Source organism: Raphanus sativus, chromosome 7 (genome assembly GCF_000801105.2).
Source record: "Raphanus sativus cultivar WK10039 chromosome 7, ASM80110v3, whole genome shotgun sequence".
Classification (NCBI taxonomy): Eukaryota; Viridiplantae; Streptophyta; class Magnoliopsida; order Brassicales; family Brassicaceae; genus Raphanus; species Raphanus sativus.
The window spans coordinates 9009060-9075798 of record NC_079517.1 but is presented as its reverse complement, the minus strand read 5'-3'; the positions used below and the strand labels follow the sequence as shown (position 1 = coordinate 9075798).

The window sequence follows — 66739 nt, the reverse complement described above, 5'->3', positions numbered from 1 at the left end:
AGTGTTCAGTATTAACAACTAATTAACCGCATTACTTATCCTATATACTACAATTAGACCTAGCTAAAGGAGTGTCAAGCGAAGCAACTAAAAGAAATGGGCAACCCTCTAGCAATAGTGTATGAGACGTGAATATAACTTTGTGACATACCTCCTTGCAGCTAGCAGAAGCTGTTCAGCATCAGCGTAGTTGTTGTTTTCAATCAAAGAGCAAGCAGTGTTAAACGCCAGCTCAAAGCTACTAGTAGGTTTGATCCTCCAAGACTCCAATGCTCCTTTCACCTGAGACGCTTTACCAGCCGAAACCAAACTCGCTACAAAATTGACCTCTGCCGTCTCAATCTGTGAGTTCTGCAGCTTCCGATACACATCAACGCAAGCATCTGTTTTCCCCAGACGGTAGAGAATCTGAGCCTCCAAAAGCAAAGTCTCTGAGTCTCTCTCTCGACCTCTCAAACACTCGAAAGCCTCGTCTAGCTTGTTTTGACGGTATAAACAATATGCCTATTCAAAGCAATAGAGAAACCATTAGAGCTTTCTAATATTCATTCTGATGCTTTTTATAAACAGTAACTTTATAGATCTCAACTAAACAGTCACATTCCAGTAAAATAAAATGTAGCTGGATAAGTGTACGAGAGAAGTGACCTTTTGAAACCCTAGATCGATGGGAAGCTTATGGAAGGAGTGAATGAGGGAGAGAGCATCATCGATCTTATCGTCTTTGACAAGAGCCACGACTTTGCATCGGATCGCGTCCTCATCGGCAGGTGCGATCGACAGAACTGAAAAAAAAACAGTCGGAATCTCAATTTCCACCATTATAAAATTTTAAGATTCATAGGGAGGTTTGAGGATCTGGATACCTTGATCAGCGACCTTGACGGCTTGTTCGTATTCAGATCGCTGGATGTGCCTATCGAGAGTGGTGAAGAGATCTTCGATCGCGGGAGGAGGCTGGGAGGATGTTGGGGTTTTCGGTTTCTCTTTCGATTTAGGAGCCATCGTGGATTTCTTTTTTCTATCGGAGAAGACAGTGATTGAGGCTAGAGAAGGGTTTTCTGCATTTTCTTTCGGCTTGAATGTGTATGGATGACTGCTTAAGATTTGTCGAAGAGGATACCCATGGGCTTTTTAATTGGGCCTATGGTATTATCCAGATTCAGTGAGTCTTTGTAGTGGTTCTTGTAGGTGTAGAACATATTATACGAAATTACGAATGTGATTATTTAAGTTTTTCTCGATTATATACAGGGAAATTGCTACTAATACCACTTTCAAAGTACCACTTTTCAAAAATACACTAACCAACTTTACACTTAAAATATCAATAGGTAAAAGACTAATATACCCTAGCTTAATCAAAGGAGATGGAGAAGTCGTCGTTGTCTCCACCTGGTGAACGCCTCCGTCGCCGCCGAATCATTATAACCACCTCCATAGCTTTTTGGCTTCGTTTCTGCATCTCTTTTGCAATCTGTTTCATCTTCGTGGAAGGCTTGGTTGGTTCAGCAAACGTGTTCGTCTGAGAAGCCAACTCTGATGATCCGAGGGGATCAATCAGAACTGATTGGATTGCAGGGGAATATGAAAAAGATCGGGATTGATAGGGGCTGGGAGATATTACGATCTACAATCTACACAGATACATGTGATCTTGGGTCTTCAAGTGATGATGGCTTGGATAATAAAGGTATGATTTTTCTTCTATTCAGTGGGAGATCTGTTTGGATTTACTTGGTGTATCGACAGAGGAGTCAACGATTTGTTAGAAGTGGTGCCTGGAAAGTTTGGATTGGGTTATTAATGTGGCTCAGGATTATAGTGATACTTGAAGATAACCAGATTGGAGAGAGAGAGAGGAGAAGGTCGAGTTACGATGGATGTGGAGAAGAAACATGGGACAGGAAGGTTATGTTTAAGAACCAGTTTGTGAGCGACAATGCTTACAGAGCCAGTTTGTGAGCGACAATGCTTTGGGTGAAACGAGGTCGTTACCTTTACTCACACTGTACTAATGCGCTTCAACGTCAACATGTACAAGCCGAGTGGCAAGGAGATCGTCGCACCACGCAAACATCCTACAACGACTCCTTTCAGTAAGCATTTTGTTTTCAATGAAACAGAGTAGATTGTGAGGAAGAATGTTTTTTTGCTAATTTGATGATGATGTAAACAGGTGGCATAAAGAAAGAAGAAGGTGAGAGTAGCTACAAGGACGTGAAGAAGGAAGATGAAGCATGTAAGTCTGTGGACGGAGTTGAGATTGAAACCACAAAGAAGAAAGCTGAGGCTTCTAAAACATCCTCCAAGAAGAAGAAGAGCAAGAAAGTGGTGAAGGAAGTAGATGAATCATCGAGAGGCAGAAAGAAGAAAGCTGAGAAACTCAAAACATTCAAGAAAAAAGAAGAAGATCAAGAAAAATGGTGTTCCAGAGTTCGAAATCACCATAAGGAAATCATACCTCAAGTTCTTGGTAATATTTAAAGAAATTCAACAAGTATTCTATACAGTTTCTGACATGTGAATATCTGCTTCTTCTTTGTCTTGGTATCAGTTGTCTGAGGGTGTTTGAAAAGGATCATATCCCGAGTGAGTCTATGGAGTACACGATCAATCACTCAAAAAGGAAGTCTTCATGGAACGTGCTTTGCTTGGTGAGGGAGAATCGAACAGTCTTCTCAAGTGGATGGAGTAGATTGGCAAGAGAGTTCCCTTTGAAGGTTGGTGACAGGTGTACCTTCAGGCTCATCAAACCCACTGAGTTTATCCTCATCACCAAGAAGGCCAGAAAAGAGAGTACTGTGGTTGACTGATGGAAGGAATGATGTTTAGCGTCTTGCTTTCGCTTATATCTGTGGAGACAATATGATATCACTTTAACTAATATGTAGTGTTTCTCTGCGTTCGCTGTTGTTTATGATATTGGTCATGAGACTTAATTTTGTTTATATGCAAATCAATGGTTAGTTATTTAACATCTTACTTATCGTGGCCTTTAGCATAGAGATTTTAGATCATTTATAAATTCTTACAAAAATTCTAAGATGGCGAGAAAAGAATTGAGAATTTATAAATGATCTATAAAGTCTTCTAACTTATTTATAAATTGATTTATAAACTCTTATAAATTGTGTTATGAAGATTATTAAATTCTTACAATCTTTGGAATAAACCCTTATAAATAGATTTATAAACTTTTATAAATAGATATATAACCTTGTAAATTAATTTATAAACACTTTAAAATAAATGTATAAACTCTTATAAATATCTTATAAGTTCTTGTAAATAGTTTTATAAACCTTTTTAAATATTTTATAAACCTTTATAAAATGTTTATAAATTTGTTATAATGGTTTATAAAATGTTTATATATTAGTTATAATGGTTTATAAATTATTTGTAATTGTAAGGAATTATATATGTATAATTTCTAAAGGTTTATAATAATACCTCTTATAAATTATTTATAAACCTATACAATTCTAATAATACCTCTTATAAATTGAATATAAGCTTTCATAACATTTTTATAAACTCTTATTAATAGTATACATACCTCTTATAAATTATTTATAAGCTTTCATAATTTTCTTGTAAATAGTTTTACAAACCCTTTTAAATAGGTTGATACAAGGTTTTATAATCTCTTATAAACTTTACAAATGGTTCATAAATGGTTTTATAAGCCTTTGTAAATAGTTATATAAATATTTATATTATTTTAGAAACCTTTATAATTTTATATAAACCATATATAAACTCTTTCAAAACCCATTAAAACTGTTTAAGTGGTTTTCTAAACCCTTTATAAATTTTTATAAACCATTATAAATATTTTGGGATGACTTTAAGCAAAACTTACGGGAGCTACAAAGCAGTTTCAAGATGTTCTTTCTGCGAGATCAGAGGTTAGATTTGTAGTTTTTGACTTTCTGACATTAAAGAGTATCTAACTGAGATATGCTTTGTCTTCCTGCAGAACATGAAGCCTCATGAATTTCACCGGAGCTTCTGTCTCAGGAGAGTCTTGGTTTGAAGCTTAAGCCAATAAAGACTCGGGTTCCCACGACCAAATGTTAAATGAACATTTCTGGGATATCCTAATAATGGCGAGAAGGCAAGCAGAATCAACACGGCGTGTAGGAGATGGTTTTATAAATTGATTTATAAGAGTTTATAAACTGATTTATTATTTTATAAACTGATTTAGGGTTTATAAGGTAATTTTCGGGGTTTTATGTTGAATTATTATTATTTATAAACTGATTTTAGTTTCAAAAAGGCTATGAACTGATTTATAAACTATTTATAAACCCTTATAAATTATTTATAAATGGTGTATAAATTTTATAAACCTTATAAACCGACGGAACGATGATGGACGCACACGGATCAAAATTCAGAACCCCCAAATATCTCTCAATGCTAAATCATCTCAATACTGAATTATACTTTTTATAAGGCCTTATTTTTATAAATCGCTTATAAGTTCTGGTAAATTGTTTATAAACCCTTCTAAATAGTTTTACAAACCGTTAAATAGTTATATAAATATTTATATGTGTTTTTTAAACTTTATAGATGGTTGATACAAAGTTTTATAAGCTCTTATAAAATTAATAAATGGTTTTATAAACTCATATAAATGATTTATATACAAAAATAATTCATATATCCATATGATTGGTTTTATAAACCTTTATTTATAATCCTTATAAAAGCCTTGTAGAATAATAACTTCAAGTTTGTTATACATATCCTTATAGACTGTTTTAATAAACTCTTATAAATTTTTTTATAAACAACAGCCAACAACCAACTTTAAATATATTTTATAAAGTTTGTCAATATTTTATAATTCTTTATAAAGTTTTTAAGAGTTTCTTAAGGTTTATAAATGATTTCTAAATCTTTAAAAATGATTTATATACATTTATAAAGTATTTATAATCCTTATAAAGCCTTGGTGATGGGGAAGTTGTTAGAATACGAAGTTTCCAGCTGCATACTTGGAATGTTCTAAGAATCCCTATGAAAATAATTGCTTGTTAAAATTTATAATCCCAAATTAAAGTACACAAACAGCACACCATAAGTCAAGCAGGATCCATAATTTGTCAATATAAACCTGCAACTCGTAGTTGAGGCTTCCTTAATAAAAACAAATAACTAGAGATATGCTTTATAAGGGGGTGGGAGTAGTTCACATACGCTTACTCTCAGTACTCCTCTTCTTGTTGGTATTCTCCTTCTTCCTCATCCTCGTACTCACCTTCTTCATCTGCAGTTGTTTCTTGGTACTGTTGGTACTCTGAGACAAGATCATTCATGTTGCTCTCTGCCTCTGTTAACTCCATCTCGTCCATTCCTTCCCCTGTGTACCAATGCTTCTGTTGAATGATCTCCCAAACCCATTTGATCATACCGAGGAGATGACACCCTTTCGCAAGGATATTGTACGTCACATTATCAGGCTCCACTCCATGCTTGATATTCATATCACCAGCTAACTCCAAAGCTTCTCCGATGGAGCCAGCTAGACAGAACCTGTTGATGAGTATGTTGTGGCTATACACAGTAAGGACCAATCCGCATTTCAAAACTGTACAGAGGAAAGACTTGGCTGTATCTACAAAACCTGATTGAGCTGACATTATACTGCCGCCAGCCTATATTGTAACTGCATTTTACAGTCTTGAATCAAAGTATAAAGCATCTGCATTTCTCACCCACTCGCATCCTCCTCTCTCGCAGAGTGTGAGAGAGTGAACAAGTGTTGTACTCGTGCCTGACCATAGTATCGCCATCAAGGTACCAAGCAACTTCATCTCCTCTTTGATACTCTCTATCGCTGCAATCAGAATCAATTTCAGAAATCCCAATAAATTGAACTTCCAATAGATCTGGTATTACGAAGATCAGATCTATTTATATACCTCAATGGTCGAAAACGAATGGTGACGGAGATACTATCCCGCTCAGAGCTGATATTCTCCCCCACAGGCTCGCTGAGAAGCTCCTCTGACGAGTACGGGACAGAGGATCCCGTTCCGAAGCTCTCGGACCCGATCGGCCCATAGTCAGAGAAGGTGCGACTAGTAGTCATAGATCGGGAGCCGATTCCGCCGCCGGTGGAGGTGACGGTTGCTGAGATGAGAAGAGGAAGTGGAAGAAGAAGAGGGTGAAGGGAGAGCTGCTCCTTGTTCGAGAAAATGATGAATTGAAAATAAGGTAAGGGCAGTCTAGTAATTCACATATTAATGAATGTGGTATTTTTGAAAATGTGTTTTGATTAGTGGTATAGTTGATTAGTGGTATCAATAAAAGTGTATTTATAAAATTTCCCCTTATATATATATATATATATATGGATAAATAAATAAAAGCTATGATTTTTATAGAGAAATATTGTAAATTTGGGATTTTGATTTATGTATTAAGATAAAATAATTTTTTAAGAATTTTTAATTAATAAGCTGTATTAAAAAAAACCTTTTAAAATACTATTTTTGGAAAGTTATCATTTTTATAAAACCATTGTAGATTTTTATTGTGTTTTATAAATTAAGATAATGGAATGTATTCAATATGATATTTTAAGTGATTTGATATTTAAAGAGTTTTTATATGATTTTAGGTGAATCTGAAAATTGTGGATGATTTTTATTAAACAACTTTAAAATCTAATCTAACTTAATGAGAATATTGTGCTTGAACCGTAAAGAAGTGGTGAATATCCTTACGGTTCATCACTTGAGGGAAATACATGATCAATATTTTAAAATATAAAGAAAAATAGATAAAATCTAAAATAACAAAGTTATAAAATCCAGCCAAAGTGAAAAAAAAAACAAAATTTTAAATTAAATTGGAAAACACAAAATCACAATGAAAAAAAGATCTGTACGTTGAAAAAATAAAATAAAATAACAAGTGACAAGAAGAGAAAGACTTTTTTTTTACAACAATAAACTATTCTAGTGACGTCTTATCGGTCCAGTGAACCAGACCGGAAGTACTGAATCGACATATAACATAGTTGAAGGAAAATTCTTTGCACCACATGCAAGTTTATCCGCCATATAATTTTGTACCACGTGCAAGCTTGTCGGAGATTCATTACTCCCATCATGATATCTTCTGAATCCGTTCGTCTGCAATACCATTCTTGACCAGTGAAAACATCTTGTTCCTTCCAAACTCCATCTACATAACGAACTCTGGTCGATTCCAAAAATTACAAATTAGGGACCGCTTGAGGTAACCCAGAAGGTTTTTCTATTAATAATTGTGTCTCCTTCCAAAGCTTTTCCTCAATCTCAGTTTTACGGAAGATTTCCTAGGGGTTCCTATCTTTATTATTGTAAACTTTACCGTTTCTATTATACCACATAATCCAAGGAAAATAATCTGCCTCGACATCTTTTGGTAGACTGTATTTCGGTATTTTGTAATTATGCCGATGACATTTTCTTAAGATAGATGGACAAGGCTTTTTGTAAAATATTGTTTAAAATAACTTATAAATATGATTGTAATTTTCTCAAAATTGCCAAATCCATCCAAAACCATTAATATGTTTTCATACACATTGTGAACTCATGCCTGCTGTACTAAAATTAAAATGTATCAATTTTTCCCCAAAACAAACTATAATTGTGATTATTTTAGATATTTTGCTTGCACTTGCGGGGTTAACAGCTTTGCAAAAATTCCAAGTAGATATATTATCAATTCAAAAACCAATAAATTATTTTCTTGATTTTGAAATACTTAATATTTTATTAAATATTAAATTTTACATACGATAAAGTTTCTTTTTAAATAAAATATCTTTTATTGCATAAAATAAACTTGAAAACATTCATTGATACATAAAACTATATACATAGATTTATATTTATTTTAAATATATTATGATCTATATTATTATTTTTAGATAGTGATGAATCATATGAACAAATCTAATTTAATTATTTATTAAGGATAATAAAGACTTTTAAACACACCAATTTTTAATTTGAGAGCAAAAAATTAATTTTGCAAATAATATTATAAATATTTTTAAATTATTTGCCAAATTGTTTAAAAAAATAATCACAATAAGTGATTTTAATTTTCTTAAGAAATTTATCTTAAGATATGTATTAAAATAGAGTCGGTCTAATATTACTAAACCAAATATAATATATACACAAATATATATATATATATATATAGTGTGTGTGTGTGTTTATATGATATTATAATTAATTTAAAAAAAAATATTTTCAAGATGCTGATAAGTTATCAGCTAAATTACTAATATAAATTTAACTATGATGCGATGGTTAGAATTTTTTATTCTGAAGATGATGATAAATTATCAACTAAATTAATAAATTTATTTATTAAAATTAATAATTTAGTATAAAGTATAATTAAATCTAAAATTACGAAAAAATAACAAACAACAAATTTGCTTCCCAAATAGTAATATAGATATATATATTGGAATTAATTACAAAATTGAACGAAAACTATCAAAATTATTTAACGCGTCCACAGAGAAGATTGTCTGTCCCGTCCGTCTCACGTTCAGCCTTGGACGGACCATCAGCGAGAGAGAGGGTCACTAACACACTAAAAGCATAATAGCATAGCAGAGAGGAAAATGACAGAAGACGATGAAAACTACAAGAAAATGCAACCATCTAATAATCCCAAGAAGCTCAAACTTGTAAAATTCACCGGAGCAGCCGGCCTAATCGGACTCGCCGTCAGTTTCGCCATCTTCGCTTTCAACTCTCACAAGCAAAAATCCAAGAAGAAATGTACTCTCTCTCTCTCTCTCGCTCCCACTTATTCGAGTTCGTATCTCACAATGCTGACTAGAGATTCTCGATTTAGGTCTTCCTGGATGTGACACTGTTCGTGTTAACCTATCAGCCAAGGAGATTCTCGATTTAGCTGAGGGGATCATCTCCGATTCCACGAGAGTTCATGATGCTGTTGCCTTGGTTCCTCTAAATAAGGTTATTCGAAATTTACCATTTTTTAGAAAACGAGATGCGTATTGAGACGTCTCTGACTTGAACTTGATTGATTGTTGGATTCGTGTAGCTCTCTTATGAGAATGTTGTGTTGCCACTGGCGGAACTCGAAGCGAGACAGCTTCCTCTTGTACAGTGCTGTGTGATTCCTAAGATGTTATCTCCTCATGATAATGTTCGTAGAGCTAGTGCTGAAGCTGAGGTGAAGATAGACGCTCATCTTCTCTCCTCCAGGTGTTTTGTGGATTGAATTTCTGATCCAGTTTCTTGATTTTTCGTATGTAACTGATGATCATATCTTTTTGTGCAAGCTTATCAGAAAACGTGAAGATGTTTACCGTGTTATCAGAATTTATGCTGCAAAGGGAGAATCAATTGCTCCCGAAGCTAAATGCTACTTACAGTGTCTGGTAAAGGAAACCTGAATCATATTCTTTTCAATGTCTCTGACATTACTATATCACATTATCATGTATAAACTGATTTTAAATTACAAAGGTTGTGTAAATATGTCCTCCTTAGCGTAATTATTACCAGTTCTAGTCTCTCCTTCGCAGCTGTAGAGTCTATTGTCCTTGACTCTGTACTATTGATGTTTCGTTAATAAACTAGCCTTGAATTGTGTACAACATGTCGACTTGTGGATAAGAACCAATAATTGTTTTTTTTTTTCCACCTATGTAACAAAGTCTTTTTGAGATTTTTCTTATCCTCATGGACTAGCAAATAGCACTCTTTTAGGGTGTGACGAGAGGTTTGAGTCATGATCTTTCCTTCTGTTGTTCTAGAAGGAAGTGGTTGCAGTAATGAGATTTAATTCGTAGCACATTTTCAAGAGTTGGTTGCAGGCTTCTTTTGTTCTTTACTAAGATGTGTGAGTTAAACAAATGTATTGATTTCTGTTTTATCAGTGACAGGTTAGAGACTTTGAGAACAATGGTCTGAACCTTACTGCAACAAAAAGAGTGGAAGTGGATAGATTGAGAAATGAAATTGATGAGCTAAGCTTGCGTTACGTTCAGAACTTAAATGAAGATAGTTCTTGTCTCTTTTTTACTGAAGCTGAGCTTGCTGGTCTGCCTCTGGAGTTCCTTCAGGTGTTTACCCGAAATGTTTTTTAGCTTACTATGTCACATGCAAATTTGTGAGCTCGACCTTTCCATAACTAAATTCCATTTCTACACTTCCTCCTTCAGAGTTTGGATAAAACTCAAAATAAAGAATTCAAGCTCACCTTGGAAAGTAATCACGTGGCAGCTATTCTAGAGTTGTGCAAGGTAACAATTCCCATGTAGCTTTTTAAATTGCCATGCCACATAGAACATTCAAGTTACAATAACTTACCTGTTCTTGATAACTGGGTACACTTTCATTATCTCTCTTTGTGTTCATGCCAATACATTTGAATTTGTCTTTGAACATATTTTGGCTGTTGTTTTGAACTTTGCAGATAGCCAAGACAAGGAAGACAGTGGCTATGGCATATGGAAAGAGATGTGGAGATGCCAATATTCCGGTGTTACAAAAATTGGTACTTGCATGTCTATTGTAGAAAATCAACAGAAGCCTTCAGCAGACTTCAATCAGCTGACATCTTACTATACTCGTCTCTGTAGGTTCAGTCGCGCCATAGATTAGCTCGCTTACTTGGTTATGCACACTTTGCAGATTATGCTCTTGATCATAGGATGTCAAAGACATCAACAAGGGTTTGTGAAAGATCCTTCAAGTTATTAGTTTATCATTTATTCATCATGTCGTTTAAACTGACGCTCTTCTTGTGTCCAGGTGATCAGATTCCTGGAGGACATCTCTTCCACTTTAACTGATTTGGCTAGTAGAGAGTTGTCCTTTTTGAAAGACTTGAAGGTAAAATATAATGCTGTCTATTTCATATAATAGTGATGCCTTTCACAACACTCAACTTGCTGGGTTCTAATATCAGAGGAAAGAAGAAGGGGGGCTTCCGTTTGGCGTAGAAGATCTTTTATATTATATAAAGAGGGTAGAGGAGTTGCAGTTTGATCTTGACTTTGGAGATATCCGACAATATTTTCCTGTCAGTTTGGTCCTTCCCGGGATCTTTAAAATATGTCAGGACCTTTTTGGTGAGTTTAGAGTCTGTACTCTTAATCTTTTGGCTCTTAATAAATTTTTATTTTGCTTATGTGGCCTTGGTTCGAAAAAGCGTGTGGCGAGACGAAGCGAAGAGGTGGGAGATTAGCGCTTACCGCCATGGCGCCTCAAAGCGAACGCTTTGTGTATCCTGCAACAAAAAGGTAATTTCTAGACCATATATATGTATAACATAAACAAACATACAATGAGAAACAAGATATAAACTTACATTAAAGAAACTGACTTAAGTAGAAAAAGTTATGATATAAACAAGACATGATCACTTATAAACAAGCTACTGACATGATTCATATATTAAAGAAAACGTTACTGACTTAGCAAGAAAAAACTATAATATAAACAAGAGTCGTAAAGAAGTTACTGATCAGCCAAAAACCTTGCAAAGAATATGCTACTGCCGTAAGTTCAAGAGAAGAGAAGCTATTGATTTTAACTTAAGAGTTTGTAGAGTTATTTGTATAAGAGAAGAAATAGGGTTAGTTGGATTGTATCCTAGGTTAGTGGGATTGTGGAAGCCTCCTCTACACGCCTAATACGTGATCAGAGCATATACTTTTGATACACTAAATATTCTTCAACCGTTTTGTTAAGTTTACAATTTTGAATCAAATTTTTTTTTTTGTATAGGTACAACAAAGCGGCGTTTTTAAAGCTTTCGCAAAATAGCAAAAACGAGGAAAAGCGAGAGAAAGCGAGTGCTTCACGTACCTCGCCTGGCAATGGGGTCCCTATGCGAGGAGGTGCTCGCTTTAAGGCGCTTAGCGCCATGGCGACAGAATCGCTCGCTTTTTCGAACCAAGTATGTGGCTTGAGGATATGTATATTTATTTATTCCATCCTCGTCATAGCTTGCTGACCCCAATTTCTCTATGCAGGAATAAAGATTGAAGAGGTGACAGAAATTGATGTCTGGTATTATGATGTTCGGGCATTTGCCGTCTTTGACTCCGGATCTGGAAAGCTTTTGGGATATTTCTATCTTGACATGTTTTCAAGGTCCATAGGCAACCTTAGCTTAATCCCCTTTTCACTTTTGTATCCTCCACTTTATTTTAAGTTGTGAGCATTATATTGTTTAACAGGGAAGGGAAATTTAGTCAGAGCTGCGTGGTGGCTCTTCAGAACAATGCACTGTTCTCCAATGGTGCATGTCAGGTAACAAATCCTTCATCCATGTCAAACCTTTGTGCGAAAATGTTATGCAGTTCGAAGATAAATATGATTCTTGTCCCAATGTAATTGAACGTGTTGGTATTCTTATTCTGGCATTTATTTTGTTCTGTTTCTGTCTCTAGATTCCTGTGGCATTGCTTATTGCACAATTTGCAAAGGATGGTGGTGAAGCTGTGCCTTTGGGGTTCTCTGAGGTGGTTAATCTTTTTCATGAGTTTGGCCATGTGGTACGTGAATAAGATTGGTTACTTAGAATAAGTGAATTGATGATGCTGTACATTGTCTTTTGTATATATATCAAAGGATGTTATGAACTAATGTTACTTGTTAACTACTGGAATATAGGTCCAACATATCTGCAATCGTGCTTCATTTGCTAGATTCTCGGGCCTACGTGTTGACCCTGACTTTCGAGAGATCCCTTCTCAGTTACTGGAAAACTGGCAAGTTAACTGTAATTTGTTTTAGTTTTTTATCAACGCAAATCCTTACAATATTATTCTTGTATTTCTAGGTGTTACGAGAGTTTCACTTTGAAACTAATATCAGGTTATCGTCAGGTGAGTACTTTGCATGACAGACTGGTTGATAATTCTTCTTTGGTCGACTACTTATGATAATTTGGCTCAACTTGGGATTTATTCCTGATGCCCTTTTAGACTGTGTGCTTTATTTAATTCCTTTGACTTGCAGGATATCACCAAGCCACTTGTGGATGAAGTCTGCAAAACACTCAAACGTTGGAGATATTCTTTCTCTGCACTCAAGTCGCTTCAGGAGATACTATACTGTGAGCATCTCTTTCGGTGATTTTATTATCTTAATAAAGTTACTTTTAATAGGCTACTGCCAAAACTTGTCTTGACGATTATGTACCTCTTGAGTTTGTTTTATCTTAAGAGTATCCACATAATTTTAATTTTTACACCACTGTTATGACTAATGGAATGGTTTGTTAGTAAGATCAGTAGATTCTGGTTATTATTATAAGTTCAGTAAGAAGCATTTTAGCGGTCTAAGAAGCCCATGATAAGTTAAATTTGGGATTCACTAATGATGCTTGAAACATTGATCTCAGGTCTATTCGATCAGAAAATATATGCGGATGATGATGTGGACTTTCACCAACTAATCAAGAGTCTTCATCCAAAGGTAAAAAGCAGAAACTCTCAAAGCAGTATGTTTTATTTACGGCGCGTAAGTTGTCTTAACACGTAGCAGCGTGTCTGTCTATAGGTAATGGTAGGGCTACCAGTGGTGGAAGGAACAAACCCTGCTTCATGTTTCCCACGTGCTGTAATCGGCTCTGAAGCAACATGTTATAGCCGTTTATGGAGTGAGGTAATGATTGATTTGCACCGCGGTCGCTGATTGCTCTTTGCCATGTTTTGTTTTAATAATGAGAATCCGGTTCACAGGTGTATGCTGCTGATATATTTGCTTCGCAATTTGGGGATGGGCATCCGAATTTGTATAGTGGCTTGCAGTTCAGAGACAAAGTAAAAACGATAACGAGAAGCGTATTTGTTTATTCTTTACTTTTTCTTTTTGCAGTCTGTGAAAGTGAGTGTGTAACACAACTACTTTCTTCTTATAGGTGTTGGCCCCGGGAGGAGGCAAAGAAGCCATGGAACTCCTGACCAGTTTTCTTGGAAGGGAACCATCAACCCAAGCTTACATAGAGAGCCGATCAAAGTATAGTTTGTGATATCTGCGCAAATCCCTTAGTCATTAGCGAAGCTCAACATTTTGTTAATGCTGTCGGAGACATCGTATATTGATGTTTGGTAATGAGCTGAGAGGACTTGAATGTTGATGATTATGCTAATATAATTTGCAATTTATTTTTTTCTGCAACTAATGAATCCAAAATTGATTTTGAGAGGATTGGGTTTAGTTGAGTGGCCAACGCTGACATCAGGTGGTTCAAGCTGGTACATAGAATAAATAGCTGATCGAGTGGCTAAAACACAAATCCGGTTTACAATCCCGGTTCGGTTCAACCGAATAATAAACGTGGCACGTTCCAGTGGATAAGGTACGATCCACGACATCGTCATCATCATCCCCAAAAAAAACTCCAGTTGGTGAATCTACGTGCTCAAATGGAGGCAAGTATGTCCCTCAACGCGTTAACTCGGCTTCCACTGAAGAACACGGGAAGACTAGAAGAGTTCGGTTTAGCGAGACACTCTCTGTTCACCTCCTCGAGAACGCCATGCCAAGAGAAGGCGCAGCAGCGGAGGAGGGTTTTAGTGGTGGAGGCGAAGGGGAAGAAAGGTATGGCGGCGCGTCAGTATCAACGTACGCCTCCCCCTATGCCTAAGATTGAAGACGACGGAAACCCTAGATTCGTTATCTTCATTCGTATGGCCAACGTTCGTCTCTTCCTCTCTATCATCATCATCTCTTTGGTTACTTGCTTGAAGTCAAAACTGAAGTCTTGTTGTGTAATAAGTGTTTCTTGTAACGTGAACAGGTGTATCTTTGGTACCCTCTCAGTATAATAGCCGGAGGTACAACTGCTAAGATCATGGTTGCTGCTAAAGACAACCTCTTGGGGAAGTATATATACAAAGACACCATTGCTAGAAATATTGCTGCTGTTATTTACAGAGTAAGTAAGACAAGCTTTTTCTTATTATTTAGCTGTTTGGTCCTGGTTCTGCTTTCTAATGCGTCTCTCTTTTAGATTTGATTTCTGATTGTTTTTGCATCTTCAACAGGATGAGAAGGAGATACAAAAGACAGCAATTAAGCAGCATCGTGTCTTGCGGACTGCCACTGAGTTTCGATATGGCTACAAACTTGTTGTAATGCTCTGCAAACTTTTGCCTTAGCTTTTTTTTGTTTATAAACTTCGAATCCTTTAGAGGTCAGATTCTGTGAGAACATCGAAAAAGTTACTTGTCTTTTTTTTCTTTCCACTTATTATGTCTGCGTTATACATTCAGGAAAATGGAAATATGAGAGCTGCACTGAGTACTTCAGATGTCATCGAGGTGAGCTATACAACCACTTAAAACTCCATATAATGTGTGACAAAAAGGGTTACTGTCATATATGTTTTCTCTGAAACATTTGAACTTTATGTGAACACAGCTCCCAACCCAGGACCAGCTTAAAACAGTATTGGACAAAGTGAAAGACTTTTTTGGGGATGCAAAAGAGTCCTTCGGAAAGATATCATCACTGAATCCTGGGACAGATGAAGAAACCGAAGGAAGCACTGATGAGAAAGCCAAGTAAGTATACAGTGTAAACAGGTATCAGATGTTTCTTTTCTCCATTTTCAGTAGGATTTTACTGTCTTTTTCTCCAAAGTGATGTATGCTATTATTTCCCAGGGCCCAAGGCTGAACGATTGACACATGATGGGCTGATTCCTAATGTCTCAACCGACTTGATATGGAATGCAGAAGTTCACTGGATAGGACGAGATTGTCCACTACTTTGTGCACATTTTTCTTTATACACCTCTGAGAGAAACAGTTTCTCCAAAATCTCTTGTAACATATAACTTATGTGTGTGTAGATTTGTTGAAAGAAAGAGCTGTTTGGTTACAACTTTTCTGAGTTCAATCGTTTCTTAGTCATTGTCAAATAATAGTACATGAAAACTTGAAATCTTTTCTCACCGTTCCCAAGAAATCTTACATATCAACTGTGGAATAGAGATCTTCAAAAACTTTGTGTAGGCAGCAGAGAGGGAGAACAGAGACCATTTGCAGTGAAAAAGTAGGACCTCCCTGATCGCTCCACTTGGTAAAAACTCTAAGCTCTATGCACACTACTGTACGACATTTGACTTTCTGAACATTGTAATATGTTTTAGCTGCATATCTGACTAGAGCTCAGTCAGATAATCAACCAATTGCATGCATGAATGGGATTCACTTTGTGGGAGACGTTAGTTAGTTCATAACTCTGTTTAGTTTCCCATTTTGTTGGATTTGGTGGCATCTGATAGGTCTAGTATTTTCCTACCAACAGCAGAAACACGTGAAAGGGAAAGCAATTTGACACTTTGAAGATCTTAAGCGACAGTATGAAACATGTGGTCTTTATCATTGTGGTGTAATTAGACTATGACACTCATGGATTATTGTACATGCATTCGATCATGGAAAGTTCTTGGTAAAGCAAGATTATTTTCAGGTATACCCACAAAATCTTTATGCAAAACACCGACCAATATAGGGAAAGAAGTTAATGGAGCAAGTTCAAGATATGAATAAACCATGGTCTACCATGAGGGTATACTCGTCAGGGTCATTTCCAAACCAAAGGTGAGGTGGGAGCTCGGATGGGAGAGATGGGCTACAACTGTAATCTTGAAACTGGAAGTTTTGGAAGTTCCCGGAGGTGTTTGCAAGAAAATGCTCGTTGTGAAGCCAACTGAAGTCTAAGTCAGTGTCTATAAAACCAGAATGATTTGATTCTGGAAGTTCCCAGTTCAAGCTTCTCAGAATCGACTCTGTATCGTTGGTTACATTTGAGCTTGACTCCTGCAGCTTCATGGCAGAGGGAGGAGCACACAAGTGTAGATCTTGAAGGATCACAGTAGAGTTCTCATCTTGTGGCATGAGAAACTCATCCGCATTCACACAAGTCTCATAAGAAGGCTTCATTTCCTTTTCCATGACAAAGGGAGTTTGACTTGGTAACAATGGTTGTTGCTGGAGAAAGCTGCTCTGATACAGAATCTGGTGCTTTGATTCAAGTGGGTCTGGAACATCTTCCCAGGGAAGGAGAGAGTCAAACGCACAACTTGAAGAAATGGGAGGATCAAATTCTATACGCGTCTTTTTCGCTTTTGGAGGAGGCGTATGAACATCACTGCTGGGGTCAGACACTGAAGATGCAGCAAGTTGCTTTGGATCACTCTCTGCTTTATAACTGCCTCCAGAGAATGCATAGCTGTTGTTCTTGCCAGGGCTTTGGTGGCGTGAAGTAAATTCGGAATCTTTTGGAGGTGAATCCATATTCTTTACTCCACCAGAATAACACTTTAGCTCCTTTCCTTTCTCCAATCTGCTCAGGTAAAGCCTGTACTTCTACAAAACAGAAAAATACAAAGTGACAAAAAGCTTAATCTACACTTGGATTAACGAGAAGGTAAAGTTTTTACCTGGAGGTGGCTAGCAACGTTTTCCCTAGTGAGCCATGGAACATTCATGAGGTCCAATATCTTCTTTGGACCAGCTTCTGCCATACACAAGAAGAGAAAGTCTCTATGAAGAAGACGGGATAAAGGGAGGGATATTGAAAGAAACTGAAAGTATCCCCAACGTACTTACTGTGATCGCAACCGATCTGGTTAACAGCGTTGACAAACTTCTGATGAAGCTCAAAAGACCAAACAACTCTGGCTTTCTTGGAGGAAGATGATGATGATGATGGGTCACTCTCATCCTGAAGAAGAAGCTTCTTCTCAAAGTCAAACTCTTTCCTCTTTTTCCCAAAAGAAACATCTTCACCTCCTCCAAGATAATGCGTCTCATCGTTTCCGGTGAACCAATTAGCTCCTCCATCATAGCAGCCTTCGATGTCTTTCACTTCTTGAAGCTTCTTTCTCAGAACATGCTGCCATATGATCTTCAGCTCCTTCATCCTTATCGGCTTCAACAGGTAATCACACGCTCCGTGCTGCACACCTTTCATCACTCTTTTCGTCTCACCGTCCACTGACATCACTGTTTAACAAAAAACAACGAAGTTAGAAGCAAACGTTTTTGTTCATTTATTAGACATCTGCTTGTAGAGAAGTCTCACTTATGACAGGGAGGTCCAACTCAAGGCCAACGTGCTCAAGGAGCTTGAAGCCGTCCATGTCAGGCATGTTGACGTCGCTGATCACGATATCATATCCGTCCTTACGCTCCCGCAGCAGCCTCAGAGCTTCTCTAGCTAACCCACATGTAGTGACTGTAACAGAGTTAATTCAAAAAGCAGAGGGAAGTTAAGGAGACATCTCAGGTGGATTCTGAATAAGTCTAAAAACATTAGATAGAGACCTTCGTAAGAGCACTTCTTTAGCATTTTCTCAAGAATCTTGAGCCATGTTGGGTCGTCATCAACCACAAGAACTCTTAGACCGACGGGAGAGAAGCCTTTATCCATGTTCGCCGGCAAAATAAAGAGAGAGAGATAAAGAGAAAGTGGTGTGTGTGTCTGTGTGTTCTTTTTTGGAAAGAAGGAAGTGGGAGTGGGTTTTTGTTTACGTTTTATTGTGAAAGGACAAGACAACACTCAGAATATTTGGCGCCGTTTAGATAAACAGGCACTGGTGGCGCACGTTAGCATTTTTACCTCTCCTATTTTCTCTATGTTTAAAATATTCTTATGTTTTTAATTACAGAAATACCTTATTATAGCTCTAAATTTTTTATTACAAATATACTATATTTCATTAAAAATATATATATATATATATATATATTTATATTTATATAGTTATGTTTTTGGAGTTATAACCATATAACTAATATCGACTTTAATATCGATTTTGGACTGTAAAGTTAAGGGAAGAAGTTTTGGAATTTAGATTTAAAATTTTATAAAATAAAAAAATATTATTTAAATTTTGAAATCAAAATTTTTAAAATATTTTAAAAAAAAATTTCAAGTTCAAAAAAAAAACCAAAAATTATTTCAAAAATAAAATTAAAATAAAAACACTTAATAAAAAATCGAATTTGAAAATATGTAATTTGAAACTATAAAATATATTATTTTTTTATTTTCATTGTATTTATTTATTTATATTTATATATTTAGGATATAAATATTTTTTCCTTTTTAAATAAAATATTTTAATTATTTTTTCAAGAATTTTTTGCGACAAAAACTTGGAAAAGGTTTATTTCGAAGAATTGTCACTTTCATTATAGTTCTAATTTTTTGTAAGAAGGAATATTGTTCGGTCTAAGTTCACTGGAGAACAAAAAGTTTGTTAGAATTCATATTTTGTTCTCTTTCTTTAGTTTTTTTGAGTTGATGTCTTTCACTGCTCAATATTCCTCAAATTGTTATTAAATTATTAATTCTTATATTTTAATATTTTTAGTTATCCTTATTCCTTTCTCTGGTATTATAAACACAAATGTGGAATTTTCTCTTTATAATTGTACTTTTTATATTCTAATTAGATAAATGTTAATGAATTATAGCCGTATTTGGAGCGCATAATCATGTAATAGCAATTTACAACGGACGGATCTGATTATTTCAAACTGTAAAACCAATTACTATAATACTTTTTTTGCAACAGGTGTATTCATCCTTTTTTTGCAACTAGCAAAATAAATATAAGAAAAATACACATCGGTAGATATCCAAAATAAATTAAAACACATCTATTTTACGTATTAGATGATTAAAGATTTTTTATATAAAATTCCATATTTACTTTTAGAATAGTTTAACTTCAGTGGAGATAATCTCTAAAAATACCATGTTTCAATTCAATTGAGAACGATTGTCACTCTTTTCGATATTAAAGTATAAATCTCTAAAACAAGATAATTTTTATATCGTTCTATTGATAATAACATAATTTAAAAATTACTGTTTTATAGAATTTTATATTCCTTTCAAAGTTCAAAGTAACTATAGTTTATAGCTAGAACGCATCACCATCAGATAAGCCCAAAAACTATTAACAATTTAAGCTGGTAAATAAATCTATCAATTATTCTTTTCTAAACAGTTCAACTGAATCAAAGTTTTTGTTTTTCAAAAACTATTAGAAATATACAAAAAATAATCAAAAGTTTTACAAGATTTAAAATAAATTGGCAGTCAAACAGAGTGACTGAAACTAAAGTAAATCGAATAAAAAAGCAAAATAAATAAAAAATTGGCAGACAACAAGAGTATTCATCTATAGTTATATTTTTTTTCTTAAATGAGCATATATTATCTGGTCACTGAATTTTTGGAACCAAGCTAGGTATCAATTAGGTAATGTCTAGGGCTGAGAATTTTACTAATTAAATATGATTTGATTTGATTTGATTCGATCTATTATTCATTTTAATTCAATCCAAAAAGATAAATATTCATAAAATTATGGTGAAAAGCAAATACTAAAAATAAAAAAATTAAACAAATCACAAACACTAAAACTTAGAAAAACATATATCAGCTCCGCTCCGACAAAGGCATAAATGTATGTATATCTAGATTTTATGGAGAATTTCAAATGTATAATCTATATAATTACTATTCCAACATATGATTTAATAAATTATATTCACATGATTACTTATACATGTTTTAAATCATAAAACAAAATCTTGTAACATTTATAATTTTTTGAAGTTTGTATTTTTATTTTAACTAATTTTAAATTTATGAAACATATAATTAACTACTTTTTATTTTGTATATTATGCAAAAATATTTTTAAACAAATTTGTATCAATTTCTAGATTATTTTTAGAGTTTCTTGTTTTTATTAAACAAAACGAACAAGATATTTGTAAGTATTCGTAAATATCTGCAAATATCTGCATATTTTTAAGATATCTAATTTTCGGTAATCTATATTTTCTAGAATAAAATATATAAAAAAAATTAGATATCCATAAGATAAAAATAAATTATAAATACTGGAATTTTTTTATAGTATTTGCCCTGTGCTTAGCCATAGTACCAGCGTCAAGGTTAAGTTGAGAAGACTCTAGATTGTTCATAAATTAACCACCGTAGATTGAGCATTTGAACCGGAGTTCGGGTGGTCAAAGCTAGCAGTTTTGTTCCTAAATAACTAGACCATGCCAGTTAACCTTCAAGACTTCATAATTCATATGTTTTGATATTTGACTCTTTTAAGACTTCAAAGGTTTGACCTTTATATTTTGTTGGAGAAAATTAGTAGAAGGACAAAAGAATTAAAAAAAAAAGGAAAATGGTACACAGCTCGTCATGCACAAAGATTTTTATTTTATGGATAAGGACGTGGCCTGTGAAGACCTGAACTTCATTATTCATTATTTTTCAATTTTTTATAATTATAATTAACAAGACAGCTAACTAATTGCTTAAGATTTCTGCCAATGAGAAAAGAAAACGCATTATAATCAGTATTGTACAGTATCCATGTCATGTGACCCGCATTTGGAAGAGAACAACATCGCGTCTAAAACATGGTTTAGGCGGCTACCTAACGGTACGCGGACCGACCTAGGCAATGAGAGGATGGGACAAGCCACACTTGCTCATGACCAAGTATATTATTACTTAAAAGTCACTAGACCTATTAAATTTAGCTCTCTCTTCTTATAAAATGCTTACATGTTTATACATCCTTATAACATCAATTTTCAAATAACTGTATGTTTTTCCATACAACATAGAATAGAGAGCATAGATCTTCATGGATCATGGGTCAGAACATTGTAAATGTAATTCCTCTTCCCAGGCGACATTACACCCAAAGACACATGATTTCTCTCCTGAGGAAAGACTCTGTTGTCGCCACTAGACCCAATTAACATTGTTTAGTGGGTGTATACAGTTTTTGCCCAAAAAGAAAAGTGGGTGTATACAGTTTTGACATAATATTATTAATTTTTTAATTATTTGTACACTAAATTTCCTGATTCTCTCTAATCCCAGGGAAAACAGTTACGGCGATGATGCAGTGGGCCTATAACGATTAACGAACTATATTGATTTCATAAAACGTAGAAGACGTACGTTTTTGGTACGTATTATTGTTGGCGCATCAACTTAAGATAGCATAAGTATAACATGAGTTTGTGTTTGTGCATATATTCGTCGTAATTAATTACCTGATTATAAACATATATGATAGATATAAAGATTATACTAATGCACCACAAAAGATGCACTAAGGTTGGATTAGACTCTCATACCTCCAAAAGAAATGGCTGGTAGTGTCATTTCTCCAATCACCTGCCGACATTTCACACTTTGGGTCAAATTGTAAACTCTTAATTTTCCGAATGTCACCATCATGCTGACTCGTGTCATCTACGCGCTGCATGTAAATCAAATGCTTAATGCTTTAGCTCTCTAATTATTGGGTGGTATAAGTATCAGACCACTACCAATGAACGTTAATCGTTCCTTTAATCGAAGTCTTTCAGTACTTTATTCACCATTATAAATGGTTTGATAATGGTAGTTAATTTAAGAGCCTTTAATTATCTAATTATGGAGAGTATAATAACTAGAAACCAATGAGTGTGTTATCGCATCCTAATAGACTGGGACATCCACCATTAAATACACAATAGAAGTTTACCTATCGTCTTCCAAAATTTGGGGTTATTGTATGTATTATGATCTCTCCCAAATGCAACTTCATGCGATTTCTAAACTTTATTTCCATATTCTTTAGTAATAACTGGAAACAAAATGAGGGTGTTAGGGGAATCCTATTGAACAGGACATTCACTTTTACGCACACTAAAAATCGTGAGCTATCATTCAATCATTACCGTTTATATATTTCATCTTTGATATTTTTAGCAGAGTTAAAGGCATATGATTACACATTAGTAATTAACAACTCATTTTAAGTATATGGATATTAATATATTTCCATATTAAAATATATGATAGTTTATCTAAACACATACAAAATTAAGAAAAATGTTTAAAATGTATAATTAACAGCGAACAATCAGTTATGCAAGGGTAAAAAACAACTGCTCAGATTACCAAAAAAAAAAAAAACTGGTCACACAAATCTAAATAAATAAAACTTTATTCAAAACGTGAAAGCATTATACTTTTTAGAAAAATTATGAATACTTCCGAAAAAATTATAAAATAATTGGCTTTTCCGATAAAATTTCACCACTCATAACTTTACATTTTGATTTATGTTTTAGATTTAAAAAACATTAATTATACTCTAAAACATCAATCTTTTGTATACAAAGAAATAACTAAAACATCAATTATTGTATACTGAGGGAGTATATATTTTGAAATAGAAAAACCTCTAAAATATTTATAAACTGAAACAAAAATATATTGCATAATTATCAATATATTATATTTTCTCAATTATTATATCAGTAAATAAAACGGTTATATGCAAATATATCATATTATCAGGAAAATAAATAGAAAATGAATTAAAGAGATACTGTTCACTTGAATTTTGTTGATAAAATTTGATAAACACAAATGAATTATTCTCTATTTTCTCGAAAAGAAAAGTAAGAAGTAGTAAATATTCGAATAATACAATTCTCAGAAAGAAAAAAACGTTTCGAGTGATTAGCAAGTGTCTAAGCGAGATAAATTACTTTTCAATCTACAAAGAACAATTAGAATATTGTCCAAACAAAATGGATGGACATGGAACTTATTGATTTTACTGCTGATTGCTTCAAATATCAGATGATGAAGATAATCGATTCCAAGAGTTTTTAAGTCGATTCAAAAAATCAAAGATAAAAAAACTCATTTCTCATTTCATAATGTATTAATTAATTATTTATGAGAAAATATATTAATAATGATGGTTAGATAATGTCTATTTTGTTTTATTATTTTTAATGTTTTGTAATAAAATGTTTAAATTAAATAATATTGCATTTTATGAAAAATTTCAAAAGATATATAGAATTGGTTAATTTCAAAATTTATAAGTTAGAAGGTGTTAATTGTAAAACCAAAAAAAAATCTTTTAATAATATTCGTTTTTAGAGGAGAAAATAGAAGAATACATTGGATATAATCTCACATTTATTATAGAATTCCTCTATTATAGAAGAAAAAATAGAGGAATAGATTGGAGACGGTCTTAATCTCGAACCAATCTCAAACTTGATGTGTAGCCACTGCATCCGGCTATGCAGGTTTTTTTTTTTGACATCATCCGGCTATGAAGGTTAAAACCTATATATCTTCATTCCTCACGTTATTTACGTCATTATTCCAAATCCAAATACTTGCTAGAACTAATTTATTAGACCAAACTAAACAAATAACACCAAAAATTGTGTTCACTCTAATTACACATAACACTAAAAAGTTTATCTAAACTAAAAAGGAAGAAGATATTTATGCTTGATATCTAATATTTTTGAAATATGTAAACTCAAACTTTGCCGAATTTTCAAAAAGAATTTCAATTCAATTTTTAAAGCTAATAAATCAAACTTTGCCGAACTTTCAAAAAGAATTTCAAAAAGAATTTCAATTTAATTTTATATGCCTAATAAATCCAAATTTAGTACTAAAATATCGCACCTTAAGAAAATTAAATGAAACATTATTTAATACCAAGAAAAAAACAGAAAAATATTGTTACTAGCTAGAAACAGAGAAAATATAAAAATTTGAACAAAATAAAAAGAACATACAAGATTTTCTTAGTTACAAAATCAACAAATTAGTGCCGAGAAGGCATCTAAATTGATTATTAGTTTGTTACAAATGACTACTAGATCAGTATAATGTAAGAACCGATTAAAGACAATTAGAATCTAAGCTATACGTTTTGAATTACACAACAAAAGTTGGCAAGAGTTTTCTTTAACAACCACTAACTTTTTTTACTTCAATAGTTAAACATTCCTATGCTTCACTGAACTATTAGCGCTATTGATATATTCAAAGATATCTTTTAGCATTTAACCTCATGTACCTTATATGTATTTTGGAAGCTATATATATTAGTGGAAAATCTACAAATGATTCCTTTTATTAGTTATTTTTTCACTTAATTATGTATCTAGTCGTAGATTGCAAATGTCTAGTTTAACATCTAGTCATTTTGCAATTAACATCTAGTCATTATGTATCTAGATAATTGGCAATAAAGTTTAACTCAAAGTTCTGATTAAAATTGGATTTTAAAACTTAAGCCATTATAATAAAATTGCAAAATACCTTTTCTATTTTGAGACATTTTTCAATATAAATTTTGTATTTTATATCTAGATAATTGGCAATAAAGTTTAACTCAAAGTTTTGATTCGAATTAGATTTAAAACTTAGGATGTTATAATAAAATTTCAAGTACGAGTCATTTAAAATAACAATTCACCATAATTATTGAAACTTAAAACATATATATCCAATATTTGCGATCAACTCATATGTTTTGTTGCTCATTACCGGTTTTGAGTTCTCTATAAAAATATAATTAAGAAGATCATAGAAATTTTGAAGTCAATTTCAGCTTAAAAAATAGAGTGACAAAAAGGTGAAACTTTTGAGAGGCTGGGGAGAGAATGATCATGATACATTCAAACAAAATATAATATTAAAAATGATTCTAAATTTACATTATTATTATAAGTATTCTAAAAAGTAACTAAATGGAAAATGCCCACTAACAAAGTAAGTTATTGCACAGAAGAAAATGATAAATATTTCCAAAAAGAAAAAGGTGTATGTGTATAATTGGCGGCCAACAAATTGGAAGAATTAAGATGATCTTTTCCCTTCTTATCTTTATGGCGGACTCTTTCTCCTCCCTCTTCTTATATTTATTTTAATGCGAATTATTTTTGGGTCCATCTCATCTTAAAATTCATCAACCAATAAAATTTAATTATTTTAGATTTAAAATCTTTAAAGAAATATAATTAAAATATTTCAAGCTACATTATAACTTTAAAATAAATAAAAAATAATAGTAATTACAATTTTTTAATATTGTTAACACCGTTAACAAAATACTAAACCATAAATTCTAAATCTTTGGGTAAATACTAAACTCTTTTATAAACCTTAAAAATTTGGATAAATCCTAAATTCTAAATCATAAATATAAAATCTTAAAAACATTAAACCGTAAATCCTTAATCATAAGCCATAAACCCTAAATTTTAAACATTAAACTCTAAACTCTAAACATTTAGATACCTAAAAATTTAGGGTTTAGAGTTTAATATTTTGCTGACGGTGTTAACAATATTAAAAAATTACTTTTGGAAAATATTATTTTTTATTTATTTAAAAATATAATATAACTTGATAAATACTTTTACTATTTTGTTTCTTTTTAAAAAAAATTTAAATCTGAAATCACTAAATTATATTGGTTAGTGAACCTACATATTCACCATAAAAAGTGAACCTAAGAAAAACTTTTCTAATGCTATTATTTTACTTAAAATATTTGGTTTCTACAAACATTTTAAACAAGAAACAATATAATAAATGTGTGTATAAAATATTCCCTCCCTACGATACTTGAGGTTATTTGATTTTCACTAATTTATTATTTCTTCAGCTTTTCTCATTTATAATAGATTGGTACAGATACCTGATTATGATGTATAACTCACTTTATTATATAATAGTAGAAAAAAACATCTAAAAAGCTCTGAGTAAAATTTACTAAAAGGTTTTATTTTCGTTAAAGAAAAAACTATTTAAGACCATAAGCCAAAGTGGATAGGAAAATTACATTGGTATTTTTGTTTTGAGAAAGGGGCTGCATTGGTGTTTTTATGTCCACACTTTCGATAATGAGAAAAATGTTAAACAAATCTTCAACTTTGCGATTTGAATCATTATAATCCTCACTTTTAAAATAACCACAAAAATCATACATTTATTATCAACAATCTAAAAAACCTCTAACTTTTCGTTGAATGGATCACTTTAAACCCGACGTTAATTACACTGACAGAATATTTAAACTCAGTTAATTTTCTTCGTAAAACAAAACAACGCCGTGTTTTGTCAATTAAAAAATATATTTTCTTCTTCTTCGCCGTCGAGAGCATCTGTTTTGCTCTTTTTCTTTTTATCTAAATCGTCGACTCCATTTTTGGCCCCAACGGCTTTGGATGATTCTCCGAGAAACTCGCCACGAGATTGTCCTGACGCCGCTGACATAGACGCTACAGAGCTGGCACCACCAAATTTCTCTTGTCAAGACTTCTTGTTCTTTTGATTACCCATCTTTTCTCTCTACGATCTGGTTCGTCGAAGATTTTTGATGGTGGTTCGTGATTTAGGATTCGTAATTTAGAGAAAACTTTCAAATCAATTTGAGAAATAATGAGAGGAGATGTGTTTTTTTAATCGACAAAACACGGTGTCTTTTTGGTTAACGATGAGAATTAACTGAGTTTAAATATTCTGTTAGTGTAATTAACGTCAGGTTTAAATTGATCCATTCAACGAAAAGTTAGAGATTTTTTAAATAGTTGATAATAAATGTGTGATTTTTGTGGTTATTTTGAAAGCTGGAGATTATAATGGTTCAAATCGCAAAGTTGAGGATTTGTTTAACATTTTTCCCTTTCGATAATCCAACTACTTTCTTTTGTTGAGTTACAAACGCAAACATAAAAGTACATAATCGAAATTTATGGAAACAAAAATAATATATCTTATGATATTATATTATTCTACAATAATTGAATATTTTAGAACATTTTTCTTATTTTCCAAATCTCAAAATAAAAATGTTTGATAAATTGTTTTAGTACTTTACTAAAAAGATTGAACTGCACTTTACGAAGTTTTACTCAAAGTTTGCTAGTTTTTTTTCATTTAAAATCGTGGTTTATCTTATTTTGTGATATTTTAGATATACATTTGTCAACATCTTAATAATATTTAGAATACGAGTTGTGCGCATAATATAGTGTCAGACTAATATATATTTTAATTCACACATAAACTTCATTCGATCTTTACCTTTTTCTGCAGCTTTTCATTTAACAACGATATTCGTATTTTGAATAAAATTTTCACATTACGTTCTTTATTTTTAATACACATTACGCTTTTTGTTAACTACTTAACTTAAAGGAAGATGCTGACTTTTGCAACTGTGCAGTTTTTTTAATAGTTAATGGAGGGAGTACTATATGCTGTTTTTAGGTCAAATCAAAATTATTTTACAACTTATGAAATGTAGAATTTCTAAACTTTTCCCACATGCTCATTCCGTTTTCTTTTATAAGTCGTTTTAAAATCTTGCACATAGATTAAGAAAAAAATAAATTTCTTATATTTTCTAGACAAAAACATCATTAATTATTTACACAACCACAAATCAACCAATGAAAAAATAGAAGATATATTATCATTAGTCATACAACATTAACTGTTAATAAATTTTACATAAAAAGCCGAAAACGTCATATAATTTGAAACAAAAATATTCCTCTAAAACGACTAATAAAAGAAAACGGAGGGAGTACCAAAAATGATTAATGCATAGCAATAAATATCATGATTTATGTATAAAAATAAATTTTATACCCTTTATCTTAAACCTATAGTTTTAGTCAAAACTTTTTGAATTTAACACTTTATCCTTGTTAACTTATTAAATATGTATAGAAAACCTTTAAAAAAATCTGTCTCGTGAAACAATTTTTTTTATCAAACAATCATCTTTGTTGGACAGAAATAGTAATAATTATAATTATTTTTACATCTATTTTTTTGGAATTTGAAGTTTTAGGAAATAATAAAAAATCTATATTTTCGGATTTTCTGTGTAAATCTTGTTAATACATGATTTTTTTAAAAAAAAAATAATCATTTAGTGACTTGATGTCATTTTTGACTTGAGGGAGGGGAAACATACTTTTCCTCTGAATAGATTTTCCTTCCGTATTGAAAAGATTAATGTTTTAGTTTTAGTTTTGTTGTGGCTGACTAAATTTTATCATGTCGGTAGAGACTTTTCAATTTTTTTATTTTATTTTTAAAAACTATATTATCTTCATATATAACCAAAAAACTAAAACAAATGATACTAATTAACTTTATAATTTATTTTACAATATTTATTTTATTATGTATAGTTTATTTATATTGAAAATTAATTATATTTATCATTATATATAAATAGTTTTTGTTTATTTATTAGATACTCTGATTTTATTTAAATTATTTACTTAAATTTATTTTGTTTTATTATAGTTGTGCAAATTGTTTTATTTTTTTCTTATTTTAAATAAATCATGTTATCACAATAAATGATTAGGATTTTCAAAGTAATAGGTAAAGACCAAATATCCTGAAGACGTATTCAAATGAACAACAAGAAGTAATAAAGAAGTTTGTAAATGGTAATGTGTGGTTGTTATTGATCATGCATTGGACTGGGACAATCTTTTGGAGAAGTATAAGAAGTAGGAAATGAAAATGGAAAAACAATAGTGTTTAAAATAGATAAAGATGAGCGGCGGCCAGAATATCACAAAAAAAAATATGTTTTGGGTTGGATGAGGTAACCATGGTCGTTGCTTGACAAGGTGAGACATGCCATTTATAAAGCCCATTCTTAGTTTTATTTTGGAGTAAAGGAATTTCTATACTGATGTCTTTCACCTGAAAAGATGCATGGAAAAATTCAACCAAAACTCTATTACTATTCCATAGTCGATATACTAAGATATTCTTATCAATATTGCTACACATAATTATGTTATATAGTGATAGGTTACGAGTTAGGATTGAGAGAGTGGATAAACCGAATGTGTGATTTGTAAACTCAAACTGTTAGCTATAAGAGTGTTATCTCTGTATTTCTGTTGTTCTTGTCTTTCTTTATCTTTCATGCTCTCTCTTCCTCTGTTTCCCCCTGTAATAAGTTGTTCAACAACAACATTGTAATTCTCTTTCAGAAAATGGTAAGATTAACATGTTACCAAAAAAAAAAAAAGATGTCACTACTTCCATAATATGGATGTTTTAAGGACAAATTGTTGTTTAAAGATGATATATTTCGTTGCTCCGAAGTCCAATAGCCAATTTGCAGCCGTGTAAGGAAATTCATAACAACATTTGTGTGAGGTTTCCATGGATAAAAAGGACTTACATGGCATGGCTCATCGGTTTTTATTAGAGACTTTAAAATTTAGAGATCGCTTAGCATTGTGAAACATGACAGAATTGAAAATTTCCTAAAGAAAGTTTAAAAAGACGTGGGTTTGAAGCATGTCTAAACTGATAGATGCCTTAATTATCGTAAGAAATGTCGGTACACCTCTTGTTGTTGTTGTTGTTTCTGTGGGGAACATTGTAGTTGTTTGGTGCGAGAGACCATATGTTGAATCGAGATTGATATATCACCAAGAAGACCATTGTAGATCAACTTGTCTTATCTTGTCTAGCAAACATACTTTGGATTTTTAGTGATAGCATCACCAGTGGTAGTGTTGTCGGTAGAATCTTTGGGGCGGCATCAAGATGGTTTGCAAAACCAAAGCCATCTAACCAAACATTGACTTGCAATCTCCACATTAGGTAATTTGTGTTTATTGAAGAGTTCATGGCGACTATTTGTGTTGACGTCGAAAATTTTAGGTTTAAGAGCTAAACCTCTGATACCATATAAAATTATGTAAATGTAGTTTTTATTTTAACCTTTGAACATAAATACATATATAGAAAAGAAGGAGATTATATATGTTAAAGTATTTACAAAGTAGTCCATATATATGGTTATACTAACATATATCTTCTATATAAAGATGAACCAGAACTGTCGCTAATTATCAAAAATGTACTCTTAAAATGTTCTTTGAGCAGCCAGATTATAATCTTTCAAGAGATCAATTTTAACATTAGATGAAAAATGAAAAGAAACATATTTTCACACAAAAAAAATGTATTTAGATTTTTTTAAAAAAAAATTTGATGGATATTTTTAGCAATTTTCATATTTTATAAGCTGGCAAAGCAAATATCGTTTTAAAAATGAAAATCATTTAAAGGAGCTTTAAACGAGGGTGATTGACTGTTTTCTTGTCTGGCAGGAAAAACGTGGGATAATCATCTAAACAAAATAATTTTGTGCCTTCAAAAACAAATTAAAACCTAAAGCACGTGAAAATAGGAAATTAATCTGTTCAGTTAGACGAAAAAGACGAAACGACCCTTTTATTGTTTGAAACCAACGATCCTCTGCAAGACATCGACAATTCTGGAAGTTGCAGAGAAGCCACGGAAAATAGATGTCAAAACTAAACCGGCGAGAAAAAAGAACAAAACAAAACTTATATCGCAAGGAACCTTTAATGGTCTGAGGAACGAGTTTTTCAACGAGTCGGACTCGCCTCGGGTCATGGGATGCTGCCAATCCTCTTTCCTCAAACCGTCGTCATTGCGTGTCAAAAAAGCTTCCGGCGATGTTTCCGCCCGTCGCTGCGGCAAACGCAGTAATAGGAACAACCGTCACCGTGTCAATAACGAAGGCGTAGGTAACGGCAGGGGATGGCATTTCTCCACCGTTCCAGACTTGGCCGAGTTCTCCGCAGCGGCTCTTCGTGAAGCCACTAACAATTTCAGCGTAAACGCTGTCGTATCCGTTTGTTCCGACCAAACACCCAATGTCGTTTACCGAGGCTGTCTTAAAGGCGACATGCGTCAAATCGCTGTCAAAAAATTCTCCAAATCAACGTGGCCTGACCCCAAACAATTCGCTGTATGTGTTTTGAAATCTTTTATTATTTGTCCGTGAACTAACAACTGTGCTCTAGTGGTTTGTTAGTGTGGAAATTTAGGGTTCATAAACATTTTTAAGTTTATTTAAACATATCTGTTTTTTTATAATTTAGAGATTATAATTATTTAAAATTTGGAGGACATATATATATATATCCAGATGAATTAAATTTCTTAGATGTGGATGATATCAAATGAAAGAAATATCATGAATAAACAATATTGGAGCTATAAATCCATTTATGGTCAAGAATTTAATAAGCCATGAGAGAGAATTATTAGACTTGTGGATCAGTGTCACGGAACGAGCTCTTTAGGTTGCATTTCGGCTCAAGACTAAAATGTTTTATAACGTTATATACGTGTACCAATTGTGCTTTTATGCAGGCAGAAGCTAGGGATATTGGGAAAATGAGGCATGTGAGACTGGTGAATTTGATAGGTTATTGTTGTGACGGAGATGAAAGGTTGCTTGTTTCAGAGTACATGCCTAATGATACCCTCACCAAACATCTATTTCATTGTATTATATCCAATAAAACTTGTCTTCTTCATTCACAGTAAATGTATCTTTTCTTGGTTGACAAGTATTTCTTTGTGTTTCTTGTGAGTTACAGGGGAGAAACAAACCATGGAGTGGGCTATGCGGTTGAGAGTTGCACTTTGTGTAGCTGAAGCTTTGGAATACTGTAGGCAGAGTGGACGCACATTGTACCATGATCTCAATGCTTACCGGGTTCTCTTCGATGAGGTAATGGATACCTTTTGCACATACTTTAACGGGTTTGATTAGAAAAGCTGCTAAGAGGTTTCTGTCAGTCAGAATGGGAATCCTCGGCTTTCATGTTTTGGATGGATGAAGAATAGCAAAGATGGCAAAAACTTCAGCACAAATCTTGCTTATACACCGCCGGAATATCTTAGAGATGGTAACGTTTTATGTCTTACACTTGAGAATTTTATTCTTAAAAACATTATTAGTATTGTATACCTTCTTTGTGGCAAATGATGTATATGTAATACACGTTAGGTACGTTAATTCCAGAGAGTGTTATCTTCAGCTTTGGGACGTTTCTTTTGGATATTGTTAGTGGCAAACATGTCCCTCCAAGTCATGTGAGTGACCTACTTCTCTAGCAAATTTGGTTTGGTTGGCATATATATTTTTGTAAGACTAATGATTCTATTTTTCATTTCAGGCGGTTGACACAATTCAAAAGCAAAACTTACCTCTTTTCATAGATTCACACCTTGAAGGAAACTATCCAGACGAAGAAGCAGCCACCGTGTTTGAACTAGCTTCCAAATGCCTAGAGAATAACCCAAAGGACAGGCCGGAGATTAAAGATATCATCTCGGTTCTTGCTACACTTCAACACAAAATAAATGTTCCCTCCTACGAAATGCTCGGAATTTCGAAGCTCGAAAACCAAGAAAGAGAACCAGAGAGTTCTCTACTTTACGATGCATGTCACCTTATGGACCTCACAGCTCTTCATCAGATTCTTGAAGCAGCAGATTACGACGACGACGTTACTTGTGAGCTCTCTTTTCAGCAATGGTCTCAACAGATTAAAGATGTGTGGAACACTAGACAGCAAGGCGATTCAGCTTTTCGGAATAAAGATTTTCAATCTTCTATTGAAAAATATACTCAGGCATGGCAAAAACCAAAAAAAGAAACAAAACATAAAACACACAACATAAGCACTCCACCTGAATTCTAATTAAGGTTCTGAATTTTTTGCAGTTCATAGAAACAGGGATCTTGATCTCTCCAACGGTTTATGCAAGAAGAAGTATCTGTCATCTCTTCTGTGACCAGTCGGATGCAGCACTCAGAGATGCGATGCAAGCACAGTGCGTCTATCCCAACTGGCCCACCGCGCTCTATCTTCAGGCAGTGGCTCTTGCAAAGCTGAATATGCTCGAAGACTCAGCTACCATGTTAAAAGAAGCCAAGATCTTGGAAGACAAGAGGCTCATAAACTGAAAACATTTTTCATTAAACTTCAAAAGTATTTGTGTTGTTGTGTATACCCAAGAGTAGCTAACACAACTCATTTGTATAACAGTTTGTAAGTTGTTAAGATACTGCTTTTCTCTACCATTTTGTGTGTTTTTAAATCGTAAGGGGCTCTATGGAGAGGTAAACATAATAGTTTCTAAGCTTACTAAGTATGATGGTTCATAAGGATTCAGTCCAAGTAGAAACAGAGTATTTTACAAAAGAAAATATATACGCAAATGGGTAATGGGTCTAGTATTACATTAACAGCTAATGGTATTTAAAAGCAAATGTCAACTTTGGAATATTTTGATAAAATCTAAGAAACATACAACTCAGCTTGGCCGTCAATAAAGAGACTCATGAACTCTTCTCCATCAACAGTTTCTTTCTCGATCAAGAGCTGCGCAAGCTTGTGCAAGATATCAATGTGAGTTGTTATGATGTCTGTGGCTCTCTTGTACGCCTTCTCCACCAGCTCTCTCACCTCAGCATCTACTATATCAGCAGTTGCCATTGAGTAATCTTTCTGTGAAGACATCTGCAAACAAAAAGACATGGAGGTAAGTAACAAACGGTAATGATGAAAACAGAGAAACCAAGTTCGTTTAGCAAATGTATACTTGTTGACCCATGAAGGGATTTCCACCAGGGCCACCAACGGCTACTTGTCCAATCTTTTTGCTGAACCCGAACCTCTCGATCATTTGACGTGCCACACGAGACACCTGCATGAAATCATTTGATGCTCCAGTCGTCACGTTGTCATCCCCGAAGATCACCTCCTCTGCAACCCTGAGGGACAAGAGATAGAGAGATGGGTTTTTAACACAATCAAACAACCCTTTGCAAGTTCGAGACCATTACTAACTAACTAACCTTCCACCAAGTGCAACAGCCATCTGATTCTCGAGGTAGCTTCTACTGTACAATCCAGACTCGAGTCTTTCTTCACTGGGAGCGAAAAAGGTAAGCCCACCAGCTTGGCCACGAGGAATGATGGAAATCTTGGCAACAGGATCATACTCTGGCATAAGAGCACCCACTAGAGCATGACCAGCCTCTGCAAATTTCAAAAAAAAAAAAAACTCACTCAGAACTCAATCTATTCTCAAAACAACATATTCAGAAAAAACAATAAAACAATGCTAACCATGGTATGCAACAAGTCTCTTCTTCTCATCAGAGACAACAGCATTCTTCTTCTCAGGTCCAGCAATGATCCTCTCAAGCGCATCAGAGATCTCATCCTTGCTTATCTCCTTAAGCTCACGCCTCGCCGCAAGAATCGCCGCTTCATTCATCAGGTTCTGCAAGTCAGCGCCGGTGAAACCCGGAGTCCTCCTCGCAACCTTATCAAAGTCCACATCTTTACCAATCGCCTTCCCTCTAGAATGAACCTACAACAAAACCCCATAGATAGATATCAGAATCATTCACAGAGACAACAACCAACAACAACAACCATAAACAACCAATCCAAACCTGAAGAATCTTGACTCTGCCAGCAACATCAGGCCTATCAACCGTCACCTGCCTATCAAACCTCCCAGGCCTCAACAACGCAGAGTCCAACACATCAGGTCTATTCGTAGCAGCCAACACAATCACACCAGAGTTACCAGAGAACCCATCCATCTCAGTCAAGAGCTGATTAATCGTCTGCTCCCTCTCATCATTCCCTCCTCCCATCCCAGCTCCTCTCTGCCTCCCCACAGCATCAATCTCATCGATAAAAACAATGCAAGGCGCCTTGGCCTTAGCCTTCTCGAACAAATCCCTAACCCTAGACGCACCCACACCGACGAAAAGCTCAACAAACTCAGAAGCCGCGCAGGAGAAGAACGGCACACCGGCTTCTCCAGCAACAGCTCTAGCTAACAGAGTCTTACCAGTCCCGGGGGGACCCACGAGGAGACACCCTTTGGGAATCTTGGCGCCCAAGGCAGTGTACTTGTCCGGATTCTTCAAAAAGTCGACAACTTCCTGCAACTCGAGCTTAGCCTGGTCGGCTCCCGCCACGTCAGCGAAGGAGACGCCGGTCTCGGGAACTTCCTGAAACTTCGACTTTGACCTCCCGAAATCCATCGGCCCACCCAACCCTCCAGGCCCACCAGGCCCACCGCCGGCTCTCCTGAAGAGGAGGAAAAGCCCGCCGAAGGCGAGGATGGGGAAAATCAAGTTCCCGATGATGGTGAAGAGGTCGTTGCCGGACTCGCCCTCGGAGACGGAGATGTCGACGCCGTTCATGGCGAGGATATCGATGAGATCGGGGTCGTTGGGGACCACGACGGAGGCGCGGCGGTTATCGACGGCGGTGAGCTGGAGAACGGAGCCGTCTTTGCTGAACCTGACTCTCTCGACTTTGCCCTTCTTCACCGCGTTGAGGAACTCGCTGTACCGCCACTGAGACCCGTCGGGGAGATCCGAGGATTGTGTCGATTTCGGGTTGGGGGCGGTTATGACCTGGTTCTGGCTGAAGGGGGAGGAGGGGTTTGGTGATTGAGCTTCGATGACGATGGGTTGGGTGGGGGGAAGGGGTTGGTCTAAAGCTAGGGCTTTTGGGGAAGGGGAGAGAGATGATGAGAAGAGGATTGCTGCTAAGGCGGCTCGTGAAGGGAGTGACTTTAAGGGTTTGTTGTTGTTGTTGTCATCGATCTGGAGGGAGGATCGAGTGATTCTGAAGGAGAAGGGGAAGGAGGGTTTGGTGGTTTTGGGAGTGGGGGATGAGATTATGATGTTGGATCCGAAGAAGAGTGAGGAGGAGCGTAAGGAGGTTGAAGCCATTGTGTAACTCTCTCTCTATCTGGTTCTTCTTGGAGAGAGAGAGAGAGAGGGAGTATAAATGAGAAACGAGGAGGAAGAAGAAAGGATGTTTACTTTGTGAAAATTCTGGAGGAAGAGAATGAAACAGCAACCATTATCCTCAAGTGTTTCTGCTTCGTCTACGTTTGCGATTCATATCCACATGTTTCAGTGGATTACAAGATGCCAAAAAAGATTGTCTGGACATTTGTTGGTTCAAGCCCAAACTCTAACCAAACCCAACCTAAACCGAAATCTTTCTAAAAATTTAGAAAAAAAATCATAATTTAAATATCTAGATTAGAATTTAAAAGAATTGTGCACAATTGGAATGAAAATATAGTATCCAAAATCTAATAAGTAACTTATATACACAAATTTTAACGTTAACTTGATAGGATATATAAAATTATATAAATTCTAAGTGTTATTAACCAAACCAAAAATAAAACATGAATGAAAATTGTAATTAACAAAATTGTAAGATATATAATAGAAGGCTTATCAAAATTTTCAGAGTATTACATGCAAAGTCATTCGTTGTAAATGTGCACTGAGATAAATAATATTTAACTTTACCACATTATATGATATTTAACAAGTGTTAGAAAGTACTATTATTAACCAAATCCCACTCGATCATAATATAAAATCCGAGTGGTGTTGTATAAAAGGGTGAATCGAAAACCCAAAAGTCCGACCGAACGTTCATCCCTAAAAGACTACCGAGTTAGTGCAAGAAAGTGTGTGTCGATACATTAAACATACACACTACATTACATACACACACACATTCATATATATATATGAAGATAGTTACTCCCACAAGAGTGAAGTATACAAAAGATGAGAGTTTAAGCAAGCCTTCAAGAGGAGGGACACTCATATCACCTAGCAGCTGGAGCTAAGCTGTTTCTTGAGATGTCAGGACTCTCTATCTCGAGGAAGCTGGTGAGCAACGTCTTACGAGATGATTGCGCCTTTGAGCTGCTCGAACTCGATGACTTGCCCCCGTTCTCGTTTCCTCTCTCGATTCTTACCGCTTCTTGTATGGCCACTATCACTTCCTGCATCCTTGGCCTGTTATGCCCACGCTGCTCAACGCACTGGTTCGCCACCTCTGCTACCCTCCAGATTGACTCTATCTTCACGTTGCCTACTATACATGGATCTATGATCCCGTACACGTCTCCTTTACGGATCAGTGATCTCGCCTGTATTGGTGAACAAGAAAAGGTTTGTAGTTTGTGAATCTTACACGTTGCTGAACTGTGAAAGGTCAAAGAGGTTCTTACCCAGTGAACTATGTTAAGCTCAGGACCGAAGTCTTCAGCTGAGACTGGTTTCTTTCCAGAGAGTAACTCAAAGAGAACAACTCCGAAACTGTAGACATCGCTCTTCTCAGTGAGCTGCTGACTAGCATAGTACCTGTCACAAGAATGCAGTATCAGTCAAAGTTCAGAAAGATAAAAAGACTATTTTAGGTTGTGTCGGTGGCTTTACTCTGGATCAAGGTAACCAACGGTTCCTTTTGCGACACTGGACACGTGAGTCACGTCTTCCTCTGTCTGCCTGGAGAGTCCAAAGTCTGACACTTTGGCTCTCATGTTAATGTCCAGAAGTATATTGCTTGATTTAACATCCCTGTGAATGATACTAGGATTGCAGCCAGTATGCAAGTATTCAAGACCTGTAATAATCTGAAGTTTCATATTATAGGCCACACAGAAATATATATTATCTTGAAATTTCGCTTCGAACCTTTGGCAGCATCTTGTGCAATTTGTAGCCGAGTTGGCCAGTCCAATGGGTTGTAGCCGCTTGTACCTGTCAGGGATTTGATTTCATGAGTCATTAACATAAATGAAAACCCAAACTTAGTAGGAAGAAAACTATTGACCGTGTAAGTGATCTCCCAAGGTTCCATTGTGCATATATTCGTAAACCAATAGACGCCGGTCTGCTTCTTCACAATACCCAATCAAAGGCACCAAGTTCCTGTGGTGAATTCTTGATAATAGAGCAACCTGCACAGTTTGTCCCAGTTAAATTGTCTACTAAAGAATCTTGAATTCAAAATAAGCCGATACCTCAGTCACAAATTGTCTGTTCAAGTGGCTAGAAGGATCTGCAGTTATCTTGACTGCAACTTCTTTCCCGTCTTTCATCCTACCATAGTATACAGACCCAAAACTTCCTTTTCCAACTCTCTTGGAGAAATTATCAGTGGCCTCTTCAAGGATAGGAAGCGATATGAAATATGCTACACCTTCATCTAACAAGTGTCCGCCCCTCACAGCTGAATAAGCTACCAAACCTTTTTGCTTAGTCCCAGTGGAAGGACCTGAAAGAAAACATGAGTAAGACAACCCTCCACTTCGAGGACACCTGATAACTATCAAGACCTATATTTATATATATACCTTTATCAGCATTTTTCTTCTTACGGAGGGTACAGAGTAAAAGAAGACCTCCTCCAGCTATCAGCAATAGAATTGCAACAGCTGCTATTGAAATCCCTAGTATCAGCCAGTAGTGCTTTTGCCGTGCCTCGTTCTGAAGCTCAGGATTGTTATCATACCTGAAGAAAAACGTTGTTATAGCCATGTGTTAGCAATTCAAGAGGAAACTCTTTCAACAAAATAGATACTTTAAACTTTGGTATGCTTAGTTCATTTGCTGCATTTATACACAAGAAACTCCCAATCTGTTCATATTAAGGTAAATCTATCTTTCCATGCCAATGTTGAAAATCTGTGAGCTTGTGTTCGACAAATCAACTTAGCATACTCACTTGAACAAAATTTTCCTCTTTAGCAATGCTGAAGGAATCGTTCCTCTGAAAGAGTTATTTTCTATGAACCTGCCAGATAATAACATTTATTTAAACTTCCATGTATAGAGAGAGTGGATAGTTGTAGCCAGAGTATCAGTATAAGTCAACCATTAAAGCAACCAAATTTGTGACTACTTACAACTCTTGTAGGTTTGGTAGATGGCCAATGTATGCTGGGAGTGATCCACTAAGTTGGTTGTTTTCTAGATGCCTGTAGAAGAGACGAAGCAAAGTAAAGCTTTCTAGTCTTCAAGTATCTTCAACTACAAGGGAAATATTGGTCAAGAATGGCAAGCTTACATGATTTTCAGGTTGACAAGTTTGCTCAGGTCCGGAAGGGTTCCAGTCAGACCATTACCATCAAGCCGCCTATAAAAGAAAAAGTTTACTCAAAATGAATAACAGAGAGCCAAAGAGAGATTAATCCAAGACAATATCGTTTAATGCAGCATAGAACCACTCACAACTCTGTCAATGCCTCCATATGATTGATCTCAGGCAGAATCTCACCCCTTATATTTTTTCTTGATAGAGCACTGTTGTAAGATGAACTCCAATGGGGTCAATATGCATTATCTCAAGGATATATTTCACAAACTCTGTCTCCTTATGTAACATTCTGTTTTATAGATCCTTACATTTTCGTGACTCTAGGTGGTGAGGTTGAGCTACAGCTTACCCACGACCAAAGAACTGGGATACAAGGGTCTCCTCCTTCATTGGCCCAATCGCTTTCAGGAGACATCGAACGAATTGCATCAAGAACAGACACTGAAGTAAATATAAAACTTCTGTTAGCTCTTTCAACAAATTTTGACTTGCAAACAATATAGAGAATAATTTTACAAGGCAAGCAGCCTCTAGTACTCACCATCATTCTTATCAGTTTTCACAGATATCTGTAGATACTTGCTAATTTCAATCGCATTTAGCAGCGGCCCTCGCGTAGAATCCTTTGTCTTCCCGAACGAGAATGACAAAACAAAATCAAAAGTGACATTCATGTAGCTAGGTTCATAGAGAGTGTAGCTACCATTGGCATTCTCAGCAATATTCACCACAGCATTACTATAACCAGGGAAATAAGGTTGCACCAACTGAAACTTCCGGGTTTCATTAGCAGCAAGGTCTTCAATCTCAGCAAAGTAAGCATATGCCCGAGCATTGGCAGGGAAGTCTTCCAGGTTTAATCTATAGCTGATCAGTCCTTGACTGCCAACCACTGCTGTTTGCATGACTTTCATAGGAGGATACTCTCTGGTCAACGTGTTTACAGGCTTTGATGTATTGATTCTTATCGTCCCAGGAGCTACACCAACAAGATAGTTTGGCCGTCTATTAACATCTGACTCCCAGATTCTGTCATATGGATCATCTGGGTACCTAAAAAAGAGAAACTCTTTCAGCTTGTAAGATATCTTTGTGGATGATGTTACAGAACCAAGAGCTTTTACCTCAAGGCATCCATGCTTGGAGCACCAAAATTGACTCTAGCAGCAACCTTCAAGAAGAAATTATCCTCGTAATCAGTGGCATACATGGAAAGGTTCAAAGGTCGAAGCTCCAGAGTGGACATGAAAGGAGAGCCAGTGATAGCACAGCACACACACACATCCACATAACTTGAAGTTGCCCTCACTATCAACTCCTCAACATACACCCTAGACACCTCCGTAACACTCACTGTAGCCCATCTCGTTGCATCTAAGTAGAGTTGAAACTTCGGGTAAGCTTCTTCGCTACCCAAGCTACCGTAGAGAAACGTTGTCCTGACAATGTATCTCCTCCTCTCTTTGGTGGTGAGCCTGTAACAATACTTCTTGTTATCCGTTGGAAAATCTCTTCTCCTACTGTACTGCATCGAGCTCGAGTTGGTAGCACTGGACAAAGTTACTGGCTTGCCGTGTGTGATCATCTCTGAATCTGAGACCCATCCTAGTCCAGTTTTGGGGTCCGTGTAGTTACTTGACCCACCGCAATCTATACTTATAAACTCTGCAAAACATAGTCATTCCATAATTGAGGTAACCCTTGTTATAAAGATAAAAGCTTTTAACATGTTTACCAAAAAAAAAAAAGATAAAAGCTTTGTGGGTTACACATCGAAAACATCAAGGAAAAAAATAACTCTTTGGAGCATTTTAACGAACAGATTATGGGCAAAGAGTGTACCTGCAACTTGAGACAGAACATGAGGTACAAGTACTATGAAATAGCATGTTACAGCAAGCTGAGCTGAGCAAGGACCCATTGAAGATCAAAAGAACATCGATGCTCTTAGGTTTCTACAGAATATATACAACTAACGCTTTTTTTTTTGCTTTTAAGAGTCACGAGAGAAGGGAGGAAAGCGTGTGAAGAGAAAACAGTGAGCAAAGAGTCCAACTTTGTGTGTTTTTGCTTTATTAGTGTAACAATGGTCACAGAGGTATTTGTCTTCTTTATTTAATATTCGGATTAGCTTTTGCTTTTTCTTCATTCCGGAAATTAAAGGCATCGGTTTCTCCCTTTTCTGCTTTGGCTACTCGCTTTTTGTTAAAGTGAGAGAGAGAGAGAGAGAGAGAGAGAGAGAGAGTGTCACACACAACTTCTTGAAGAACCTTTAATTCAAGTTTGAAAACAACTCTTATGTTATTTATTTTAATCACAGTATCTAAACTATTAAAAGTGAAGTACAAATAGTACTTAACCCTTAGTTTTTCACAATAATTACAAAAGATTGCCATTAACCTTTAATATAGAGATTTTAGAATATTAATTAATCAGCTACATTTAATTATAGACTAAACGAATATCTTTAGCATATATACTGTTACCTAAAAGTTGGGTTCCTCTTAACAATAAAAGAAATGTATAAAAAATTATTAGAAAATGTATTTAGTTTTCTTCACGTTGAAATCACAACGAAAACATATGTTGACATGTTGTTAATATTTTTTATTAAACCTATCCCACTCAGATCAAAAAATATATATATCACATGCCTTTTTTGGAACCACATCATTATTCACAAAACAACCTAAATATGTCTAATTTTGAGTTTATTAGATAAGCACACTAATTTAGTTATAAATATTTTAACCATTTAATCTGGAAACTTATGTTAATTGGCTATTTCTAATTTATACTTTATTTCATTGATGGTTCATTTATTCACTTACAAAATTAATCTTTTAATATTTTAATGCCTAAAACAACATTATAATCTAAATCGAAACGGAGGGAATATATATGTACATTTTATTTGTTTTTTAATTTATATTCATGTTTTTTATATATATATATATATATATATATATATATATATATATATATATATATATATATATATTTGTTGTTTTGATTTATATTCATGTTTCTATATATATATATATATATATATATATAATAAAATAACATTTACTTATTTTAAGTGATTTTTACAGATTTTCATTATTTTAATCAATTATAATCATTTCATTTATTATCTTTACTAAAAAATTGACATCATTTATTACAGAAGTACAAAACAAAATTTGTTTGTTTTCAATTTTTTTTTAATTTTTACATTCATTTCTCACCTATTTAACTATTTCATTAATTATATTTACTATAATATATTGGCAGTATTTATTTTACATATTAACTATAATAATCACCATATTTAAAAGAAATTACTTTATTTGTGACAAGAATTCAAAATGGCTAACAAACTATCTTTTATTTGCGTTATGCTTACATAACCAGTTAGACATAAAATTATGTATCTATTCAGCTATAAGTTATTTCTTTTGGGTATCAGTTTTTTTGAGTTTGGATTCATTCGGGCATTGCAAATTTTATGTGGGTTTTGAATCGGGTTTTCCTGAATCCAGATGAATTCGGTTATGATATATAGAAACCTACAAATATCCAAAACTAATGTATTTGAAACCGGTTCGAAAATTTGTACCAAAAATAACAATATTAACCGATTCATTTTGGGTATTTTAAATTCAAACTAAACTTAACCCAAAAATAACAAAATAACTAAAAGTAACCATATTACCTATTTGATTCAGGTTTGATTATGATGTATAGAATTCTAAAACTATTTAAATACTTATACAATTAACTATATTATAATACATATAAATATATAATAATAATTATGAAAAACAATTATCAATTTATAAAAATGTGAAAATTAACACCCGCACGGGTGTGCGGGTTAAGTATCTAGTAGTAAATTACATCTCAGGCTATCGAATATTGAGGAAATTAGCTAAAAGGGTATATAATTCTATTTCATTACGTTCTCTTCTAGATAGTATATACGGTGTATAATGTACCCAATGATTATCACTAAATTTCTAAAACACAGAAAATTCTATTTCCAGTTAATGAAATATATTGAAGAAAAAAACTATACATTCACAACATCACAAGAGCCAAAGAAAAAAAAATTGATTAGTTACGCAAAGTAAAGAAGAGATAAAAAAAAGTTCGCTCTAAAAGGTAATGAGATATCTTCATCATTTTCAAAAGCTTACCGAAGTAATACAAAGAAATTTAACAGCAAAGAAAATTTGAGAAAAATTAGTGTTCCGGAAGGTAAAACTAACAGTTTAAAGACAATGGTTTGTGAAGCAGAAGTCGAATATAAAGCACGACCATATGAGTTGAAAAGACGCGTTTTAGAACTCTAGTTTTTAGCAGCTAAGGATAGTGGTCTTCAAGACATACAGATTAAAAACTTTAAAATGTAGTTTAGTGTTCTCGGACATTTTATTTGTCCCTACAAATCAAAGAAGGTTCGGTTTAGTGACAATGTATACACACTAAAAGAATATAGAACTCTTCTTTCATTTCTTTAGCAACTGTGGCTAGTCTTCAAATATTGGGACAACAACCTAAAAACTGAATGTATGGATCCATTGATTCATAAGTCAAGATTCAGTTGTATCACTCTTTATTGGTTTCATAGATGCTCTTGTAACACGAGAAAAAGAATGAAGCTAGCTTATCTAAGTGACTTTAGTTATGGTTCTTTGAGGTTTAGTATTGGATCAAATTTAAAAGCCCTTTTCTTACAACCCATTTTCTGCTGTTTTTCTAAAGCAATTCAGAGATTTTGTATGCACAAAGGCACTTGGATTGCCTTTTTGCTTTCTATGAAATAACGCATAAATTAACAGAATGGACTTACTGCTATAAGTTTGCAGCATTTTCTAGTTTCTTTGCAACCCTGATTGTAGCAACAGCTCAACTGATAAACCGACCTGATAGAACATTTAATTACAGATGTTAATCTTGCAAGAGTTCCATCTTTTACGTGCGACATTTCATCATATTAATATTCATTTGCTTCCACTCAAAATCAGAAATCAGGACTAATCATTTATTTAGAAAAACAGAAACAAAAAAAAAATTAAAATCTCAAATAAAATATTTTTTAGTATAAGAAACAAGTCGCATTGATGGTTATTGAAGGGTACATTGTTTATCTAATTTTTAAAAGGAAGAAGGATGTGCAGTCTTCTGTACAGATTCTTCTAGACGATAAATATATCGGATAGTGCTAGCATTACATTAAGAATGGGATATAAGTCATAGGAAACATCATATGACCATCATGTTGATAAGTTTGTGTATGTAGTTTCATACTGTCTATTGTGTCAATTGTCCACTAATTGAACTCTTTTTGTTGGAGATGATTTTATAGGTGAAAATTCTAATGTATTTGCTGGACAAGGCCTCATCAAAGTCACATTGGTGAAGCATTCAACCATTATTACAAACTCAATTCAACAAGCCAAACTTCCATAGCGACGTGTTTGTTGGAATGGAGGCCACAATAAAATATCTACAAGAATCACAGTGACAATTGTAGTGCTCGACCAAGAATATGAAATGCTCTCTACAAGGAAAGACGTTTATCTCAACAACTCAGAGTCAGAGGTGGTCATGAACATAGTGAAATACATTGGAAAAGGCTCACAAATTTGTAAAAATAAATTTTGTTAAAACTTTATTAAAATATTTATGGCCCCTAACATTTCAGGGACGTTCCTGTTCAGAGCATATTTTTTTACAAAATAAACATACCGCATATGCTGTTTTTACCATTTGATCCTTGTGTTTGTATTTCAACTTTGATAGTCGTTATCTCAGCTTGAATTTGTCATTTTTGGTATGTCAATAGACAATTTTCAATCTAAATCCTTGATTTCACTTAACTTGAATGTGAATCACACGAGAACTGAAAAGACAAGAACATGCAAACGAAAATCACAGGAAAATGGTCACCCTAAGCTCGTCAAGTACATTCTCCAGCAAAAGTATTAGATCCTACTTAAAGCTTAAGCCTCTTATGCTGTAAAGGCAGTTCAAAAAGAACCATATCTATATGTGTCCTCTCACATTTATATATTTTTCATATTTTTATGTAGATTCACTATAGTAGTTGACCTTCAAACTAAATTTTTTCATGAAAAGTGAAAAAAAAGAAACGGAAAACAAGAAAAAAAAATATGAGCTCAGCATGGATGCTATCATCTGATAATCAGAATAAGGCGATGGACCCAACCAACGCTAAAGCATTTTTCTTCATAGCTCAAATCTGCACCAGCCGGGAATCGAACCCGGGTCTGTACCGTGGCAGGGTACTATTCTACCACTAGACCACTGGTGCTTTGATATTCAAGAACTAGTGTTAATGTATAATATTACCAATTGAAGATCAGAAACTTCTTTTAGCTCTCATTCAGTTGTTTGTAATTTGCTAAGAAAAAAAAGTTTCTGATATTCAAAGTACAAATTGTATTTTACACCCAGTGAATTAACTGATGATATAGATTCACATAAAAGAAAAATTAAAAGAAAAGTATTTGAAAGTACAGTGAGGATTAGTGAGGCACAGAAGCTTGCAAGAAGAATAGCAAATCAAATTCTTCTGGCCCGATAACTACTTATATCACTTATTTGTACTTCTTTGCTACATATTTAGGCCCATTGGGTCACACTAAGATACAAATATCATAAGAGATGGTAATCTTGCATACATTTCTTTCGCCATTCATCATCTTTTGTCAACCATATAAGATGCCACTTAACTCCATTTCTTAGGCGTGTTACGAAAAATGTTACACTTTTTTACGGATGTAATTAGAAAACTCGTATAAAATCAACCAAACATCAGTGCCGTTCAGAATTTGATTTTTTATAGAGTTCGGTACACTTTGGTCTTTTGGTTTCGGCTAATTTGCCAAACTTTTTTTTTTCTTGGAACAACAACCAAACCCTAATCTTCACATATGTCCTAACATTTGTGAATGAAAAAAACGAAAATATAAGATACCTATGTCAAAGTTTTAGGTTTATTTTGCTGGTCCTAGGACAGAGGGCATAACGCTTATTAAGCAACCATCCACTGCTACTAAAATCACAAGATCAAGCACTCCATTGATTCACAGTCCGGAAAGACAAAAGCTTGTTTCAAACAGTCCGGTAACTTTAACCAGTTTGGTTAAGTTCATTCAAACTTCCTCTCGATAGGGCCAAGAGAGATCGTTATCCACATCCTCTTCCAAAGAGAGAATTGTTCCATCAAACTCCCTCTTCACAAGAGGTGATCCTCTACTATTATCATCCTCTCCTCTGGAAGAGAGAATCACTCTTCCATGTTCCCTCTACTATAGAGGTGAGACGTATACTATGTCCTTGCAAGTCTTGAAAAGCTCAGCCTTGATTTTAACTTTGCGTGTGTTTTATGACCATATTATGGTTTTGGGTCAAAAGAAAGTTGATTTCAACTCCACCTCCCTCCAAATCTCAACTTACGGAAGTTTTGGGGACTGGCTTTTGATTGTTTATGATTTGGTGGTTGCTGGGGTTTTGTTTACTACTTGGAACCCATCGATGAAGAGTGCAGGACTTTCTTAGATCAGCGAGGATGCATGTTCATCCTCTTTTCACTCAGCGACAGTTTTTTTTGTGGCATCGCTTTTTACTGCGGAAACTTTGGCGTTGAGAAACGCCATGATCTATGCTCGTCAGTGTGGGATTCCCGTAAATCTTTGGACGCATTTGAGCAGTGTCTCATTTTCGCTGTCAATCTCTTCGGAGAATCTATCTGCTTTAACTTATGTTGTTCTTAATTTTCATTGTTGTAATCAAAGAGAATGGATAATTCTCTGTAATTATTGTATGTTTGAAGTTTAAGCTAATGAAATGAAAAGTTGCAAGAAAAAAAAAATAAGATACCTATGTCAACATCGGAGGTGCCAAGTTTCATATTCACATGACAACATGTTTTTTCTTTTTTTTTTTGCTAAAACACATGACAAAATGTTAAAGGAAGACGACACCAAAATTAAAAAAAGAGTAATTGGTGTAAATGCACCCAAAGTGGCTTCTAATTAGCATCATACCTTCAACTTGAGAAACTAAAATCTCTGACCTTTTTGCCCCTATGAGCTATGCCTCAATGGCTCAGACTATCTGTGCTTATGTCAGTGGAATCATCTTTTATACGCTGGTCAATGAAATGTTTGTGTTTCTCCAAAAGCATACGTGAATGTTTGAGTTTCACGTCTTGTTTCAGTTTTGAGCATCAAAAAGTTATAATCTAAATTTCCCCAACCACTATTTCATTCATCTCTCTCAATTGTTCTTTAATCCTTTAATTGTTGTTTCATTTCACCATTTTTATCTTAAAAGAATTCTCAAATCCAAGTTACAATCTTGAGACCTTGTTCTAAAACACGGCGATTTGGAGTGATTTCTCGGCGATTGTGCTCTTCACGTCCATGAACTATGGCGAATCACTCTGATTCGGATAAAAAAATCAGGGAAAAATATTTCTGGGTTTAACGAACTCGGAAACGACTATGACATCACGAATCTATATATTTTCGTGTTAATAACAAGGAAACAAAGGTTAATCGAAGCAAATATCCAAGGAAATCGAAAAAAATCTGGCTGAAAAAGTCTGGGCAGCCATAACTAGGATTGCAGAGGAAAGAAAGAAGATGAAACCGAAATTACTATTTTATCCTTCATTAATAAAAAAAAAAGAAAAAAAACACAATATATGCACTCCAGAGATAACTCGGGTCCACAAGTTAAACTGATACTCACTAATCACTGCACTACCACAAACTACATGTGAAGATGTCGAAATGTATATTACATAGCCAATAAAAAGATAATTACTCTAAAAATAAATCCCCCATTACTCCCCAATTTTTTCCCTATTTAATGTCAACTCGCTGGGCCCGTATCGAGCGCACGCGTTACACATAGCGAGTTTCCGAGTAATGCTTGAGATTATGAAATCATCACCATGTTTTGTTAACAAGTTATATTTCTGTTATTTTCTATATGTAAATGTTAATATTTTATTTAACGTGTACATATTAATTTAACTATATTGTTTTATTATTACTAATAAAGCTTGTCTTTATACTAAATCATACAATATATAACATTCTGTTTATCAGTTAACATTGAACAGATCTACTTATTACAATTATTGCTTACATACTAATGTTATTGTTAAATAATAAATTATACGTTAAAATAATTTATAACATCTACGAAATCATGTAACATCTAAACGTTTTGTTAACAAGTTATATTTTCTGATATTAAAAGAATCAATAACATACATAATAGTGAATAGTCATTCTTTAGTTCTACTGATTACATAATATTATTGTTCATCCTCATATATCATCAACTTATTGTGAGTCTTCACCATCTCTTCATGTTATCATCCAAAATTCACATATACCACAATATTCAATGTCTGTAAGAGATAAGCATGTTCATGAAGTTTTTTGTTCGTTTTAGATAAAATTTATTTTATTTGATATTTGTCATGTTATCCGATATTATTTAATTTAGCGGAACTTTAATTTTATATAGATACATGCTTTTTAAGCAGTTTCTATTATGTTGCCACTAATTAATAAAGAGTGAATTTGCTCAAAATCCTAAAAAAAAAGTTGGATATTAGGGATTTGCCATAGGAGGGAGGGAAATGGTAGTGATGGGGGGAAGAAAATTTGGAGGATTTAGTGTGTGGAATGCAAATAGAATGAGTTTGGTGGGTAGGGAGTGCAATTATTCATTAATAAATAGAAGGAAAGCTGTTACAAATAATTAGTTTTAGTTGATATATTGTATTTAGCTAATAAACAAATAAATGTTTAGTAAGATATTATAAAATATTTGTCGTTAATCAATACATGACTTATTAACTGATAAATAATTTGATTAATGGTTTATCAACTTATGGTAGACTAATTATCCGCTAAAACGTTCATTAACTAATGTGTTTGTTAATCACTAACTTACTTTTTATTAACAACTACATATGAGCCCGTTGCGTTGCAATGGGTTTTGTTTAATGTTTTAATTTCATGAAAACCATAAAAATGAAAAATATTTGTAGTGAAATTGTATGATTTTACATATATAATGTGAAAAATATTTTTTGCCATTTTTAATAAGTTCCATTTTCAAAATTCGTTTTTTCAGTATCACTAATATTTTTATAATTTTAAAGTAATGACAGATTTTTATTGACACATTCACAATTTGATTTTTTTAGAGTTTTGATAAAGTTACTAAATTTGTAAATCAAAAGTCATAAAACCACAAAAAAGTAATTAAAGTTTGGTTCTTCAAAGTTTACTATATATTCTTTAGACAATTTTCTTATTATATGTTTTTATGTAGCAATTAAGTCACGTTAACAATATCAATGGTCGTTACCGATCGATATATCCCACTAACACAAAACTTAACGACTAACTAACTATGCACCATCTTTATTATTAACGACTAACAAATTATGTAGCGATGTGAATATATTTTAAATATTATATAACATATTATTTTAAACATAAACCTATACGCAGATTATTATACGTTTTTCATGTAGTAATTAAGCTGTGTTAACGGTATTAACGGTCGTTATCTATCGATATATCCCATTAACACAAAACTTAACGACTAACCAACTATGCTTCGTAGTTATCTCTAGTAATCTATTAGCTGATATTTATATATGTAAACTTTAACATTTTATTTAACAAGTACATATTAACTTGATCATATTATTCTATTATTATCAATAAAGCTTATGTTTTTATGTCTAATATTTTCGAAATACTATACTAAATCATACAAAAAAATATCTTATGCTAACGTTTTATATTTGTCTCTAGTAATCTATTAGTTGATATTTATATGCGTAAATGTTAACATTTTATTTAACAGTTACAGCATCATTAACTGATAAAGGGTTTATTAACTGATATATGATTTGTTAGCTGCTATAAACTTGATTAAAAAATAGTGTGTTAGATAATTTACCATATAAATGGTTTATTAACTAATAATTTATTATTAATTGTCTAAAAGCTATATATTGTAGTTTAGTGGTTTGATGTTGTCAGATAACATTGTATTAGTCGCTTTTGTTAAGTATTTAATAATATTATGTTTTCTTGAACATTAATATTTAGGTTAGTGACTATACTTAAAATTTTGTTTACCTGATAATAAAGTTATAAACAACACATAAATATTTTTGATTCAAAAAAAATGTGTGGAGAAAAATGATCTCTACTTTCACGCCAAACAAAAGAAATGTGAATAAAATTATTTTAGACAACTATATATCAAGTAGAAAGCTACTATTGCGACGTCAGTATGCGTCAGTTTTTGTCAGTATGCGTCAGTATACTTTAATGATATCTGTGCAAACTGGAAGGGCAATTTCGGAATTCCAGGTCACAAAATGTATCTCTTGGAATAGTGATGTCGTGTCAGGGACACTTTGCTAATTACGAGCTCCGTTGAGGATATTCAGCATAATCTCTCTTAAAAAAAAAGCTTCAGACAGGAGAGGAGAGTAGTTAAGTCCGGTGGTTTTCAGCTCATCTACTTCCATCCACCTTCCCTCCTCTTCAATTCTCTCTCCCTTCCCCTCTTTAAATCTCTCCCTTTTCTCTCTCATCATCTCCAAAACCCAGAAACCTCAAATCAGATGGAGATCTGCACTTACTTAAAATCCCAGCCGACATGGCTCCTCCTCCTCTTCGCCCTCGGCTCCCTCCAACTCCTCAAACTCACCCTCTCCCTCCTCTCCTCCCTCTACATCTACTTCCTCCGCCCCGCCAAAAACCTCCGCCGCCGCTACGGCTCCTGGGCCATCATCACCGGCCCCACCGACGGCATCGGCAAAGCCTTCGCCTTTCAGCTCGCCAGCAAGGGCCTCAACCTCGTCCTCGTCGCCCGCAACCCCGACAAGCTCTCCGACGTCTCCGACTCCATCAGATCCAAGCACCCCGACGTCCAGATCAAGACCGTGCTCATGGACTTCTCCGGGGACATCGACGACGGCGTGAGGCGGATCAAGGAGGCGATCGAGGGGTTGGAGGTTGGGGTTTTGATTAATAACGCCGGGATGTCGTATCCTTACGCGAAGTACTTTCACGAGGTTGATGAGGAGTTGGTTAAGGGTTTGATTAAGATTAATGTGGAAGGGACGACGAAGGTGACGCAGGCTGTGTTGCCTGGGATGCTGGAGAGGAAGAAAGGGGCGATTGTTAATATGGGTTCTGGCGCTGCTGCGCTTATTCCTTCGTATCCTTTCTACTCTGTTTACGCCGGTGCTAAAACGTAAGGAGTCTTTACGTTTGTTGTTACTTGATGCTTTGAGTTGTTTTAAGACTGATGTTTTTTTTTGTTTGCATGTTTCTTTTTTGCCGTTTCAGGTACGTGGATCAGTTCACAAGGTGTCTACATGTTGAGTACAAGAAGAGTGGGATTGATGTTCAGTGCCAGGTGAAACTTTGATGAATCTTTGCTACTTTGGAATTTCTAAAGTAGATTGTATGGCTTTGAAATGTGTCGTTTGTGAGAACAGTAAGTAAGATTAAGCAATGAGTAAAAACCAAACTAATCTTTGTAAGAACAAAGGATGGTACTTTAGAGGATCATAGGTTGAGGTAGAATAGTAGTGACATAAGTTTTGTCGGACAGTTGAGACAATATATTGTCTAAACCTGTGGTTTCTTGAACCCCTGATAGCCGAGATGGTTGTTTCTTCAATCACTTGAAGGTGCTATCTTTATTCATGGTTTTTGTTTGACTCTGTTTGTGTTTATTTAGTGGACCTAAAAGTATGAAGTTTTTGGCTGAAAATTTATTTTTCATGGTTTCCTTAGTGTTGTTCATGCTGGGAATAGCTTTAAAAGTAAGTAAATAAAACTTGTTACTGTGATGAATGAAAGATGAAACGAAGTAGAGTCTCTGTTTTAGATTATTTTTGTTTGAAGCTATCTGATTTTTCCAAGTGAAGTACTTACCATTAGCATCACATATATTTTTGCTCCTGAATACTTGTATATTTGCTGAGGCCGTTTATGTGACATAATGTCAAAAGCTAAAGAGAAATAGGAAATCTGAATCGTAATAGTGATTAAGCATTTTCAGATATAGAATCCTTACGGCAAAGATTATATATCAACTGGTAATAGTTTGAGTGTGGAGTTGAATATTACCAAAACTACTTTAATGACTAGATAGCTAAACTTGGCTACTTGTTTGCATAGGTACCCTTGTACGTTGCGACGAAGATGACATCGATAAGAAGAGCATCCTTCTTAGTGGCATCTCCAGAGGGTTACGCAAAGGCAGCAATGCGTTTTATAGGGTATGAAGCACGCTGCACACCGTACTGGCCTCACGCCCTCATGGGTTATGTTGTCTCTGCATTGCCCGAGAGCGTTTTTGAATCCTTTAACATTAAGAGGTGCCTCCAGATCAGGAAGAAGGGTATGCTTAAAGACTCCAGGAAAAAGGAATGAAATTTTTCTGAGGGTGCAACATTTTCTTCTGCAGCAGTTGGTTTCTTGCAAGTTTCTGTTTAGACATTGTAAGACTTCTTGTACGCTTTAGTTTCCGATTTTCACAAGGTTGTTTCCTTCTTTTTTTAAATTAAAAACCATAACATCCACCGATCATTCATGTCCTCTCTGTTTTTATTTATTTATTTAAATAAAACTGAATGTTTGGAAAAAAAAACTAAGATATGATGTTATCATTTACACTCCTAATTAAGTTAACCAATGTGTCATCGGTTACATGGTTACATTGGTAACCTGTGAACCCAAAAAACACATGTTAGATCGCGATTACAGGTTCTGTATAAGTGAACGAATTACATAGATATTAAAGAAACCAACCCATGTGGCTATTGCCTATTTGTATAGCACAAATTTAGTTTGTTACACACATCGACTAATAGTTGACAACCAAACACAAGACACGAGGTGGCCACCGACAGGTAATTAAGGTGGTCCCATAGTAATCTGAAGTAAAAGGTTAAAATCCTCTATTTTATGTGTATAGTATTTTCTTATTTTCGAATCTTATACTAGTCTATTGTGTAAGCATAAGGATTATAAAACTTCTTATGTATGTATATAGAATCATTTCTCTCGTATTCGAATGAAATACCCATATTTAAATGAAAATATGTAAACTAATTGGAGAGGGTCTGCTGATACTTGGAGGTTTCGTACAAAAAATGTCTTTGAACTTCATCGTATGAATCAAGTAAGCGTACAAAATTACAAATGATTCTCTGCCTCTACATATTGTATGTTCCGTCACGTGTATGAAGAGTCTGGTTACATTAAGGAGCCAGTTTGCCTTTAGGTTACGATATAAATACGAACATTCAACGGTAATATTCAGATCCCCTTAACCGATACGATGTCATTTGTGAGAATAAAATGAACCACTTGCTCTTATTATTCACATGCAGTGTTGCTATTCCATTGTACTTTATAAGTAGTCTTGAGTAGAAAATGTAGCTTGCAGCTACGAAGAAAGATGGATTTGTTCTCTGTTCATTGTCAAATGATAGACTGAATGTATGTGTTCTTATAAAATTTGTCTTGTTCCATGGGTCAATCCGGAAATTTAAATGGTCTTTCTTTCAAGTAGCTAGAACAGTAAAGTCAGACGTTCAAATCTAAAAAGTGAATTGGTGCAGGGTCGTCTAGAATCTTCCATGAAGTTAGAAACTTATTCATATGTGCCTTCCCGGAATCGAATTAGAACTCTATCTGGGGCAGTAAAGTATTAGTGAGGAAGTTAAAACTTTCCCACAAATAGTCATTTGATTTGTGTTGTTTGAGTATTTGAACACAAAATTTTATGTATTAGGAAATTTGCCACTACAGACAACACTGAATCAGATAACTACTTATGGAAGAGCTCAACTCCCCCACCAATATATTACTCCAGTTGATGGAGTTATGATTCGATTCCAGAAAAGCACATATGAATAAGTTACTTTTCCACATAGAAGACTATCTAAATTACTGGAAAGGTCCATGGAACCAGACAAATTTTATAAGAGTACCTTCATTCTTGCATTTAACAATGAGCAGAGTAATACTGCACAAATCAGAGCAAGTAGTTATTTTATTCTCACAAATGACTTAATGTTAGAAAGCGTTTGGTCAAAAAAATTAATTACAACTTGATGCTTCTATATTCTCATATGTAGCACAAACAGAACATGACGGTCAACCAGAAGACAAAACGTGCAAAATGTACCATACGATGTGATATTTTTCATCTTTAGAGAATAGTCACTAGAACTAACTTCAGGTTTTGATGCATAAAGATTGTATTTGCTATAGGTTATGTTGATGATTTTGAAACAAGAAAACCATATAAGAACAAATGATTGCGGTAGTAAAGTTCTGGAGTTAAATCGAGTATATAGTAAGCGAGATATATAACAAAGGATTAATGATACATTTGAAACCCAACGAACGATGACTAATTATTATATTGTAAAAGAGTTTCACTGAGACCTCATTTTGTTGAGCTGGTTCAAAGCCGGCTGCAATATATTGTACAGAACCCAAAGCAGCGCCGGTGCAACCACGAACAACAACAACTGTCCCCTGTTGTCTCCAGCTCTCTCCGCCGCTTCCGCCGCGGCTACTGCCTCCGGCGGCGGCGTCAAGAGCCCTGACGCGGCGAGACCACCGCCGATGCCACCGAGACCAACGACGAGTCCTTTGCTCTCGCGCATCTTGTTGATCTGGTTGAGAGCCGGCTGGAGGATGTTGAAGAGGACCCATCCGATGGCCGGGACGATGGGGAGGAGAAGAGCTAGGCCGCGGTTGTCGCTACCTTGAGCGGCGGCGGCGAGCTGGGAGATCTGGTGAGCTGCGAAAGCGGGTTCGGAGTAGCTGAGGGCGGAGAAGACGGCTCCGGCGAGGGCGGTGCTCGTGACGGCGAGGGAGACGGTGGATTTAGGTGGAGTTGGGAGGGTGATGAAGGGTTTTGAGGAGGTGGGTTTGGTTTGGTTTAGGGGTTTGGGAGGAGATGGGTTTAGGGACATGCATTTGGCTGATGTAGCCATTGTCGCAGCCATTGATGATCAGAGAGGTTGAAGATGAGAGAGAGAGAGGGAGAGACTTGAGGAGTGATCGTCCGCGAGATGATTGTTTTTGAAATATAGGAGGATGATAAGTGGACGTGAAAGTCTTGTGGATACTTGTGTTATCCAATGAGGAGAGAGTTGGAGATTTTGCTGAGATTTGAGCCACAGATTCTATGTCACACTCTCCTTTTTCTTATCACTTCCCTCCTCTTCGTCTTGGTTTTAAATTCTAATTCACATTTTAATATTTTTACTTCTTTTTTTTTACGTTCTTTAATTTGATTGACAAAGTCCCTTTTTGGTTATCCGTCAGCACATAGTAATTCGTCTATCTAGTAAATAAAAAGTCTCAAGAAAATAACAGCCTAGCTAAGATACCTAATCCCATAATGTAAGAACTTAAAATGTTATCTTATCCCTACCGTGTCTCCAACTTTTACCTCCACACCATGTCTCTCTAGCCTTGGAAACATCAAGAAGTATCTTAGCTTAGCCAGTTTGGTGCAAATGAACGTGCAAGTAGCACGACACCATCAACTAGAGTGTGCTCAGTAGGGATGTTAATATGGGTTTGAAACTCGCAGGCCCATATGGGTTTATAAAAAAATAAATGCCCATTTAGACCCATTTAACTATTTGGGTTTTATATGGGTAACCCTTTTAAGACCCATTTAGTAAATGGGTTTTCTCTGAAATAAATGGGTATCCATTTAACCCATTTATATTTTTTTTTTGACTTAAACGACTTGATTTTTTTTTTTTTTCTTCTCCTTCGATCATATCGCGTAAGGGGGGCCAAGGCTCTTTCTCCTCCAATCTCCTCCGATCCGATCTCCTCCGATATCCTCCGATTCAACCCATCAACTCAGACGAAGGCTCTTTCTCTCTCTCTTCTCTCTCTCTTCTCCGAGACCCATCGTCTCCTTCGAAGTTCGAATCGAAGGCTCTTCCTCTCTCTCTTCTCCGAGACTCCGATCGTCTCCTCCGAGCTCTCTCTCGCTTTGCCTTCTGTGATTCCTCGTTCTGGGTACTTCTGTGAGCATTTGTCCTCGACCAAACCCATCAGCCATTAAGGTAACTGTGTATAGCGTGTGTATTGACTTTGAATCGTTTATGTGTTGTAGTTTGGTGTTTTGATGTTTTTTGATGTTTGGTTAGAAAGTGATAGAAAGTGAGTGAGTGAGTGAGTGATAGATAAGCCATGTGTTAGAATTAGAATTAAGATTCTGAAGCAAATATTAGATTTGGTTTTGATGTTATAGAGAGGGGATGAACCTATTGGAGCCGTATTGAGTTTGCTTTCTCCAACATGGCATTAGTTTGCATTAGTTTGCTGGCCTTTTGATGAGGCATTGAAGGATGAGCAGATTCTTTTCTTATATTGCATTAGTTCGTGTTTTATGATTCAAAATCAGTTTCTAGGATCACTTGCTTACCAGTTTTACCATTTTTTTTGTTCTCTTTATATAAGTTCTTTTTTAATTCTTGTTGCAGGGAAAACTGGGCAAAGTTTTACTCCACACATTGTGAATATAACTCCTGGTGAGGTGAGTATTGTTCTATGATACTACTAATTTTAAAGGCCTTGTTTTGATATTATTATGAGTTGGTGAAAACTGTGAATCTATTGGAGCCGTATTGAGTTTGCTTTCTCCAACATGGCGCTGATCTTAATATGCGTGTGTATTGATGTCATCAGGCTGGACGTGCGCTCAAGAACCTCAGGGTTAAGGTTTGATTACATGTTGAAAATGACTTTGAGTTCTCTCTTAACATATCTCTCTTTTGATTGATACAGGTTTACTCGGAACTCCAAGAACGAGAAGGGAGAACCAAAGCGCCCTACTTACATCCCCATTGAGGTAACTTTATAGTTCATTGTTGTTTCTTCTTGGTTATGCTTGTACGGTTTATGACAGTTCACTTGTTGGGTTTATCTGTTTCAGCAATGTGAGCTTGTGTTGATTGTGATTGATTGTGATAGAAAAAGTATGTTATTCCCTTGTTTTCACATGTCTATTGTGATAGAAAAAGTATGTCTTGTTTTTTGAATGAAAGGCAATAAATTATAGTTTTGACTCTTGCATACACAGCAATATCTTCTGGAATATGGCACAGCACAGCATGGATACTTTTATAGACATGAATGAAGAAGATGGGATGAGTTTGGAAGCTACACAGCTAGAAGAACAGCAAAGTCAAACATCAGCTCAAGCTCAAGCTCCACGCAAGAGACGTAAAACATCATGGGTTTGGGAAGAATTTGTATCAGTGGGGGTTGAATCTGATGGCAAAGAGAGGGCCAGATGTGTGCATTGTGGTATGAAGTTGGTGACACGTAATGAAAAGTATGTAAGCTGTGGAACTCATCATCTACAACGCCACTTGGAAACTTGTCCAAAGAAGCCTCCAAAGGAAGACAAGGCTGCATATGATCATAATATAGATCGTGTTATGGTTAGTGAGGCAATCATCTATCATGATCTTCCATTCAGATACGCAGAATTCGAGAAGGTCAGAGCACGAGACAAGTATCTGAATCCAGACTGTAAGATTATTTGTAGACAAACGGCTGCAGCAGATGTTTATAAGAGGTATGAAGCAGAAAAGGAAAAGCTGAAGAAAGTGTTTGCTGGACATACTGCTCGGGTTTGCTTTACTACGGATCTTTGGACTTCTCGTCCTAATAGCATGGGATACATATGTCTTACTGCCCACTTCATAGACGATGGCTGGAACTTGCAGAGCAAGATTCTTGCTTTCTGTGATTTGAAGCCTCCACACACGGGAGAAGAGATTGCTAACAAGATTTTGGAGTGTATGATAGAGTGGGGTTTAGAGAAGAAGGTATTCTCTCTTACTGTCGACAACGCTAATAACAACGACTGTATGCAGAGGATCCTCAAGGGACAGCTTCAGATGATGAGTGGTTATGGCTTATTGTGTGATGGCAAGTATTTACACGTGAGATGTTGTGCCCACATCTTAAATTTGATAGTCAAAGAAGGCTTGGAATTAGCGAAAAATCTTCTGCACAACATCAGGGAAAGCGTGAGGTATGTGAAAGCATCTGGGACAAGAATTCAAGCCTTTGCAGCATGTGTAGAGCGAGTGGGGATTCCTAGTGGATCTGGTTTATCACTTGACGTTTCTACTAGGTGGAATTCTACTTATGAAATGCTGGTTAGAGCGTTGAAGTTTAGGAGAGCATTTAAAAGCTTGGAGGCTTTTGACAGGCACTACATATGGCTACCTTCTGAAAGAGAGTGGGATCGTGGGCAAAAAATAAGTGAGTTGCTGAAACCTTTCAGTCAAATCACTAATCACTTTTCAGGATCAAAGTACCCAACATCTAATGTGTACTTCTTAGAAGTTTGGAGGATTGAGAAATTGCTGTGATGATTATGATTTGAAGCAGATGGCTAAGGAAATGCAAGTTAAATTTGCCAAGTATTGGGAGGATTACAGCATCATTTTGGCTATGGGTGCAATTTTTGATCCAAGGCTGAAGTTACAAGTTCTTGAGAAGCTTTATGAAACTTTGGATCCTTCTACTTCTAGTTTAAAAACTAAAGATCTTAAGACTCATTTGACTACACTTTATAAAGAGTATCAAGATAGGACTTGGGGCAGTTCTTCTGGTTCTTCAACTTCATATACACCAACTCCACAGGATCTGGTTAATGAATCTCCTCTTGAAGATGATTTAGACAGTGTAAGTTTCAAGCATCTTTACTCTTTTACATCTCCTCTTGGTTAATGAATCTCCTCTTGAAGATGATTTAGACAGTGTAAGTACTGTTGGTTTTTGAACTTGGTTAATGGCTTTTCATCTTGTTACAGGATCTCTTTGAATTGGAAAGAAGCCTTGGGAGTAATCTAGGAAACACAAGAACACATTTAGATGTGTATCTTGATGAGGAGAGGCTAGATAGAAAGTCTTTTCCCAATTTGGATGTATTAAACTATTGGAGGGAAAACCAAGCTCGATTTGGTGATTTGGCAATGATGGCGCGTGACATACTTAGTATACCTATCACGACAGTAGCATCTGAATCGGCTTTCAGTATCGGAGCTCGGGTTCTAACTCCTTACCGAAGTCGCTTGCTTCCCAAGAATGTCCAGGCTCTGCTCTGTACTCGCAACTGGTTACGAGGTTTTGCGGAATATGAAGGTAACTTGTACTCTAACTGATTATTGTTCTTTGTTGCTAGAGATGTTAAGTCATAACTCGATAGTGGCTTGATATGTTTTTTGTTTATATAAATGTCACAGGTACAGTAGAAGATGTTGATGATATGTGCAACGAAGATGCTAGGAAGAATACAACTACTTCTGGAGTCGAGGGTTCAAGATCAGAAGATTCAAATGTGCGTTGAACATTTGAGGTAATATCTTTAAAACCTTATCTAACGTTGAGTTCTCTTACAAAGTTAAAATATGTGCATGAGATAGTAGAGATCAGTGTTGTTGTCTTTACATTTGAGCTAATGGTCTTGTGATTTGAGTGAGAATGTGACTGATGCTAGAATCTCTTTGCTTTGCTTCTTGTAAGAGTCGCTTATTTGTTTCTATGCTTTGTAGGAAGTAGAGAAGATACTCAAAAACTGTGTTCTTTCAGACAGAAGTCGAGATGATTAGTCTCAAGAGGTTTCTGTCATCCTTTGTTTCTTTGTTTGTACTTTGTACTAGAGATCATCTCAAAAACTGTGTTATTTGCTTCCCATTGTTTGTTTAAAACCCATCTCAAAAAAATTTATTAATCAATGATTTTTCTGAACAAGTGTTCTTTTTGAAATGTATACATTTATCTAGAGTCCATAAAATTAAAAAAATTTATTTAATATTTGACACAAAGCAAGCAAGAATACATATCAAAAGTTATTGATAAATGATTTATTTAGAGTTCATAAAGTTAAAAAGGTGAAAAAAAAAGAAATTATCTATTTAAAATAATTTTATAAACATAACTAATGCAAAAAAAAAAAAAAAAATCTAGTCTAAATGGGTCTAAATGGGTTTAAATGGGTACATATAAATTTTATGGGTTCTAAATGGGTAGCCCTAATAGGTCTAACCTATATGGGTCTAAACTTATATGGGTTCTAAATGGGGTGGGTACTAAATGGGGTGGGTCTAAATGGGTTGGGTTTACCCATATTAACATCTCTAGTGCTCAGTGTCTCCATGCCCCTGTGTACTCTCTAGCATTAGCAAACGCTACCATCCAAGCACTTTAAAATACTTTGTGATTCATTTAGAAATCGTTTATTCGTCTTTCTTTTCACATAAAGCACATAAAAGTTAAATGATGTTCGGTTGTTATTACAATTTTGCCAAGGATCATTTTCTTCCACAGAGTGCAAATATTTGTTTTAATTTGGAAATTAAATTATCGTAACTTATACTAGACAATGCATTGTGTTTCTTTGGGAATGAAATCATGGTGATCTTTTTAACGCTTCAAGCCTTCAACCATTAAGGGCTAATAGACTTTCTATGTTCACTTGATCCATAGGCTTCATTCTGTGTTACAGAAGATACATTTTTCAAAGGTTTGAAAGTTCTGTTCACTGATCATGAAATTAACACATGACATTTTTCCATATTTTGGCCTCGTTTAACAATATCACAAATCATTTTTTGATAAGTTGTTCATTATTCCACGAGAAATTCTTGGATTCACCTCTAGAGTGAACCTTTAGGTTCACACAGCCAATAGAATTTCGTTATTTCATATTAAGTATCTTTTAAAAAAGGAAACAAAGTATTGTCAAGTTTTATTATATTTTTAAAATAAAAATAAAAATAAATAAAAAATAATAATAATTGCAAACAAAAATACGTTTAAAAAATATATTTTTAATACCTTCAACCAACACTAAATCCTAAATCCTAAACCCTTGGGTAAACCCTAAACTCTTGGTAAATCCAAAACACTTGGATAAATTCTAAATAATAGAGTTTAAGATTTATCCAAGCGTTTAGGGTTTATCCAAGGGTTTAGTATTTAGGGTTTAGGGTTTAGTATTTAGGGTTTAGGGTTTTGATGATTGTGTTAAAAGTATATTTTTAAAAAAATCAAAAGATTTAGGATTTATCCAAAGTTTTACCATGGGCTTAGAGTTTATGATTTAGGGTTTAGGGTTTAGTATTTTGTTGACGATATTTTAAATATAAAACTTTTTTTTACTACTACTATTATTTTCTATTTATTTTTTATTTTAAAAACATAATAAAATTTGACAATATTTTGTTTCTTTTTTAAAAGATACTGAATATGAAATAAAGAAATCCTATTGGCTGGGTGAACCCAAGTATTTCTCTTATTCCACTACCAGTTTAGACACGATTTATTTTGGAATTTTCTACAGATATGTAAATCGAAAAATAAATGCACATTTAATAACATAAATAATCAAATCATTCTTAAGCATTTTCATATATCTAAACCGGAAGGTTACATTTCTATTACACAATGCAAAAATTTGTTTATTCATACCAAATTTTCTTTCTGTGTAGATTTTTTTGGCAAGCGGTGTAGTAAACTTTTCTGTTAAACATAAGTTTATAGTTCATAGAAATGCAGCTTCTACATATTTGTGGATGCTGAATCAATCGCAGGTTCTATCGTAAAATACAATCATTGGTCACAATCTTGAAAGAAGAAATAATTCTTTCTCAGCAAGGTGGAATGAATGTGGCAGAGAAAAAAACAATGGACTTGGGCTTTGTAGGACAAGTGGACTGATGAATATTTTATTGGGTTCATCTCTGGACCCTGCTGACACCTAATCGCTTTTGTTTGTAGAAAACGTTTAGGAGATGATTGTGTAAGCAAAAGCTTTCCTCTCAAACATCTTTTTCCATCCAAATGAACAATCTTCATTTTATATAGAAATTGACGGAGATTCTTCATATTCAAAGTCCTTTCCTTCTCTGTGATTCACAATCTCTCAAAATCTGGTAAATGATCCCTCTTCTCTTCTATATCCTCCACCGATCGACGATCACGATCTCCAGTAACAGAGAAAATCTCTGATTATGTTTTTTTTTTTTATGTACTGATCGGTTAATATGACAATAACCATCCTGATCTGGGCTTTTGTTTAATCAGTTGTGAATATCTAATGATCTCTTGTTTGTAGATTACTACAGTTCTCATTATTTGATCATCTCTCTCTCTCTCTCTTTTTTTGTGATCGGTGTTCATCATCACTACTTAGCATCAAAGGTAGCTTCTTTTTTTCTTTCTTACCAAAGATTCTATTTTTATAGATCACAGGACTGAACAATGCAATTTACTTTAGTCATATGTTTTTTAAGTTTTATATAAACATTTGGTTTGGGAGCAGTGCCCAATGGAGACTACTACTAGTACATCAAATGGTATCATTAGCCCTACGTTACAACTCCATACCACCAACATCCCTGATGAGAACCCTCTCGCCGCTATGGAGTTGCCGTTGCCTTCCTTCTTGTCTCTGAAACGACACTGTTTTGGCAACTCTGCTCCTGGAGAGTTCTTCCTGGCTTCTTGTCCTTCCATCGTCCTTCATCTCCTCACTACTTGCGATCTGTCTCCTCGTGACCTTGCCAATCTCGAGGCAAGTCATGCTCTTTTCTTGTTTTCATGCTCTTTCTTGTTTGGTTTTTCTGATTTTTGTTTTTTGTCCTCTCAGGCGACGTGTTCTTTCTTTAGGAAGCCTGCAAACTTCTCTCCGGACCTTCAACTCTCCATCTCAGAGGTCGCAGCCCTCGACATTTGCCAGAAGAAGGCGGTATTCGAACGCATGGGAGAGGAAGACCGGCAAGATATCAAAAGGAAGTGCGGAGGCTCGTGGAAGCTTGTTCTCAGGTTCTTGCTAGCCGGAGAACTAGGTTGCAGGAGGGAGAAGTCACAAGCCCTTGCTGGTCCTGGTCACAGCATTGCAGTGACATCAAAGGGTGTTGTATACTCTTTCGGATCTAACACTTCAGGACAGCTCGGACAAGGAACCGTTGAAGACACTTGGCAGCCTAGACCAATCAGGTTAACTCTCACTTCACTTCTCTGATGATTCTGTTTTTATTGAAGTTCATTGTGTTTTGCTTGCAGATCACTCACAGGGATCCGGATCATTCAGGCAGCTGTTGGAGCAGACAGAACTATGCTGATAAGTGATGCTGGTGAAGTTTACGCCTTTGGGAAAGATTGTTTTAGCCAGCCTGGATTAGAAGAAGACCAAGAGACTAAGCTCATCACGACTCCACAGCGAGTCAAGTCCTTGACGGAGATCTTTGTTGTTCAAGCGGCGATAGGATATCACTTCACAGCGGTTTTGTCTAGAGAAGGCAGAGTCTATACATTATCATGGGGAAAAGATGAGAGACTCGGTCATGGAACTGACCGTAACTGTGTGTTGCCACATCCTTTGTTAGGCGCCTTGGAGAATATCCCGGTTGTGCAGATCGCTGCTGGCTTTTGCTATCTGCTTGCTCTAGCGTGTCAACCTACAGGGATGTGAGTCAACTCTATGGTTTTAAACCTGGTTGGTTAGCATGTGCTTAGTTTGATTTGCTTGTGTTGTGCGTAGGTCTGTGTACTCTGTTGGATGCGGTTTGGGTGGGAAGCTTGGGCATGGGAGTCAAACCAGTGAGAAACAGCCTCGGTTGATAGAGGAGTTTAGTGTGTTGAAGATGGAGCCGGTTATGATCTCAGCAGGGACATGGCATGCTGCTGCGGTGGGGAGAGATGGGAGAGTCTGCACGTGGGGTTGGGGTCGGTTTGGCTGTTTAGGTCACGGAACAGGAGAGTCGGAGCTGGCTCCTAAGGTGGTGGAGGGACTAAAAGACGTTAAAGCAGTCCACGTCGCCACTGGAGATTACACGACCTTTGTTGTGTCTGATGATGGTCAGGTTTACTCATTTGGCAGTGGAGAGTTCGCCAATCTTGGTCAGGTAACAGTCTCTGTGTGTGTGTTCTTGTGTTCGGTGTTTGAGACAATGGTTTTGAATTTTGATTTGTGGTTTCAGCAGGGGGATGAAGATGAGGATGAGAGTACTCTGACACCAAAGCTGGTTTCGTCGTTGAAGGAGATGAAAGAGCGTGTGGTTCATGTGAGTTTGACAAACTCGATATCGTGGGGTGGTCATACATTTGCAATGACAGAGTCAGGGACGGTGTATGCGTTTGGGACAGGGGACAGAGGACAGCTTGGGGTGGAGCTTGGTGATAGCTTGACTGAAAGAGCGGAACCGGCTAAAGTTGTCGGTATTGATCTTTCTTAGAGATGGTGAAAGAAAAGCCAATCTTCTTAGTTTTTAGGTTTTGCATCACCATTGATCTTTGACTGCTAATGTTTTAATTAAGTGGGTTGTACATAGTAACAGGAAGGTCATGACGTTAAGTATTGTTGGATGGTTTTATGTTTACTTTTGTTAGTTTAACCGGCGAAGTAAGGAAACAAAATAAATGTTTCTTTGGGTGTTCCTTCGACTTTGCAATTTTAGCGTTTTGCGTTTTTGCTGTTGATGGCAAGCTACGACTCAAGAGCATGGACAATAACATATATTACCAGTTACTCAAAGTAAAGACCAATTCATTAACTGACAGGATTCGATGACATGATAGTCTGAACTTTTTCCATATCATTTCAAATCTGATTGGGTTCAAACTTCTATAGTAGGAGTTCAAAAAGTGATTACGTGACCATTAGGCTGCTCTTTAATTTTTGTCTCTTTAGATTGATCAGGACAAAATCAGAGTTCAAAGTTTGGCATTTGTATCTATATACATTTGTGAGTTATAACTGTAAGAAATCTATAACAATAGTCAGATAGATACAAAAGAAGAAGCAATGTTCTTATTTTATGTTTCTGATTGTATAGATTTGTTTCAATATGCATAGCCATCAATACTTACTATATAACTATGCCAACTCGTTCTAAAGTTTAGAAAGTTACATTTTTTAAGTTATTAATAGTCATCATAATTATCTAGGTAATTACTAATTAGTGTCATAGCTTAATTGACCATTACAGAGATTAATCATTACAGTGGGTGACTATAATTTTAAATTCATTTCATGCTGAATCACACATGATCCGATCATTTGGGGTTTGACTATAATTTTCTTTTACTAATATTTTTTTAAAAAAACATGTTTACTAGCATTAAAATTGCTAGTAATTTAAATTGCTAGTAATTTTGGGGGTTTGGATATAATTTCTTCACTACTATTAAAAAATGTTTTGTAGCATTAAAACTGAAAGAAAACATACTGAAACATGGAGGTATTCAGCTTTCTGCCTTTGGTGTCATGATTGCCGTTATAATCTTTGAAAGTCTGAAACCCAACATATTAATTGGCCAATCCCATGAGATGTGTGAATTACTAATATTAGCAAGGATTGTGAGAATTATTCGAAAAGAAAATGTGCAATATAGTATTATTAGTATAGTTTAATGGGTCGCGGGAAACCTTAATTACACCAGTAATGATTATCAAGTATACGAACAAATACTGATAAGAACTCATCAAATTAAATGCTTGACTTTTTTGATAATCGAACAAACTAAGCAACCACAATTTAACAAGTCGCTAAACATTCACATAAACACAAATACTATATGATTTTCAAATGATGTTACAAGTTTATTAGTATATCTTTTGACAACGCATCTAATATTTTGTCTAAAGTTTACAGTATCTAGAAGGGGGGAAATAATTCTTTTTTTATATAAACATTCATGGTATGAAATGTCAATAAGATATCATCATGATTAGCACATGGCTTCCATGTGACTCCCTCTTTTGTGTCACCATTTCTTCAGGGCTCTCATCTATTCATGAATATGTCCATTTGATACTATATATTTATTGTTTGGC

The 66739-nt window shown here is 34.9% G+C and overlaps 11 protein-coding genes, 2 long non-coding RNA genes and 2 other non-coding genes across 18 annotated transcripts in view; 6 read left to right on the top strand and 9 right to left on the bottom strand.

Annotated features, from left to right (window-relative positions):
- Positions 1-1078, bottom strand: part of LOC108818525 (uncharacterized) — a 2955-nt gene extending 1877 nt beyond the window's left edge. Inside the window, exons 1-3 of the mRNA XM_018591520.2 lie at positions 867-1078; positions 649-785; positions 152-504 (exon numbers count right to left, since the gene is read on the bottom strand). Of these exons, the coding sequence (XP_018447022.2) occupies positions 152-504; positions 649-785; positions 867-1005 (629 nt within the window). The 5' untranslated portion in view covers positions 1006-1078. The remainder of the gene's footprint in view (positions 1-151; positions 505-648; positions 786-866) is intronic.
- Positions 1079-1313: 235 nt separating this feature from the next.
- On the top strand, positions 1314-2985 carry LOC108815860 (B3 domain-containing protein At3g17010-like). The gene is made up of 3 exons (XM_018588376.2): positions 1314-2099; positions 2180-2476; positions 2558-2985. Exons 1-3 carry the CDS (start codon positions 2018-2020, stop codon positions 2563-2565), a joined length of 387 nt encoding a protein of 128 aa, XP_018443878.1. The 5' UTR covers positions 1314-2017; the 3' UTR covers positions 2566-2985.
- Positions 2986-5015: 2030 nt separating this feature from the next.
- Positions 5016-6234, bottom strand: LOC130497529 (uncharacterized). Its single transcript, XR_008936509.1, has 3 exons — positions 5943-6234; positions 5645-5857; positions 5016-5553 (listed from the first exon to the last, which is right to left on the bottom strand). It is a non-coding gene; the product is annotated as an uncharacterized LOC130497529 (long non-coding RNA).
- Positions 6235-8537: 2303 nt separating this feature from the next.
- LOC108817732 (probable thimet oligopeptidase) lies at positions 8538-14211 on the top strand. The gene is made up of 20 exons (XM_018590498.2): positions 8538-8819; positions 8896-9020; positions 9109-9272; positions 9358-9448; positions 9956-10135; positions 10235-10315; positions 10489-10569; positions 10655-10747; positions 10827-10907; positions 10984-11146; positions 12053-12173; positions 12260-12332; positions 12473-12577; positions 12696-12793; positions 12865-12910; positions 13044-13140; positions 13429-13502; positions 13587-13691; positions 13769-13849; positions 13948-14211. The coding sequence occupies exons 1-20, from the start codon at positions 8660-8662 to the stop codon at positions 14056-14058; spliced, it is 2130 nt and encodes a 709-aa protein (XP_018446000.1). The 5' UTR covers positions 8538-8659; the 3' UTR covers positions 14059-14211.
- On the bottom strand, positions 11226-11995 carry LOC130497667 (uncharacterized). The gene is made up of 2 exons (XR_008936676.1): positions 11886-11995; positions 11226-11304 (listed from the first exon to the last, which is right to left on the bottom strand). It is a non-coding gene; the product is annotated as an uncharacterized LOC130497667 (long non-coding RNA).
- Positions 14212-14391: 180 nt separating the features above from the next.
- Positions 14392-15919, top strand: LOC108817734 (protein HHL1, chloroplastic). 2 transcript variants are annotated; one of them, XM_018590501.2, is made up of 6 exons: positions 14392-14728; positions 14830-14967; positions 15077-15163; positions 15305-15352; positions 15453-15616; positions 15698-15919. In XM_018590501.2, exons 1-5 carry the CDS (start codon positions 14456-14458, stop codon positions 15597-15599), a joined length of 693 nt encoding a protein of 230 aa, XP_018446003.1. In that variant the 5' UTR covers positions 14392-14455; the 3' UTR covers positions 15600-15616; positions 15698-15919. The 2 variants fall into 2 exon arrangements, with proteins under 2 accessions (XP_018446003.1, XP_018446002.1); XM_018590500.2 differs by having other exon boundaries at positions 14444-14728; positions 15453-15595.
- Positions 15920-16445: 526 nt separating this feature from the next.
- On the bottom strand, positions 16446-18533 carry LOC108817733 (two-component response regulator ARR11). Its single transcript, XM_018590499.2, has 5 exons — positions 18368-18533; positions 18126-18278; positions 17651-18046; positions 17482-17558; positions 16446-17407 (listed from the first exon to the last, which is right to left on the bottom strand). Exons 1-5 carry the CDS (start codon positions 18471-18473, stop codon positions 16574-16576), a joined length of 1566 nt encoding a protein of 521 aa, XP_018446001.1. The 5' UTR covers positions 18474-18533; the 3' UTR covers positions 16446-16573.
- Positions 18534-31210: 12677 nt separating this feature from the next.
- Positions 31211-33875, top strand: LOC108817156 (serine/threonine-protein kinase BSK11). Of its 2 annotated transcripts, none has more exons than XM_018589769.2 (7): positions 31211-31752; positions 32160-32295; positions 32390-32523; positions 32596-32701; positions 32818-32888; positions 32972-33430; positions 33523-33875. In XM_018589769.2, exons 1-7 carry the CDS (start codon positions 31393-31395, stop codon positions 33763-33765), a joined length of 1509 nt encoding a protein of 502 aa, XP_018445271.1. In that variant the 5' UTR covers positions 31211-31392; the 3' UTR covers positions 33766-33875. The 2 variants fall into 2 exon arrangements, with proteins under 2 accessions (XP_018445271.1, XP_018445270.1); XM_018589768.2 differs by having other exon boundaries at positions 31213-31752; positions 32803-32888.
- Positions 33876-33956: 81 nt separating this feature from the next.
- LOC108817155 (ATP-dependent zinc metalloprotease FTSH 1, chloroplastic) lies at positions 33957-36692 on the bottom strand. Its single transcript, XM_018589767.2, has 5 exons — positions 35266-36692; positions 34934-35180; positions 34660-34843; positions 34404-34575; positions 33957-34321 (listed from the first exon to the last, which is right to left on the bottom strand). Exons 1-5 carry the CDS (start codon positions 36565-36567, stop codon positions 34100-34102), a joined length of 2127 nt encoding a protein of 708 aa, XP_018445269.1. The 5' UTR covers positions 36568-36692; the 3' UTR covers positions 33957-34099.
- A 572-nt stretch (positions 36693-37264) lies between these two features.
- LOC130497926 (probable LRR receptor-like serine/threonine-protein kinase At1g67720) lies at positions 37265-41953 on the bottom strand. Its single transcript, XM_056991182.1, has 15 exons — positions 41594-41953; positions 40876-41416; positions 40293-40804; positions 40060-40192; positions 39886-39957; positions 39722-39790; positions 39561-39632; positions 39380-39448; positions 39009-39166; positions 38676-38929; positions 38486-38612; positions 38347-38412; positions 38089-38275; positions 37881-38013; positions 37265-37799 (listed from the first exon to the last, which is right to left on the bottom strand). The coding sequence occupies exons 1-15, from the start codon at positions 41670-41672 to the stop codon at positions 37473-37475; spliced, it is 2799 nt and encodes a 932-aa protein (XP_056847162.1). The 5' UTR covers positions 41673-41953; the 3' UTR covers positions 37265-37472.
- A 3961-nt stretch (positions 41954-45914) lies between these two features.
- Positions 45915-45997, bottom strand: LOC130498236 (small nucleolar RNA snoR114). Its single transcript, XR_008937157.1, has one exon. It is a non-coding gene; the product is annotated as a small nucleolar RNA snoR114 (small nucleolar RNA).
- Positions 45998-46002: 5 nt separating this feature from the next.
- Positions 46003-46073, bottom strand: TRNAG-GCC (transfer RNA glycine (anticodon GCC)). The gene has a single exon. It is a non-coding gene; the product is annotated as a tRNA-Gly (tRNA).
- A 5181-nt stretch (positions 46074-51254) lies between these two features.
- LOC108818237 (very-long-chain 3-oxoacyl-CoA reductase 1) lies at positions 51255-53421 on the top strand. The gene is made up of 3 exons (XM_018591136.2): positions 51255-52075; positions 52171-52240; positions 53011-53421. Exons 1-3 carry the CDS (start codon positions 51441-51443, stop codon positions 53263-53265), a joined length of 960 nt encoding a protein of 319 aa, XP_018446638.1. The 5' UTR covers positions 51255-51440; the 3' UTR covers positions 53266-53421.
- Positions 53422-55147: 1726 nt separating this feature from the next.
- On the bottom strand, positions 55148-55935 carry LOC108814694 (photosystem II core complex proteins psbY, chloroplastic). Its single transcript, XM_018587311.2, has one exon. The coding sequence runs from the start codon at positions 55857-55859 to the stop codon at positions 55281-55283; it is 579 nt and encodes a 192-aa protein (XP_018442813.1). The 5' UTR covers positions 55860-55935; the 3' UTR covers positions 55148-55280.
- Positions 55936-62666: 6731 nt separating this feature from the next.
- Positions 62667-65340, top strand: LOC108818019 (ultraviolet-B receptor UVR8). 2 transcript variants are annotated; one of them, XM_018590867.2, is made up of 7 exons: positions 62669-62834; positions 63017-63102; positions 63224-63475; positions 63551-63900; positions 63967-64371; positions 64445-64808; positions 64884-65340. In XM_018590867.2, the coding sequence occupies exons 3-7, from the start codon at positions 63230-63232 to the stop codon at positions 65136-65138; spliced, it is 1620 nt and encodes a 539-aa protein (XP_018446369.1). In that variant the 5' UTR covers positions 62669-62834; positions 63017-63102; positions 63224-63229; the 3' UTR covers positions 65139-65340. The 2 variants fall into 2 exon arrangements, with proteins under 2 accessions (XP_018446371.1, XP_018446369.1); XM_018590869.2 differs by having other exon boundaries at positions 62667-63102; positions 64887-65340.
- Positions 65341-66739: the final 1399 nt, after the last annotated feature.

Bases quoted from the DNA above. Each gene is read 5' to 3' on its own strand.
- LOC108818019 (XM_018590867.2), top strand. From the start codon at position 63,230: ATGGAGACTACTACTAGTACATCAAATGGTATCATTAGCCCTACGTTA. The intron at 63,476-63,550 runs GCAAGTCATGCT...TTGTCCTCTCAG, and splicing joins GTGACCTTGCCAATCTCGAG to GCGACGTGTTCTTTCTTTAG. The intron at 63,901-63,966 runs GTTAACTCTCAC...TTTTGCTTGCAG, and splicing joins TGGCAGCCTAGACCAATCAG to ATCACTCACAGGGATCCGGA.
- LOC108815860 (XM_018588376.2), top strand. From the start codon at position 2,018: ATGCGCTTCAACGTCAACATGTACAAGCCGAGTGGCAAGGAGATCGTC. The intron at 2,100-2,179 runs GTAAGCATTTTG...TGATGTAAACAG, and splicing joins TCCTACAACGACTCCTTTCA to GTGGCATAAAGAAAGAAGAA.
- LOC108814694 (XM_018587311.2), bottom strand. From the start codon at position 55,859: ATGGCTGCGACAATGGCTACATCAGCCAAATGCATGTCCCTAAACCCA.
- LOC108817733 (XM_018590499.2), bottom strand. From the start codon at position 18,473: ATGGATAAAGGCTTCTCTCCCGTCGGTCTAAGAGTTCTTGTGGTTGAT. The intron at 18,047-18,125 runs GTGAGACTTCTC...TTTGTTAAACAG, and splicing joins GTTGGACCTCCCTGTCATAA to TGATGTCAGTGGACGGTGAG. The intron at 17,408-17,481 runs GTAAAAACTTTA...TCTGTTTTGTAG, and splicing joins ACGTTGCTAGCCACCTCCAG to AAGTACAGGCTTTACCTGAG.
- LOC108818237 (XM_018591136.2), top strand. From the start codon at position 51,441: ATGGAGATCTGCACTTACTTAAAATCCCAGCCGACATGGCTCCTCCTC. The intron at 52,076-52,170 runs GTAAGGAGTCTT...TTGCCGTTTCAG, and splicing joins GTTTACGCCGGTGCTAAAAC to GTACGTGGATCAGTTCACAA. The intron at 52,241-53,010 runs GTGAAACTTTGA...TTGTTTGCATAG, and splicing joins GGATTGATGTTCAGTGCCAG to GTACCCTTGTACGTTGCGAC.
- LOC130497926 (XM_056991182.1), bottom strand. From the start codon at position 41,672: ATGGGTCCTTGCTCAGCTCAGCTTGCTGTAACATGCTATTTCATAGTA. The intron at 39,633-39,721 runs GTAAGCTTGCCA...TCTCTTCTACAG, and splicing joins CTTGTCAACCTGAAAATCAT to GCATCTAGAAAACAACCAAC. The intron at 38,014-38,088 runs GTAAAGCCACCG...TTCTTGTGACAG, and splicing joins GTTGGTTACCTTGATCCAGA to GTACTATGCTAGTCAGCAGC.
- LOC108817155 (XM_018589767.2), bottom strand. From the start codon at position 36,567: ATGGCTTCAACCTCCTTACGCTCCTCCTCACTCTTCTTCGGATCCAAC. The intron at 34,576-34,659 runs GTTAGTTAGTTA...CTTGTCCCTCAG, and splicing joins GCTGTTGCACTTGGTGGAAG to GGTTGCAGAGGAGGTGATCT. The intron at 34,322-34,403 runs GTATACATTTGC...TTTTGTTTGCAG, and splicing joins ATCCCTTCATGGGTCAACAA to ATGTCTTCACAGAAAGATTA.
- LOC108817732 (XM_018590498.2), top strand. From the start codon at position 8,660: ATGACAGAAGACGATGAAAACTACAAGAAAATGCAACCATCTAATAAT. The intron at 10,908-10,983 runs GTAAAATATAAT...TTCTAATATCAG, and splicing joins CCTTTTTGAAAGACTTGAAG to AGGAAAGAAGAAGGGGGGCT. The intron at 12,794-12,864 runs GCAAGTTAACTG...TTGTATTTCTAG, and splicing joins TCTCAGTTACTGGAAAACTG to GTGTTACGAGAGTTTCACTT.
- LOC108817734 (XM_018590500.2), top strand. From the start codon at position 14,456: ATGGAGGCAAGTATGTCCCTCAACGCGTTAACTCGGCTTCCACTGAAG. The intron at 14,729-14,829 runs GTTCGTCTCTTC...TAACGTGAACAG, and splicing joins TCTTCATTCGTATGGCCAAC to GTGTATCTTTGGTACCCTCT. The intron at 14,968-15,076 runs GTAAGTAAGACA...CATCTTCAACAG, and splicing joins TTGCTGCTGTTATTTACAGA to GATGAGAAGGAGATACAAAA.
- LOC108817156 (XM_018589768.2), top strand. From the start codon at position 31,393: ATGGGATGCTGCCAATCCTCTTTCCTCAAACCGTCGTCATTGCGTGTC. The intron at 31,753-32,159 runs GTATGTGTTTTG...GCTTTTATGCAG, and splicing joins CTGACCCCAAACAATTCGCT to GCAGAAGCTAGGGATATTGG. The intron at 33,431-33,522 runs GCATGGCAAAAA...AATTTTTTGCAG, and splicing joins CTATTGAAAAATATACTCAG to TTCATAGAAACAGGGATCTT.